Below are 72,089 nucleotides of genomic sequence, written 5' to 3'. Positions count from 1 at the left end.
CTCTTCCTCTTCATGCTCATCTACGGCCTGATCCAGCACTCTTCGCAGGGCACGCTCCAGAAAAAACACATATGGGATAAGGTCGATGATGTTGCCTTGGGTTTGACTGACCAGGTTGGTCACCTCCGCAAAAGGACGCATGAGCCTACAGCCATTGTGCATGAGCGTTCAGTAACGCGGCCAAAAAATACCCAGCTCCGCAGAGGCTGTCCTCTTTTTTTCTGTTCTTACCAGTTTAATCTCTGTTTTGTCCCCTATCAGGGGCCGGTGTATGGAATAGATTTTAGGAACCAGGAGATGGAAAAAGATGTTTGGTCGGTCCTCTTACGTCCAATTTGGGGCACTGCGCGTACGGCTTGCAATGTACTGTGCCACCAGATATGAGTCGTGTGTTTAAGTAGTACTATTCCTATCAGTTTAATCCCTGTTACGTCCCCTATCAGGGGACATGTATGGAATAGATTTTAGGAACCGGGAGATGGAAAAAGATGCTTGGTCGAACCTCTTAATTCCAATTTGGGGCACTGCGCGTGCGCCGTGTAATGTACTGTGCAATCCCAATATGAGTGGTGTGTTAAGTAGTACTATTCCTATCAGTTTAATCCCTGTTACGTTCACTAGTATTATTATAATTATTATAAGGTGTGTTAAGTAGTACTATTCCTATCAGTTTAATCCCTGTTACGTCCCCTATCAGGGGACGGGTATGGAATAGATTTTAGAAACCGGGAGATGGAAAAAGATGCTTGGTTGGTCCTCCTACTTTCATTTTGGGGCACTGCGCGTGCAATATACTGTGCCACCAGATAGGAGTGGTGTGTTAAGTAGTACTATTCCTATCAGTTTAATCCCTGTTACGTCCCCTATCAGAGGACGTGTATGGAATAGATTTTAGGAACCCTGAGATGGAAAAAGATGCTTGGTTGGTCCTCCTACTTCCAATTTGGGGCACTGCACATGCAATGTACTGTGTGTGCCACCAGATATGAGTGGTGTGTTAATTAGTACTATTCCTATCAGTTTAATCCCTGTTACGTTCACTAGTATTATTATTATAAGGTGTGTTAAGTAGTACTATTCCTATCAGTTTAATCCCTGTTACGTCCCCTATTAGGGGACGTGTATAGAATAGATTTTAGGAACCGGGAGATGGAAAAAGATGCTTGGTTGGTCCTGCTACTTCCAATTTGGGGCACTGCGCGTGCGCCGTGCAATGTACTGTGCCACCAGATATGAGTGGTGTGTAAAGTAGTACTATTCCTATCAGTTTAATCCCTGTTACGTCCCCTATCAGGGGACGCGTATGGAATAGATTTTAGGAACCGGGAGATGGAAAAAGATGCTTGGTTGGTCCTGATACTTCCAACTTGGGGCACTGCGCGTGCGCCGTGCAATGTACTGTGCCACCAGATATGAGTGGTGTGTAAAGTAGTACTATTCCTATCAGTTTAATCCCTGTTGCGTAACCTATCAGGGGACGTGTATGGAATAGATTTTAGGAACCGGTAGATGGAAAAAGATGCTTGGTTGGTCCTGCTACTTCCAATTTGGGGCACTGCACGTGCGCAGTGCAATGTACTGTGCCACCAGATATGAGTGGTGTGTAAAGTAGTACTATTCCTATCAGTTTAATCCCTGTTACGTCCCCTATCAGGGGACGTGTATGGAATAGATTTTAGACAACCGCAAAGAGTTGTCAATAGTTGACACACTCATGACATAAATTTCTATTCCTCTATGCATCAATCTTGGTATAGTGATGACTGTGCTCGTGCGCACGTTTGGGAGATTGCAGGCGATGGAGGTTTTTGAAAGCCTATGGTCGTGCTGAGGTAGTTCAGTGACAGTTAAGTGACCCAGAAAACAATGATTCTGCAGTGTGGGCCCATTGTTGGCCCAGTAGGCTTTAATGATCACCTTAGATGATCACAAAGAAAATTAATGTTTTTTCTATGCAAAATTATCCAGCCGATTGCTTTTGGTCTGTTCACAATGAAGCAATGACCTTATCATCTGGGGTGTGCCAACATTGCCATTGCTAACACACTCATAGAGGTGATCGCTTCATTGTGATACGCAAGCCCCTTCACCACAACAAGGTAACAATCACAAAGGGGAATTGACACGTATGTGCCTTTTTTTTTGTTTTGTTTTTGCAGACACAGTGCAGCACCAGAGGCCAGAAAAATTAGGCATGTACACATGCCTGAAAAAATTGGTATTGTTGCAGCCGCTGCTGTAGCAGAAAGTGCACTAAAACATTGCGGCTTGAACCCTAGTTGGTGGCGAAGTCACGCAAGTCATCCGGCATGCAGAGATAAAATACAGCAGCGTGTGGACCATTTTTAGCTCATCTAAAAGGCAGCTCATCTCATCAGGCATTTTGTCTAATGTATCGCCCACTGTCAGTCCCTTTGGGATCCATGCCTCATTCATCTTAATAAAGGTGAGTTAATCTAGCCTTTTTTGACCTATGCGACTTCTCTTCTCAGTGACAATACCTCCTGCTGCACTGAAGGTCCTTTCTGACAGGACACTTGAAGCGAGGCAGGCCAGAAGTTCTATCGCAAATTGGGATAGCTCAGGCCACAGGTCAAGCCTGCACACCCAGTAGTCAAGTGATTAATCGCTCCTCAGAGTGTCAAAATCTGCCGTTAAGGTGAGGTAGTCTGCTACCTGTCGGTCGAGTCATTCTCTGAGGGTAGACCCCGAAGGGCTGTGGCAATGCGTAGAACTTAAAAAGCTGCGCATGTCCTCCATCAACAACACATCTGTAAAGCGTCCTGTCCTTGCCGGCGTGGTTGTGGTAGGAGGAGGATTACTTTCACCTCTTCCCCTGTTAGATTCCCGTTGTGCTGTGACATTACCCTTGTATGATGTGTAAAGCATACTTTTTAATTTATTTTGGAACTGCTGCATCCTTTCCGACTTCTGGTAATTCGGTAACATTTCAGGCACTTTCTGCTTATACCGGGGGTCTAGTAGCGTGGCCACCCAGTACAGGTCGTTCTCCTTCAGCCTTTTTATACGAGGGTCCCTCAACAGGCACGACAGCATGAAAGACCCTATTTGCGCAAGGTTGGATGCCGAGCTCCTCATGTCCCGTTCCTCGTCCTCACTGATCTCACTGAAGGTCTGTTCTTCCCCCCAGCGACGTACAACACCATGGGTACCAGATAGGTGACAACGAGCACCCTGGGATGCCTGCTGTGGTTGGTCTTCCTCCTCCTCAAAGCCACATTCCTCCTCTGACTCCCCTTCCTCAGACTCCTTTTCCAGCGTTGCCGCAGGTCCAGCAAGCGATAAGGCTGATAAGGCTGTTTCTGGTGGTGATGATGGTGACCACAACTCTTCCTCTTCACGCTCATCTACGGCCTGATCCAGCACTCTTCGCAGGGCACGCTCCAGGAAGAAAACAAATTGGATGATGTCGCTGATGTTGCTGATGGTGCCTTTGGTGCGACTGACTAGGTTTGTCACCTCCTCAAAAGTACGCATGAGCCTACAGGCATTGCGCATGAGCGTCCAGTAACGTGGCAAAAAAATTCCCAGCTCCGCAGAGGCTGCCCTAGCACCCTGATCATACAAATACTCGTTGACGGCTTTTTCTTGTTGGAGCAGGCGGTCGAACATTAGGAGTGTTGAATTCCAACGTGTCGGGCTGTCGCAAATCAAGCGCCTCACTAGCATGTTGTTTCGCGGCTGAATGTCTGAAAAGTGCGCCATGACCGTGTTGGAACGCATGAAATGGCCACACCTTCCTGGCCTGCTTGAGGACGTCCTGTAAGCCTGGGTACTTATGCACAAAGTGTTGTACGATCAGATTACACACATGTGCCATGCACGGCACATGTGTCAACTTGCCCAAGTTCAATGCCGCCAACAAATTGCTTCCGTTGTCACATATCACTTTGCCGATCTCGAGTTGGTGCAGAGTCAACCACTGATCCACCTGTGCGTTCAGGGCGGACAGGAGTGCTGGTTCGGTGTGACTCTCTGCTTTCAGGCAAGTCAACCCAAAGACGGCGTGACACTGTCGTATCCGGGATGTGGAATAGCCCCTGGGGAGCTGGGGGGGTGCAGTTGATGTGGAGCAAGACGCAGCAGCAGAAGAGGACTCAGCCGAGGAGGTTAGCAAAGAGGATGGAGTAGGAGGAGTTGAGGAAGTGGCAGCAGCCCTGCCTGCAAGTCGTGGCAGTGTCACCAACTCCTCTGCAGAGCCATGCATTCCATGCTTGGCAGCTATCAGCAGGTTTACCCAATGTGCAGTGTAGGTGATATACCTGCCCTGACCGTGCTTTGCAGACCAGGTATCAGTGGTCAGATGGACCCTTGCCCCAACACTGTGTGCCAGACATGCCATGACTTCCTTTTGCACAATAGAGTACAGGTTGGGGATTGCCTTTTGTGAAAATAAATTTCGGCAGGGTACCTTCCACTGCGGTGTCCCAATAGCTACAAATTTTTTGAAGGCCTCAGACTCCACCAGCTTGTATGGTAAAAGCTGGCGGGCTAAGAGTTCTGACAAGCCAGCTGTCAGACGCCAGGCAAGGGGGTGACTCTGTGACATTGGCTTCTTACGCTCAAACATGTCCTTGACAGACACCTGACTGTGGGCAGATGAGCAGGAAATGCTCAAGGCGAGAGGCGGAGTGGCGGGTGGTTGAGAGGGGGCAAGGAGGACAGCAGTGGTTGACGTCGCTGAAGATGCTGGACCAGGAGGAGGATGGTGGCTTTGAGTTTGTGTGCTGCTTGTACTCATGTATTGCTCCCATAGGCGTTTGTGATGTGAGATCATTTGTACCTAGGTGGGTGTTGGAATTCCCTTGACTCAGTTTCTTTTGGCACAGGTTGCAAATGGCATCGCTGTTATCAGAGGCACACAAAAAAAATGCCACACTGCTGAGCTTTGCAATGACGGCATTCGGGTGGTGGCAACAGCATGCGTTGATTGGCGTGTTGTCTGGCTGACCCCGGGTGCGATACATGCTGTCTGACTGTGCCACTAGCTCCTTGCGACGACCTCCCCCTGCTTCCAACTGGTCTCCTCCTCCTCTCTGTCTCCCCATCTGAACTTTCCCCCTGTTCTTCTTCTCTTAGAGCGGGCACCCACGTGACATCCACGGACACATCGTCATCATCAACCACTTCACTTGTATCTGACAACTCAGAAAATGAAGCAGAAGCGGGTACAACATCATCATCATCACACCGTACGTCCATCTGTGTAATGCTGCCTGACTGAGACATATCCCCATATCCCGAGCGGAAGCTGTAGAAGATTGGGTGTCCTGTGTAAAAGAGTCAACTATGTCCTCAGAACTTTTCGAGTTCAGGGTACGTGGCCTCTGAACACTGGGCATTATTCTAGGGCCAAAGGAAATCACAGCACCACGACGGCCCCTGCGGGGTGGCCTGCCTCTGCCTGTCATTTTTTGGGGATTAGTTTAGTTGTACTATGCATGCAAGCTACTGTGACACCAGATATGAGTGGCACTGTGCACTGGCAGAAGTTGGCAAAGTAGACGCTGTAGGCCTGACACACACGCTTGCAGACAAATAACTGCTATTCAATCTATTACAGTCAAAATTGTTGTTTTTTTTAAATGTAATCTACTGTGATGACACGATATGAGTTGCGCTGGTGATGCTATGCACTTGCAGGGCCTGAAACACACACGCATGCAGGCAACTGACTGCTATTATTTCACAGTCAAATTTTTTAAATTTTTTTATGTAATCTACTGTGATGACACCAGATATGAGTTGCGCTGGTGACACTATGCGCTTGCAGGGCCTGAAACACACACGCGTGCAGGCAACTGACTGCTATTATTTCACAGTCAAAATATTATAATTTTTTTATGTAATCTACTGTGATGACACCAGATAAGAGTTGTGTGGAGACACTATGCACTTGCAGGGCCTGAAACACACACGCATGCAGGCAACTGACTGCTATTATTTCACAGTCAAAATATTATAATTTTTTTTAATGTAATCTACTGTGATGACACCAGATATGAGTTGCGCTGGTGACACTATGCACCTGCAGGGCCTGAAACACACACGCGTGCAGGCAACTGACTGCTATTATTTCACAGTCAAAATTATTATTTTTTTAAAATGTAATCTACTGTGATGACACCAGATATGAGTTGCGCTGGTGACACTATGCACTTGCAGGGCCTGAAACACACACGCGTGCAGGCAACTGCAGTCAAAAAATTTATTTTTATTTTTTTAAATGCAAGCTACTGTGACACTAAATATGAGTGGTGGCACTGGGCAAGTGGACACAGTATACGCTGTGAGCCTGACACACACGCTGGCAGGCAACTGCAATTAGATTACACAGGAGGTCTTTTTGGGGTGCTGTCCTTACTGCAGAGATCAGATGAGTCTTTCAGGACTGTAGTGGACACTGAATACACTAGCCTAGCTATCGATTTCCCTATTAAATCAGCAGCAGCTACACTGTCCCTCCTCTGACTAAGAATGCAGCTTCCGAATGAATCTAAAATGGATGCTGTCCAGGAGGTGGGAGGGTCTGGGAGGGAGGGTCTGCTGCTGATTGGCTGGAATGTGTCTGCTGACTGTGAGGTACAGGGTCAAAGTTTATTCAATGATGATGAATAGGGGGCGGACCGAACATTGCATATGTTCGGCCTCCGCGGCGAACGCGAACTAGCTATGTTCAACGGGAACTGTTCGCCGGCGAATAGTTCGGGACATCTCTATTCATCATGTGATATACTGTATAAAATCATCTTATATATGGCATTTAGATCTGTACCAATCTTTTTGAATATTTGGTTTCTTTAAATTATGACACGTTCAGAATCCTAACAGGACACTAATAATGCATTTTAATGAATTTAATACGTGTGATCAATAACATTTATGATTTTTTATCTGCAAGGCATATAGGAAACAATATACAATGTGTCCTTCATTCCAAAGTAGACAGAGATCCATCAGGCACAACATCTTTGTTAAAGCATATTTAATTCAGGGCGAGGGTTTTGAATATTTAGTAGTGCTCCAGGCTAGTGATTTTGTTGTAGCTTGGTTTCATGTCTTCATGAAGCCCTTGACAAAGGTCACAAACAATTTGCCTGTTCCTCTTATTAAAATAAAGATGGAAAGCATTGATGATAGTTCTGCCCAGCAGCTAACTCCATCATCTGTAGCCGTTCTAACATATGCTTGTGAGATAATGAAAAATATAGCATTAAATACAGTAGCAGATTGAATCTTGTTTCAGGGTAAATATAGTAAGTCCATTTTTTTTCTTCATTTCCTCCAAACCTGTTTAGCATTAAGCTGTTAATATCATCAGTGAAACCTGACAAAATCATTGCATAATATTCTGCATCTTAAAATAGCGCTCATAAAATAGACTAAATTATGGCCATTACTCATACAGTAATTAAAACATTAAGTTATGCTCTCCTTCATACTTTGCCTAATAGGATTTTCTAGTTCTCATTTCAGGAAGTTGCTTGTTGTTCTCCAAAGAAAGTCACTTTTAAAATGAACCCATCTGCTGGAAACTCACATAAGTTTAATTCAAAACTTGACATATGTCAGAAATGAAAAATTTGCAATAGTAATGTACAGTGCTGCCCATTATTATTCATACCCCTGGCAAATGTTGACTTAAAGTTACTTTTATTCAACCAGCAAGTACATTTTGATGGAAAATGACATAGGTGTTTCCCAAAAGATAATAAGACGATGTACAAGAGGCATTATTGCAGAAAAAAAATAAAAAAATTCTCAGCTTTTATTTACATTTGAGCAAAAAGTGTCCAGTCCAAAATTATTCATACCCTTCTCAATAATCAATAGAAAATCCTTTATTGGCTATTACAGCAATCAAACGCTTCCTATAATTGCAGACCAGCTTTTTGCATGTCTTCACAGGTATTTTTGCCCATTCATCTTTAGAAATGAGCTCCAAATCTTTCAGGTTGGAGGGTCTTCTTGCCATCACCCTGATCTTTAGCTCCCTCCACAGATTCTCAATTGGATTCAAGTGTGGACTCTGGCTGGGCCACTCCAAAACATTAATGTTGTTGTCTGATAACCATTTCTTCACCACTTTTGCTGTGTCTACTGGTGCCCAAGGCCAAGTTCCTCTGCAGACTGCCTGATGTTGTCGTTGAGAATCCTCATGTATTGCTCTTTTTTCATGGTGCCGTTTACTGTGATTTGGTTACCTGGTCCATTGGCTGAAAAACACCCCCAAAGCATTAGGTTCCCACCACCATGTTTGACAGTGGGGATGGTGTTCTTTGGGTTGAAGGCTTCTCCTTTTTTACGCCAAATGAAGGAAACATCATTGTGACCAAATAATTCAATTTTCATCCGACCATAACACAGAAGACCAGAAGTCTACTTCTTTGTCCAGATGAGCTTTTCCAAAGGTCAAACAATTACTTGCTAGTTGAATAAAAGTAACTTTAAAATTTGCCTGGGTTATGAATAATTATGGGCAGCACTGTTCATAGCAATGGTGGCAGATGGACTGGGTTTCAAGTGCCATGGTGCTATGTTCAGCCACAATATGTTACACAAGGTTAAATGGTTAAATATATAGTAATTATTAGAGGGTTTTCTAATGTGAGAATAGCATTGTCATCATATTCAAAGAAACCAATCCTGTACAGAAATTCATAGCCATAATTGTCAGGAAGTAGGGGGTGTTACCCCTACTCGGGGACCGCAGGCACGGCGCAGGGCACGGGTTTCCCTTCAGCTCGGTAGAACACCTGGTGCCCGAGGTGCGGGTGTGCGGTGTGTGAACATGCGCAGTACGCAGGCTGCGTGTGCATTCCCGGGAGCATAGCGTTCCTGCATTATCCGGCTGTCAGGTGTGAGCCTTGCTGGGGGAGGTTCCCAGTACACACCTTCCATCTTCCTCTCCTGCTATTGGTTCCTGGGGAGGGATGCCTCCTGGTTGCCTTGGGGACCAGGGGGTGGTTCCTACCTTCCCTGGCTATAAAGACCTGGCCTGAGCTCTGGCTCATTGCTGAGTTATTCCACCTTATGTTGAACACCTAGCCTCCACCTTTTTGGAGGATCCACGGACATGAAAAATGAAAAAAAAAATCTAAGTCAAGTTTGCCATTGAAATGATAGGAAAAAACGGACACGGATCACGGACACGGATCACGGACGCGGATGACAATCTTGTATGCATCCGTGATTTTTCACAGACCCATTGACTTGAATAGGTCCGTGAACCGTTGGCCGTGAAAAAAATAGGACAGGTCATATTTTTTTCACGGCCAGGAAACACGGATCACGGATGCAGCTGCCAAACGGTGCAGTTTCCGATTTTTCCACGGACCCATTGAAAGTCAATGGGACTGCAGAAAAACACGTTAACTGGGACAACGGTCACGGGTGCACACAACGGTCGTGTGCAGGAGGCCTTATACTGATATGGACATTAGATGGCCTATGCAAGAATTCCTGTATCAATGTTTTTTTAAGCCAGATAGAATACTGGTAAAATTAGTGCCAGATAACTAGAAGCTTTTCAATTAGGAAGGCCATGCAGTAGTGTTAGCTGATTAAAGCCAACATTTGCTCCATATGCTTGCAGTTCCACCATATGCACACAGAGTCTGCTTTTTGTACTGTCTTTTGTAAATTTAGGAAATTTAAACTTAATATACATTTTGTCGAGGTCTATTCATTCAATAAGAGCTTAAACAATATTTATTCCATATATTTTACGCCCAGTGATTAGCTAAGCAAAAACAAAAAATAAAATAAAAATGTAGATACACTATGTTGAGCGAACCCACAAAAGTTTGGGTTTCAGTTCGGTGAGTGAGGGAGAGTGTTAGGAATCTCATCTGGCTATTTATTCTGTGGGTGAATTATAGTGATTTTTTGTGGGGGCAATATACCAGCTTTGCACCCTGACACAGAAATATAATAATTAATCTGGCTGTTATTCTGTGGGTGACATATACCCATTATTGGTGTGCACTTTATACATGACAGGGAAATTAATATAGTTAATATGTCTGTTAGTTCGGTGGGTGACATATACAAATTTTTTTGTCTGAGGTACACCTGCACTGCATCCTTGACAGGGAAATTAATATAATGAATCCGTCTGTTAGTTCAGCGGGTGACATATACCCATTTTTGGTGTGAGGTATATCTGCACTGTATATGTGACAGGGAAATTAATATAGTTAATCCGTCTGTTAGATCGGTGGGTGGCGGTGATACACAGACAAGCGCAGCCACCTGTCCACAGCCAACGTGGACAAGCTCACGTTCATTAAAATGAACCAGGCATGGATCCGACAGGACTTGTCCGCACCTTGTGCTGAGTAGACAAGTATACTGGCCGCACCCAGCTATTGTTATACTCCAGCGCACTTTCTCTTTGCGTTTTTCTTTTCCATTTCCCAATGTTTTGGGGCCTTCCCAAATTTATAAAAAATAAAGGAAAAAATAAATAAATAAACTAAATGCAAAAACAGTGTTGGTTACCTCTTCCACATCTGCTTCCACCTACACTGCCACATGCACCGCCTCCTCAACCTCCTACTCCACTTTGACCTCCGCCTCTTAGTTCAAGATTATTATTTTTTCTTTTTTTTCTATTCTATGTTATTTTAAGTCATTTCCCTATCCACAATTGCCCTGCTCTTACCCCCATTTTGCTTCCTTTTGCAGCACTCTAGCCCTTACTACGACTATTTGACAGCCATTTTATTGCACTAAAGTTCGGGTCCCAATTAACTTCATTGGGGTTCGGGTTCAGGTTCAAGTTTGCGTCAAGTTTTGGTCCGGAATCCAAACTTTGACCCGAAGTTTGGTCGAACCCGATGAACCCAAACATCCACGGGTCCTCTCATCCATATACAGTCAGGTCCATAAATATTGGGACATTGACACAATTCTAAAATGTTGGTCTCTATACACCACCACATGGATTTGAAATGAAACGAACAAGATGTGCTTTAACTGCAGACCATCAGCTTTAATTTGAGGGTATTTACATCCAAATCAGGTGAACGGTGTAGGAATTACAACAGTTTGCATATGTGCCTCCCACTTGTTAAGGAAGCTCTGAGTGGCCCACAGTATGAGAAATGTGGGGAAATATCCTTATTTAAAAATTAGCTTTTATACGATATGCATTAAAATATACATCTAAGGATGTATCACAAAACAAAACATGTAGTCAAGGGGTTCTATGGTGTCGACCCCACTGCTGGCAGAAAAGAAAAGGCACTATTTTACACTGATGCGCCTGTAAGTGCGCTAAAGTGTTAACCAGCCAACACACACAAACGACATATATTGGGGTTCAAAGGTAGGTACCCCACTTCTGGTTGAACAAGGATAAATGTTACTGCTGCGCCTCTGTGGACGCAAGCAGTCTTACCTTACCAACCAGGTGACTAGGATCAGCGCAGCAGGGGACCAGGCCTGATGGAAGGGAGTGTAGACAGGAGATGTAGTCATGAAAATTATCAATGCTGTGCCCTATATCACCCTATATTCTGGTAGGAATAGGGGCCTATTTTCATGCTACCTGTCTATACAGAGCACTCGCCCTAAGAAGGGCGACCCCGTCCGGATGCCTGTCCCTAGTTTGGACCTAAACCCTAGAATGCAAAACAAAACAAAAATAGATACTATAGTGACTACAAGCCTCCCGACGTGGCACGTTTCTGTCGTGTCGACTCCTCAGGGGGACTTTGACCTCTATCATCATTGTGTTAGTCTAGTATTTCATGTAACCGCATAACCGCAGTGTATACTCACCTGTTACCTGTGGTCATAGTTCGGTTTTTTGCTTTTTTGTCTCTACATGTTCTAAATCCCCCTGAGGAGTCGACACGACAGAAACGTGCCACGTCGGGAGGCTTGTAGTCACTATAGTATCTATTTTTGTTTTGTTTTGCATTCTAGGGTTTAGGTCCAAACTAGGGACAGGCATCCGGACGGGGTCGCCCTTCTTAGGGCGAGTGCTCTGTATAGACAGGTAGCATGAAAATAGGCCCCTATTCCTACCAAGAATATAGGGTGATATAGGGCACAGCATTGATAATTTTCATGACTACATCTCCTGTCTACACTCCCTTCCATCAGGCCTGGTCCCCTGCTGCACTGATCCTAGTCACCTGGTTGGTAAGGTAAGACTGCTTGCGTCCACAGAGGCGCAGCAGTAACATTTATCCTTGTTCAACCAGAAGTGGGGTACCTACCTTTGAACCCCAATATATGTCGTTTGTGTGTGTTGGCTGGTTAACACTTTAGCGCACTTACAGGCGCATCAGTGTAAAATAGTGCCTTTTCTTTTCTGCCAGCAGTGGGGTCGACACCATAGAACCCCTTGACAACATGTTTTGTTTTGTGATACATCCTTAGATGTATATTTTAATGCATATCGTATAAAAGCTAATTTTTAAATAAGGATATTTCCCCACATTTCTCATACTGTGGGCCACTCAGAGCTTTGTTAATCTTGAAATATCAATGGGACTGTTTTCACCAATAGTCTCAATCAGATATTATCTTTTCCTACTGATATGGCAGGATTCCTGGCGACAGGATTTGATGCAGAGAGCTGGTTGCACGAGGCCAAGGATATATTTTCAGATAAACAATTTACCCAAAAAAAGTATTTACCTTCTCTCCAAACCGCTTTTGCAGACCTTACTCAGGTCTACAAAGAACAGATTACGTCCTGGTGGGAAGTGCAAAGTTTAGATAACTACATTAAAAATAACATTGTTCCAAGGGGGCTGCGTATCTCTCTCCTCCCAGCGGCACGCTTACGACAACACCCTGGCTTTTTAACCAAATGGGAGCAAGAAGCCACTAGCAGTTCCCTCAGGTTGATGAGGCTTCTGCTGGATGAGGAGAGAGCTAACCTAGCCACCCTCAGTCAGAAACTAACAGAATACACAGAGGTAGTGCAGACTTTTTCACAAGAAGCGGAATTTCAGAATAAAGAAAAGCAGCTCCAACTTATTTTAGAAAAATACCAATACCACCTTAAAGAAAGGAAACATCGACAGTTTATTAGAGATCTCTCAGATTTCAAAGAAAATCGAATATATTCCTCTCTTGGTAACACCAGAAGAGACATTGTACCAAGTAATTCTGAGAGATCTTCTACTGAAACTGACCTATCTGACTCTGAGAGAGAAACTGCCCCTAAAGCGAGTCAACACCCCAATAGGGGTAGGTATAGGAGGGGTAGAGGTCGGGGCGCCTATAGAGGCCAGGATAATCGTTTTTTAGGCCAGTTCAACCAGAACGTGGAATATCCGCTACGCAATCGCATACAGAAACCTCCGAATTAGTCCTGGGACCACAAGTCCTAAATCTTTCCTCACGTGTCCTCAACATTGATGAGATTAAGGCCCTTGAATTAGGTCTGAGCTTTGTGCCTACCCCAAAATTCGATAGATTTTCGTCTGTTAAAGACGTCAATCTATTTATTCGCAAATTAAGGTGGCACAAACACTTTAGACTCATGGACCGTCGTCAATGCCTTGAGTTAGGGATCCCGATCGAATTACTTAAGGATGTAGAACTCCTGCAGTCCCTAGATTCTAATAGGGACAACCCTCAGGGCAACGGTCCCTTTACAAACTTAAAAGTAAAGAGTACAATGATGCCACCCACTGCGAATGAACTTTCATGTTTAGATGTATTCCTTAACATGGTCACTAAGGACCTGGAGGATCTCCAGGTGTCCACACATCATTCCAACTGCTCCGAGTCTGTGACCACTGCTATTTCATCATTAGCCGACGACCACCAAATCGTAATTAAACCCGCTGACAAAGGGGGGAATGTCGTGGTCATGGACTCGGCGCAGTATGTGAATATGTGTAGGAGTATACTATCTGACTCAGGAACGTATGAAGTACTATATAGTGACCCCACTGAGGGTTATAGGCGTGAACTTAAAAATATTTTGGAAGAAGCGAAAGCTAATAACATCATTTCCGCTGATGAATTTGCCTTTCTGTTCCCTCTGCATCCTCGGAAATCTACCTTCTATAGTCTCCCCAAGGTGCACAAGGGGGTCAGTCCCCTAAAGGGGAGACCCATTGTATCGGGGGTGGACAACCTTAACCAGAATCTGGGTATTTATATTGACCGGGTATTGGCACCGTTTGTCACGGCTCTCCCCTCCCATGTCAGAGACACCACTGACCTCCTCAAGCGTATTGAGGGGCTGACATTGGAGGAGACATGTCTTCTTTCCAGTATTGACGTTGAGGCCCTTTATTCATCTATACCACACAATTTGGGTCTCAACGCAGTAGAACACTTTCTCCGATCACGGGGCTGTCAGTATCGCGCCCACAGCCAATTTGTCCTGCGTCTGCTTGAGTTTACGCTTACACGTAATTTTTTCACCTTCGATGGGAGGACCTACCACCAGCTCAGGGGTACAGCGATGGGGAGCCCCTGTGCCCCATCGTATGCCAACCTATTCCTGGGCTGGTGGGAGGAGACCATCGTATTTAAGGAGGATGAAGCTCTGGACACCTACGAGATTGGCCTGTGGGCGCGATACATCGACGATATATTCATTCTTTGGAATGGTGATCAGGGGACTTTTGAAGCCTTTGTCCAGCATCTTAATCATAACAATATTGGTATGTGCTTCACTAGTGAGTCCCACCCCACCACTCTGCCATTCCTTGATATAAAAATCTCCAAGAACGGGAGGGGGGAACTAGACACTTCTATTTATAGGAAGGCTACCTCTACGAATTCCCTCCTGAGATGGGAGAGCAACCACCCTCTCCCACTCAGGACAGGAATTCCTAGAGGCCAATACCTGCATCTTAGACGAAATTGCTCTGACAAACGTGATTTTGTCAATCAAGCAGCGGATATGAGGAGTAGATTTTTGTCCAGGGGATACCCTGACCATGTTTTGAGATCGGCATACCAGACAGCCCTGTCCCGACCAAGAGGCCCACTGCTCACTCCTAATCAAATATCTGTTCCACCAACTAGGGTCATGAGAATGATTGCCAATTTCGATAGGGGGTCCAAACAAGTGAGGCAGATTTTAGGACGCCATTGGCAAATTCTCAAAATGGATCCTGACCTACAAGATGTCCTAGGCGACCAACCACAAATTACTTACCATAGAGGATCGAACATACGCGATAAGTTAGTGCATAGTCACTACGCACCTGATCGCACCAAAACCACCTGGTTGCGATCTAGGAGTGTGGGATGCTATAGATGTGGGAACTGTATTGCATGCAAACGCATAGACGTCACCAAGTCGTTTGTGAGCAATGTCACCAACAAAACATATTCAATCCCACATTTCATTAATTGCAAATCCAGAGGGGTCATCTATCGGATCCGGTGTGAATGTGGGATTGAATATGTTGGTAAAACAATACGTGAATTCAGGAGGCGGATAGGGGAGCATTTGGGGGATATCTCTCATAAACGAGATACCCCAATCTCGAAACATGTACACACTGTACACAATGGTAAAGCCTCCTTGAAATTTCTGGGCTTTGACTTGGTCAAACCGCCTGTGAGAGGGGGCAACTGGGACAGGTGTCTGCTGCAACAGTCTGTGCCTACATAAATGATGGCATTTTCTCCCTTAGTATAATGTGCAAATACATGAGACATTTTTCTACTCCAAAATACTTGTGAAATGCTTGGTTTCGTGTCCAGTTCTTTTTATTGTATTCATGTCGCTGGTATCGTGCAAGAAATATCGGCTTTATTCTGCTGCGACTCCATATCGTAGCGTTGTCACGGACGCCTCCATTCTGGGACGTACTGTGAGGTTACTTCCTGTTGACATATTCTCCAAGGTAACCGTCATCCCTCTCCGCCTCCGGATCTGATTGGTCGCCGTAATCATGTGGCATAGGCAGCGGCGTGCTGTGCGTCGTGGCGCATGCGCGTGACGTCACACGCCGACGCAGGTGCTGACAGGGCGGTCTCCCAGGAAGAGGCGCGCTGGTGATGTATTTAAACTCCACTAAGGTATGTGTCAGGGTGGCTGGTATAGGTTGAGGAACCCCCTTAATGACAGGGACACCACCGTACTGAGGACCACCATATCCTCTCACACTAAGAAGCGGAGAAGCATCCATTCCTCTGCAGCATGGCGATCCAGCACCACGGATGCCTGCCCCTAGACTTTGACCTCTATCATCATTGTGTTAGTCTAGTATTTCATGTAACCGCATAACCGCAGTGTATACTCACCTGTTACCTGTGGTCATAGTTCGGTTTTTTGCTTTTTTGTCTCTACATGTTCTAAATCCCCCTGAGGAGTCGACACGACAGAAACGTGCCACGTCGGGAGGCTTGTAGTCACTATAGTATCTACTTTTGTTTTGTTTTGCATTCTAGGGTTTAGGTCCAAACTAGGGACAGGCATCCGGACGGGGTCGCCCTTCTTAGGGCGAGTGCTCTGTATAGACAGGTAGCATGAAAATAGGCCCCTATTCCTACCAAGAATATAGGGTGATATAGGGCACAGCATTGATAATTTTCATGACTACATCTCCTGTCTACACTCCCTTCCATCAGGCCTGGTCCCCTGCTGCGCTGATCCTAGTCACCTGGTTGGTAAGGTAAGACTGCTTGCGTCCACAGAGGCGCAGCAGTAACATTTATCCTTGTTCAACCAGAAGTGGGGTACCTACCTTTGAACCCCAATATATGTCGTTTGTGTGTGTTGGCTGGTTAACACTTTAGCGCACTTACAGGCGCATCAGTGTAAAATAGTGCCTTTTCTTTTCTGCCAGCAGTGGGGTCGACACCATAGAACCCCTTGACTACATGTTTTGTTTTGTGATACATCCTTAGATGTATATTTTAATGCATATCGTATAAAAGCTAATTTTTAAATAAGGATATTTCCCCACATTTCTCATACTGTGGGCCACTCAGAGCTTTGTTAATCTTGAAATATCAATGGGACTGTTTTCACCAATAGTCTCAATCAGATATTCACTTGTTAAGGAACCAAAAGTAATGGGACAGAATAATAATCATAAATCAAACTTTCACTTTTCAATACTTGGTTGCAAATCCTTTGCAGTCAATTACAGCCTGAAGTCTGGAACACATAGGCATCACCAGACGCTGGGTTTCATCCCTGGTGATGCTCTGCCAGGCCTCTACTGCAACTGTCTTCAGTTCCTACTTGTTCCTGGGGCATTTTCCCTTCCATTTTGTCTTCAGCAAGTGAAATGCATGCTCAATCGGATTCAGGTCTGTTGATTGACTTGGTCATTGCATAACATTCCACTTCTTTCCCTTAAAAAGCTCTTTGGTTGCTTTTGCAGTATGCTTTGGGTCATTGTCTATTTGCGCTGTGAAACGCCGTCCATTGAGTTCTGAAGCATTTGGCTGAATATGAGCAGATAATATTTCCCGAAACACTTTAGAATTCATCCTGCTGCTCTTGTCAGCAGTCACATCATCAATAAATATAAGAGAACCAGTTCCATTGGCAGCCATACATGCCCACGCCATGCCCACTACCACCACCACGCTTCACTGATGAGGTGGTATGCTTAGGATCATAAGCAGTTCCTTACCTTCTCCATACTCTTCTTTTCCCATCACTCTGGTACAAGTTGATCTTGGTATCATCTGTCCATAGGATGATGTTCCAGAACTGTGAAGGCTTTTTTAGATGTCATTTGGCAAACTCTAATCTGGCCTTCCTGTTTTTGAGGCTCACCAATGGTTTACATCTTGTGGTGAACCCTCTGTATTCACTCGGGTGAAGTATTCTCTTGATTGTTGACTTTGACACACATACACTTACCTCCTGGAGAGTGTTCTTGATCTGGCCAACTGTTGTGAAGGGTGTTTTCTTCACCAGGGAAATAATTATTCGGGCATCCACCACAGTTGTTTTCTATGGTCTTCCTGGTCTTTTGGTGTTGCTGAGCTCACCGGTGCGTTCCTTCTTTTTAAGAATGTTCCAAACAGTTGTTTTGGCCACGCCTAATGTTTTTGCTATCTCTCTGATGTTTTTGTTTTTGTTTTTTGAGCCTAATGATGGCTTGCTTCACTGATAGTGACAGCTCTTTAGATCTCATATTAAGAGTTGACAGCAACAGATTCCAAATGCGAATAGCACACTTGAAATGAACTCTGGACCTTTTATTTGCTCATTGTAATTGGGAAAATGAAGGAATAACACACACCTGGCCATAGAACAGGTGAGAAGTCAATTGTCCCATTACTTTTGGTTCCTTAACAAGTGGGAGGCACATATGCAAACTTTTGTAATTCCTACACCGTTCACCTGATTTGGATGGAAATACCCTCAAATTAAAGCCGACAGAGTGCAGTTAAAGCACATTTTGTGCGTTTCATTTTAAATCCATTGTGGTGGTGTATAGAGCCAAAAATTTAACAATTATGTTGATGTCTCAATATTTATGGACCTGACTGTATATGCACCACATATTACATGCACTATGCAGATGACATTAGATATGCATAGTTAAGCACACATCAAGTTGTTCTAACCAGGAATAAAAATAAAAATCTATTTTACTATCAAAAAAATTCAAAGGCTAATGTCATAAGTATCAACACTGTTGTATTTCTTAGTAAAATCAGTATTAGGCCTCTTTCACACTGGTGTGTGCGCCCCGTTGGCATATTGCGGTCCGCATTTGCGGATCTGCAATACACGGGTACAGCTCCGTGGGCATTCCGCATCACGGATGTGGACCCATTCACTTGAATGGGTCCTTAATTCCAGAGATGCAGAATGGTGCAGAATGGAACCACGCAACGGAAGCCTACGAAAGCACTAAGGAGTGCTTCTGCAGGGTTCCGTCCCGTACTTCCGTTCCGCAAAAAGATAGAACATGTCCTATCTTTTTACGGAACGGCCAGATCGTGGACCCATTCAAGTGAATAGGTCCGCGACCCACTGCGGCTGCCCCACAGACTGTGCTCATGTATTGCGGCCCACATTTTGCGGGCCGCATTACAGCAACGGGGCGCACACGCCAGTGTGAAAGAGGCCTTAGGTACTACCGTAATCAAGTTCCTAAGCTACAGTAGATCTAGACTAACAAAACCTTTTACCCAAAGTATAGATTGTCTGCAGGCAAATTAATTTTAAGACACTGGCATGGTCATTTTCTATCATTTTTCATTTTATATATTAGATTTTTGTTTAGTTCTTTTTTTAAAATATATATATAATGTATTAAGAGTTTGGCACCACATTTAAATCCAGTTTCAGACAATGTCAGACATATATCTGTTTTCTTATGTTTAAAAGAAAAGTGTTTAGAAAATGGGATATAGCTGTATACCAACTGTATTGATCCATTTAAAGTAACCCAGCAGATCACTGCTAAAGAGTTAATTTACTGCTAAAAGGGTTAATTTCTTTTACACTGCTGTGTTCTGTGCTTCTGAGAGCTGAACATGGGAAAACAGGTTAGTTGTCATGTCCCCTCTGAGTCCGGACTGCTAAATAGTCTGGTTAGGCAGCCAAAAGGTTGCTAATCATGACAATACATTAAACTCTGGCTACATATTTCAACCTTAATTACCTTAGTCATATTTAGATTGAAACATGTAAGCAGAGTTTTATGGACACCTTACAAGTGTTGTTTGTTTTCAATAAAGATGCAAGATTTTAATACCACCTGACACAGACTGCTGGCTTTCTATTGTTATACTGAACTGGAGCTATTTCAGACTACTGAAAGTAAATACTATGGTCACTGTCTGGAACCACAATTGGCAAACCCCAAAACTGCTACCAAACCCTAGGTTCTATACCTGAGCCTGCCACAGATGTCGGACCCCCAATGATCAGATACTGATGACCTCCTCTTAGAAAATTCCTTTAACATAAAAGTTATGTAAGCAAAACAGTAGGCCATTTTCTGATGACAGTGAAAGATGTCCATCAGCATGTGTCTCCATAAATCTCCTTCCACTGTCTAATCCTCTCTAGCTTCTCAGTGCACCAACAGAAGAAAAAATAAAAGAGTATGACCACACAACGTATTTAGAAAATCCAACCTTTTTTCCCAGCACCTTTATGGACCGTTTTGATTTTTTTTTAACCAATGGGTGTTTACTTAAATACAAAACTACCTTTTCAGCTCGTGGTTTTTGGCGTGGACCCATGCCAAAACATGCAGAAAATGTGTAAAAAACACACGGACACATACGGAGCAGTTTTTTGGCACTTTCCATCCATTTACAGTGAAAACTTAACTGCAGACTCTGCACCACGTGGAAAAAAGCTGCTTCCCATTGAAATGAAAGGGAGGCTGTTTTGAGGCGCTTCTTGGAGCTGATTTAAGGTGGTAATGTGGCAAAAAAAATGTGACCTCTGGTTGTGGGCCTGGTTGCAACTGCTCCATGGCCATGTCATTGTGCAGACACGGACAAATTGAACTGATGCTGTATAAGGTTACTTGCACTCTAGCATTAAAAATCCAGTAGGCTGTTTCGTCATATGTACTGTATATTAGAAAACAATATGAATTCTTTTTCTATAAATAAATATGAAAAATGTAATCTAGAATATAATTATTCATCTTTACAGACATTTTGCTATCTGTTTAAATTTTATTAAATACACATAAAATTTTTGCCCTCAAGTCTTTGAAAATATATGTTATGTGGCATTTGATGTGAATATTCCCAAAGTTTTACATTTCATTCCGTAATTTTACTATAATGACTATAATAATCTGTTTTTATTAAAACATTTTCTACAATTTCAGGCAAAGTAAGAAATCTAATAGAATTACCCAAAGGAATGAATCTGTCTTTTATTGGCAGGAAATAAATTGTGCAAAATGTGCCAATGAATTATTAACCACCTTGGAGTACTGAGACAAGTGTCTTTTTTATTTGTAAGGAGTCTGTTCGGTCTTTAAGTTAGTGGAAAGACTATTATGCCTCAAGCAATAATAACTAATTGTGGTAGCAATTTATCAGCCCCAGAGCTGTTGTTTATACTAATATTCCCTTGGTGCATTTGGATAGTTCTTTGGTTATAAAGCAATTTTTTACTTAAAGATAATTGTGTAATTAGATACAATGCAGTTTTTTGGACAAAAGAGTGTCAGTGCTCAACTTCCAACAGAAAGCAAGAAGATGGAAATTAGATTGTTGTCTATTAGTGTTGGTCGAGCACCAAAGTGCTCGGGTGCTCGAGTAGAACACCTTGGGATGCTCGGGTGCACTACCGAGCACCCGAGCACAATTGGAGTCAATGGGAGAACCCGAGCATTAAACCAGGCACCCCCTGCTCTGAAGAAGGGAGGGTGTCTGGTTCATAGTAAAAGGTCAGAAATGGATGAAAACACCACTGAAATGGTTCGGGAACAGCATGGGGAGGATGTCTGGATGCATCTTGGACTCCCAGATCGCTGATGGGAACGATTTTGTCCGAGTAGTACGCCACTTTTACAGACTGACAATAATACATACCAAACCGAAGATAAAATCGATTTTAGAGGAAAAATGGTTGGGAAACATTCTTTCCTGTATATTTACTTGTATATAAAGTACAAGTGCTGCCAAAAATTCTAAGGAAGAGGCACTCCGATACAACCTGTATATCACATAAAATAGGGTACAATTGTTCAGGTAGTGGTACTCCTACACTCATAAAGCCTATGCACTAAGGGAAAGGGCTGCCAAAAATTACAAGGAATCGACACTCCAATACACCCTTTTTTACATATAAAGGAGAACATCATAAACACCCTTGAAAAATGATGATTGCTGGCGACCCTCAAAAGAATTAGGAGCAAGGACCTGCTGGTGATCCTCTAAATCATTAGCAGCAAGGGCATGCTGCTGATCTGACTGACCATCTAGAACATTAGGGGCGAGGGCCTGCTGCTGGGATGACTATATAAAACATTAGGAGTGAGGGCCTGCTGCCGAGCTGACCATCTAAAAAATCTTGTGGGCGAAGGCCTGCTGCCGAACTGACCATCTAAAAAATATTGTGGGTGAGGGCCTGCTGCCGAGCTGACCATCTAAAACATTATGGGCGAGGGCCTGTTACTTAATCTAAAAAATGTTGTGGGCGAGGGCCTGCTGCTGAGCTGACCATCTAAAACATTTTGGGGTGAGGGCCTGCTGCCAAGCTGCCCATCTAAAAAATGTTGTGGGCGAGGGACTGGTGCCGAGCTGACCATCTAAAATATTTTGTGGGCGAGGGCCTGATGCCGAGCTGACCATCTAAAAAATCTTGTGGGCGAAGGCCTGCTGCCGAACTGACCATCTAAAAAATGTTGTTTGTGAGGGCCTGCTGCCGAGCTGACCATTTAAAATATTATGGGCAAGGGCCTGCTACTGAGCTGAACATCTAAAAAATGTTGTGGGCGAGGGCCTGCTGCTGAGCTGACCATCTAAAAAATTTTGTGGGTGAGGGCCTGCTGCCGAGCTGACCATCTAAAAAATGTTGTTGGCGAGGGACTGCTGCCGAGCTGACCATCTAAAATATTTTGTGGGCAAGGGCCTGACGCCGAGCTGACCATTTATAAATTTTTGTGGGCGAGAGCCTGCTGCCGAGTTGACCATCTAAAAATGTAGGTGTGAGAGTCTTCAGCTGAGCTGACCCTCTAAAATATTATGGTTGAGGGCCTGCTGATGACCCTCAAAAACATTATGGATGAGGCCCTGCTGGTGACCCTCTAAAACATTATGGGTGAGGGCCCGATGCTGAGCTGACCCTCTAAAACATTAGGAGAGAGGGCAGCCTAATAAGCATTTTTATATGATGGAGGAGGAGAACGAGAAAAAGGGAGATTGAACCATATACCTTTTTTTTGTGGTGCAGGAAGGGGTGCATGGAAATACAGTGTATTCAATATACCATAAAAGCCACATTTAGAGTGCCTTTATGTTCAGCCGCTTTCCTCTGGTGGAGTAGAGAAGTCAGGGGCAATCCAGACTTTGTTCATTTTTATAAGAATCAACTGGTCAGCATTTTCAGTTGACAGGCGGATGCGCTTTTCAGTTATTATGCCCCCAGCAGCACTAAATACCCGCTCTGACAAAACGCTGGTGGCGTAGAGCGCCAGTTTGTGCCATGTGTCCATCTTGGACATCCAATAGTTGTAAGGCACAGAGGGAGCACTGAGGACACTGACCCGGTCTGCTACGTACTCCTTCACCATCTTCCAAAATGTTTCCCTCCTTGAGACACTAGGCCAAGCATTAGGTTCAGGGTGCTGGCGAGGTGTCATAAAACTGTCCCAGGCCTTGCAGAGTGTTGCCATGTCTCTGTTGGAATTGTTGTGTGTTCCTCTCATCTCCCCTTCTCGGTTGGCAAATGAACTACGTACTCTGCAGCCAGCATTGTCAGCTGGAAATTTTTGGAGCAATTTTTCAACAAGGACCTTCTAGAATAGCATCATTTCGCTCGTCCTCTCCACCACAGGAATGAGTGATGAGAAGTACTCTTTGTAGCACGGGTCGGCAAAGGTGAATAACCGTACAACAAAAGGCAGCCTAACAGAAAATCAGCCATGTGTGCCAGAGTCCCAACAGTCAAGACTTTGCTGTCCTCATCAGGAGGATGACTCTCAATCTCCTCATCCTCTTCCTCCTCTTCTTCCCATCCACACTAAACAGATGAAATAAAATGTCCATGGGTACTACCCTCTGTAGAGAAGGCAACCATCTCCTGCTCCTCCTCATTATCCAATTTGTGCTGAGAAGACGAACTGAGGGTGGTCTGGCTATCACCCTGTGTACTGTCTTCCCCCATTTCCACCTCTTTCATATGCAAAGCATCCGCCTTAATTGTGAGCAGCAAGCTTTTGAGTAGACACAGAAGTGGGATGGTTAAGCTGATAATAGAGTTATTGCCTGTCACCATCTGTGTTGATTCCTCAAAGTTGCGTAAAACCTCACAGTGGTCAGACATCCATGCCCACTCATTGCTTGTGAAGAGCGGAAGCTGACTGGAAAGGCAACGACCATGTTGCAGCTGGTATTCCACTACTGCCCTCTGCTGCTCACAAAGTCTGGCCAACATGTGGAACATGGCGTTCCAGCATGCGCTCACATCGCACAAAAGTCAGTGAGCTGCCAATTGCAAGCGCTGCTGCAGCATTGCCAGACTGGCGGCAGCTGTAGATGACTTTCGGAAATGGGCACACACGTGGCGCACCTTCACCAGTAGCTCAGTAAAATTGGGGTAAGTTTAGAGAAACTGCTGAACCACTAGGTTGAACAACAGCGCTAGGCATGCTATGTGTGTGAGCTTGTCAAGCTCCAAAGCCGCCACCAAGTTACGGCTATTATAAGACACAACCATGCCTGGTTGTAGGTTGAGTGGTGAGAGCCACAGCTCAGTCTGGTTCCGCTGCCACAGCTCTGCAGCGGTGTGCTGTTTGTCACCTAAGCAGATCAGTTTATGCACAGCCTGTTGCCGCTTCCCCACTGCAGTGCTACACTGCTTCCAGCTACTGACTGATGTCTGACTGGTGCTGCAAGATGATAATTCAGAGGTGGAAATGGAAGAGAAGGTGGAGGAGGAGAAGGGAGGGTTGCAGCCACTAACGTAGGTGGCGGCGGAAACCCTGATGGAAGTAGGGCCCGCAATCCTTGGCGTCGGTAGCACCTGTGCCATCCCAGGGTACGAATCGCTCCCGGCCTCCACAACGTTCACGCAGTGTGCCGTCAGGGAAATCTAGCATCCCTGGCCAAAAGCACTTGTCCATGTGTCAGTCATTAAGTGGACCTTCCCAATAACTGCATTGGTCAGGGCACAGGTGATGTTACGGGACACATGCTGGTGTAAGGCTGGGACTGTACACTGTGAAAAATATTGGCAGCTGGGGAGTACCGCGGGACAGCTGCCGCCATCAGGCTGCGGAAAGCCTCATTGTCCACAAGCCTAAATGGCAATATTTCCAGAGCCAGCAATTTGGAAAGGTAAGCATTTAGTGCTATGGTCTGTGGGTGGGTGGCTGGTTATTTGCGCTTTTGTTCAAAGGCCTGGGGCATAGACATCTATGCGCTCAACTGGGACACAGAAGTGGATGTGCTAGCTGATAATGCTTGAGAAGGTCCAGGTGCATGGCATCCAGGCCTGCGTCTTAAACAGGGTATTGGCCAGCACGTAACACAGTGGAAGAGGAGGCAGTGGTGTGACCCGCAGACACTGGTTGTGGACCCAGGCGTTTGGCCCACCTATTAGGGTGCTTTGATGCCATGTGGCGGACCCTGCTGGTGGTGGTGGTGAGGTTGCTAGTGTTCACGCCCCTGCTCATTTTGGTACTGCACAGGTTGCAAATGACAATTCTTTTATCGTCTGCATTTTTCTCAAAAAAGCGCCAGACTGCAGAACACCTACCCCTTGTCAAGGGAGATTGCCGCATATGCCGCAAAGGGTTGCTCTGTGGAACAGTGGTGGGCCTGTTTGGTGTGGCCCGCCTTCTCCCTTTTGGCACCCCACTGCCTCTTCCAGTCTTTTGCGGTGCTGCGGATCACTCCCCCTCTGTACTTCTGTCCTCGCTCGGCTTGCCACCTTCCAAGGTTGGGTCAGTGACTTCATCTTCCATCACCTCCTCTTCCACTTCCTTACTCTGGTCATCCTCCTGACTTGTTGACCTAACAACAACCTCACTTATTGACAACTGTGTCTCATTCTCATCATCAACCTCTTGAGACACTAATTGAGGTTGACTTATTGGTAACTGTGTCTCATTATCATCATCCACCTCGTGAAACACTAAATGCCATTCCCCATCGTTATCTTCTTCTGACTGTGGATCCTTCAGACTTTGGGAATCAGGGCACAAGATATCCTCATGTCCCTCTTCAAGCGGGCTTGGCGAGAGGCCCAAATTAAGGAATGGCGATAAACAGCTCCTCGGAATATTCAAGTGTGGGATCACTTGTTTGCCAAGACTCTCCATGGTGGGAGAAAGGAGTCCCAGGGTGAAGATTCTGCTGACCAGACTTTTGGCTACTGAGACTGGACTTTGTGGAGACAGGGTAATGCTTAACCGACTGGAAGTATTATCTGCTGCAATCCAACCGACCACCTGGTTGCACTGGTCTGACTTCAAGAGTGGTACATGAAGCTAGGTATCGTGGATGATTGTTTTTCATGTGCTCTGGCAGCAGGCACAGTTTCACCACACGCAGGGCAACAGCCTCTGTGTGCACCATCAGCAGCACAGCCACTTCCCCGTCCCTTACTGCTTGCCTTGCACATATTAAATGGTATATATGCTTGTAAGTATGTCACACGTACAGTAGTGCAGATTTTGTAAGTGTATGCGCAAAAAAAGTACACAGAATGTCACTAATATTTAGGATGCACATACATTAGACAGGAGCTATAGAGCAAGTAATGTCGCTGTCACCACCGCCTAAAAAAAAATTACACTGAATTAATATCACTGATCTTTAGGTTGCACAAACGTTATACAGGAGACATAGTATATAACACAGTATATAAGGCCGAAAAAAGACATTTGTCAATCCAGTTCGGCCTGTTATTCTGCAAGTTGATCCAGAGGAAGGTAAAAAAAAAACTGTAAGGTAGAAGCCAATTTTCCCCACTTAAAAGGAAAACAATTCCTTCCCGACTCCATTCAGGCAATCAGATAACTCCCTGGATCAAAGACCCATCTCTAATAGCTATAGCCTGTAATATTATTACACTCCAGGCCCCACTTGAACTCTTTTAGTGAACTCACCATCACCACCTCCTCAGGCAGAGAGTTCCATAGTCTCACTGCTCTTACCATAAAGAATCCTCTTCTATGTTTGTGTACAAATCTTCTTTCCTCCAGGCGCAGAAGATGTCCCCTTGTCACAGTCACAGTCCTGGTGATAAATAGATGATGGGAGAGATCTCTGTACTGACCCCTGATATATTTATACATAGTAATTAAATCTCCCCTCAGCCGTCTTTTTTGTAAAGTGAATAACCCTAATTTTGATAATCTTTCAGGGTACTGTAGTTCCCACATTCTATTTATTACTTTAGTTACCCTCCTCTGAACCCTCTCCAGCTCTGCTATGTCTGGCTTGTTCACAGGAGCCCAGAACTGTACACAGTACTCCATGTGTGGTCTGACCAGTGATTGATAAGGTGGTAGGACTATGTTTTCATCACAGGCATCTATGCCCCTTTTGATTCAACCCATTATCTTATGCTCATTTGCTATGCGCCAATCCTGTGGAACACTCCCTGTCAGTATAGAGTCCTTAAATATCAGAAATAAGGGTCTGGCTATGACATTACTTAATTCTCTTAGGATATGGGGGTGTATGCCATCTGGTCCTGGCGATTTGTCTATTTTAATCTTTTTAAGACGCTGCTGTACTTCTTCCTGGGTCAGACAGGGCACTTTTAATTGGGAATTTACTTTTACATTCTGCATTTCATCTGACAGTTTATTTTCTTCAGTGAATACAGTGGAGAAAAAAAATATATTTAATAGCTTTGCTTTCTCCTCGTCACCCTATGCAACTCCCCCCTTATCACTCTGTAAAGGGCCGACACATTCAGATTTATACTTTATACCATTTATTTAATTGAAGAACATTTTAAGGTTAATTTTGCTCTCTTTGGCAATTAATCTCTCGGACTCTAGTTTGGCCGCTTTTATTAGTTTTTTACATATTTTTTTTCTTATAGTTTTTCAGTGCTTCCTCACTAACCTCCTGTTTTAGTGATTTAAATGCTTTCTTTTTGTCATCTATTGCTTTCTTTACAGTTCTATTTATCCACATAGTTTTTTTCTTGTTCCTTAACCTTTTATTTCCATAAGGTATATACCTCTCACAATAAGATTTTAGAAAAAAGAAGAGAATAGGAGGCCGCGCCTCGTGTGTGTCACTGTATGACAGGATTTGCTGCTATATATAAAGTTGTGCTTACCGCGTCTGCTATGTGTTGCGCCACAACAACTATAGTTAGCTTTGTTGGTATTTTCCCATCCAGCGTGCGGGGTGCCAGTACTGCTGCCAAGGTTCTTTCCCTGTGCCTCAGATGTGGCCATTGGGATAGAAAGATCTGTGTAGAAAGAATGATGATTTGAACCTTTTTTGATTGGCGCTGTAGGCAGAAAACTTGATACCAGTTGTTTCTTGGTAAAGGGAAAGTTTTTATTATTATGTCAACGTGTTTCAAGGGCGCACAGCCCTCTTCATCATGGCAGTATAATGCAGCAAGAGCAGTGACAACAGAAATGATTTAAACAGTGTTTTAGTTCACAGAATGGCAGGAGGGTTGCGGGTGGAGTATTACTTGAGTGGCAGTGTGGATGGATATAGATTTCCAGCCTCTATCGGCTAGTCTAGCAGCCGGGATGTGCTGTTGTCACGCCCCCCTCTCCTGCGGGATACGCACGAGCAGGGGCTGGGAGAGGGCAGCTGGAGGTATCCACCTCTTTATATTTGTGTGACAGCAGAGGACTGCCCAAGTACAGCCCACTTGTCAAGCGGTGTCCTAACTGAACATGAGTGACAGCCGGGCGGTCGGCATCAGATGGTTGTTATAGCTGACTAGAACTATGGGGCTGGTAGAGGGTACTTATATTGACTGCCCCTGTATCGCCCACTTGCCAGGCGATGTCCGAACATACGGGCATGACAGTCGGGCTGTCGGTATCCGCTGATTGTTAGAACTCCGCTGTGCTGACCAAGACAGTAGCGCTTGCCGGGGATGTTAACACTCGAGCGCAGTGGCTTGTGCTATCCCCGGTGAGGTGCCGAGGGTGGGAGCTGAAATAGATAAGTATCGTGCCGCCAGTATTGCGAGCTCCAATGTGGCAGTGGGCCCAGAAAGAGGAATGTATTATAAAATGTATAGATGGCCAATGGCATGTTAGTAGGAGTGGGGGGTGGCTATAGCATGACGGTATCAGCTCCAGTGTGATATAACAGTCACAGGACAGCAGGGAGAGTGAGCCGTACATGCAGTTTAAGATTTGAATGGGCAGTATTTTCCTGTCTCAAAAAGTGATAGAATCAACGTTGGTATATATTCTGTCAGATATGCCCTGTACGTCGCAGAGGATGCTGCAATGATGTATCCTCGAATGTGGTGTCTGTATGCAGAGGACATTCTAGTCTGGCTGTGCTCTAAATAAGGGCTATTTTCAGGCAAGTATATGTTGGCATCGGATCATATATCATAAGTCAAGCCTTGTAGTAGGGGTTATAAGTGAAGTCGCTATTGATGGATGTAGTTCTTCTTCTGACTGTCTGTTTTCGAACCTATACAAATAGGTACTCAGGTGGTATTGGATTTAGCGCTGAATAAACGATAAAGGATAGTAAGGGAATAAAACTGAATAAAACATAAGAATAGAGAATTACATAAACCAATTATAATAAAAACAGAAAAAAACAGAGTTATTGTAAGTGGGTGTTTTTCTTTTCCTATTGTGGACGCACAGTGTCTGGAGATACTGTGTTTTAGATACTGTTTTTGAATATTATGTCTATGTTGGTTCAAGGGACAGTGCAAAGCCTGTGTTGTGCGTCCAACGTACTAAAGGCCGCACTTGCATTCTATGAGGTTTATTACGTAAAACGTTTGGCATGTCATCCGATATTTTATTTCAAACGTGGATCAATTTTTCTTTGAAGTAATATGTGTGTGGTTATGGGTGATGACTTTGCAGCATAAGCAGTGTTTGGTTCCATATTTATAGCTGCTCTTTAGTTCATGTGTCTTTTCTCTCTGGGTTTTTGTGTGTTGTCTTGGCTTACTGGGAGCTAGGATGTTCCTAATAGTAGGAGCCCTTCTATAGATTATCCTTGGTTTAGGGGACAGGAATCTTTCTAGGTAAGGGTCTTGTTGCAAAATGTGCCAGTGTTTAGCTAGTATTGAGCGTATGGTCTTGTTGGACGTATTATATTGAGTAATAAGACTAGGGTACATTGCTGTTTGCGTTTGTTTGTTTACTGCTCCCTCCAGACAAGTCTCTTGTGTACTAGCAATGCTTCTGTTGTAGGCATTTTTGATAAGTCTCTTGGGATATCTCTTATCTAATGATGAGCGAGCATGCTCTGCCGAGTATCGGTTCGGCTCGGCACGTGGCGGTACTCGGCCGAATACCACGTGTGTTCGTCGCATTGCTTGAGTCTCCTTCCCACACGTTTGGCACCTCTTAAGCAGCCAATAAACGTTCAGGTAATTCCCTTCAGTGTGATGCCATAGCCATGTTAGCTATTAGCCTTACACTGATTGGCTGGCCGGAACACGTGATATTAGTTTATATAGGAGCCGATGTCCCGCACTCGGATCATTCAGCGTCAGGGAGAGCAGACAGTAGGCAGGGACAAATAGCGTTTTGCTGGAAATTCACAGATTTAACTCCCCAAAAAACTATTGAAAGACCAAACAGTCCTCTTAAGGACTACAGTGCGTTTTTGACAGCAGTGCAGCACCATTTTTTTTTTTACCAGGGGTTAAATTCAGCAGTATCTCGGACAAGCGTGTTCAGGAAGGGACAGATAGTGCAGGGCTGGAAAATCGCTTTTTAAAGTACCCTAAAGCTTTAAAAGACAGAAAGATTTGATATTAGTGAGATCGACAGTACGCCATCAGAAAGCAGTGTGTTTAGCAGACATTATAAAAAGGGGCTTATTCACTAGAGTGTGCCTGCTAGTGAGATCGACAGTACGCCATCAGAAAGCAGTGTGTTTAGCAGACATTATAAAAAGGGGCTTATTCACTAGAGTGTGCCTGCAAGTGAGATCTACAGTACGCCGTCAGAAAGCAGTGTGTTTAGCAGACATTATAAAAAGGGGCTTATTCACTAGAGTGTGTCTGCTAGTGAGATATACAGTACGCCATCAGAAAGTAGTGTGTTTAGCAGACATTATATAAAAGGGGCTTATTCACTAGAGTGTGCCTGCAAGTGAGATATACAGTACGCTATCAGAAAGCAGTGTCTTTAGCAGACATTATATAAAAGGGGCTTATTCACTAGAGTGTGCCTGCAAGTGAGATCTACAGTATGCCATTAGAAAGCAGTGTGTTTAGCAGACATTATAAAAAGGGGCTTATTCACTAGAGTGTGTCTGCAAGTGAGATCTACAGTTTGCCATCAGAAAGCAGTGTGTTTAGCAGACATTATAAAAAGGGGCTTATTCACTAGAGTGTGCCTGCTAGTGAGATCTACAGTACGCCATCAGAAAGCAGTGTGTTTAGCAGACATTATAAAAAGGGGCTTTTTCACTAGAGTGTGCCTGCTAGTGAGATCTACAGTACGCTATCAGAAAGCAGTGTGTTTAGCAGACATTATAATCAAGGAAAATTTTTCAAGGGTGTGTATGATGCCCTCCTTTATGTGTAAGAAAGGGTGTATTGGAGTGTTGATCCCTTGTAATATTTGGCAGCCCTTTCACTTAGTGCATAGGCTTTAGGAGTGTAGCAGTGTACCTGAACAATTGTAGCACCATGTGAATTAGGTCCTCCTTTATGTGTAAAAAAGGGTGTATTGGAGTGTTGGTTCCTTATAATTTTTGGTAGCACTTACACTGTATATACAATTGAATATACAGGAAAGAATGTTTCCTAACAATTTTTCCTGTAAATTTTACAGGATTTGTATTTTTTTTTTTTTTTTTTGGGGGGGGGGGGGTTAACCAATTTCAGAGGTCTTTCCATCACTTTCAGACCTTTTCCTATGAACCAGGCACCCTCCCCTCATCCGAGCAGGGGGTGCCTGGTTGTCTCCCATTGACTTCCATTATACTTGGGTGCTCGAGTACCCGAACACCCGAACACTTTGGTGTTCGCTCATCACTACTTATCTATTGTTGGCAAAAAACCTCATTATATGTACAATTCTGTCTGATGCGCTTATATTGGCTGTAGGGAATATTTTTCAACCATTTTTTATGGTGTAAACTTGTGTAGCGTATGTAGCTGTTTATATCCACTGATTTAAAGTATGTTTTTGTTATTAGGTGATTGTCTTTGTTGGTGATGATGATATCTAGGAACTTTATCTCGGTTTTATTGAAATTTCGGGTGAATAAGATCTCCCAATCTGTATTGTTCAATTTTTGGCAAGTTCTAGGGCTTTGGTTTTCATCTCTGTCCCAGATAATGAAAATTTCATCTATGTATCTTTTATAATAGATGATCTGCTTGTTAGGAGTTACTAGCTTGATAATATGTTCCTTTTCGAATTCCCCCATAAATTGGTTCGCGAAAGATGGTGCTACTTTCGTACCTATCGCAGTCCCCCTACATTGATGGTATGTGGTGTTGTTATAGATGAAAAAGTTATTCTCAAGGATGAAGTGAAGGCTTTCCAAGAGGAATTATGCTTGTGGGGGTTTTATTGTAGCGTTATGGAACAAAGTGGTGCCGATACGTTGTATGCCTAAATGATGTTGTATATTTCAGTATAGAGCTGTAACATCCAAGTTGAGTAGAGCATATGTAGCTTTCCATGTGATGTTTTTGAGTTCACGGATTAGTTATCTCGAATCATGAAGGTAGCTGGGTAAGTTACGAACATATGGTTGTAAGAAAAGGTCCAAGTAGTGTGACAGGTTGCTAGTTGCCGATTTTGTATTTTATATAATGGGTCTCCCTGGTGGTTTCTCAGTGTTTTTATGGATTTTAGGGAGATGGTAGAAGTAGGGGATGCAGGGAAACTTAGGTAGCAGGAAGTTTTTTTTTTCTTTTTTGTTGATATATTGCTTATCATATGCCTTTTTTATTAAATTTGTCAGCCTTTTATTTAAATCAGGGAATGGATTTTTGGTGATTTTCCGGTAGTACGTAGTGTCATTTGACAGGTGGGCGGTACTTGGGCAGTCCTCTGCTGTCACACAAATAGAAAGAGGCGGATACCTCTAGCTGCCCTCTCCCAGCCTTCTCCCCCGCTCGTGCATATCCCGCAGGACAGGGGGGCGTGACAACAGCACATCCCTACTGCTAGACTAACCGATAGAGGCTGAAAATCTATATCCACCCACACTGACACTCAAGTAATACTCCGCCCACAACCCTCCTGCCATTCTGCGCGCCAAAACACTGTTTAAATAATTTCGGTTGTCACTGCTCTTGTTGCATTCTACTGTCCTGATGAAGAGGGCTGTGCGCCCTTCAAACTCAGTTGACATAATAATAAAAGCTTTCCCTTTACTAAGAATCAACTGGTATCAAGTTTCTTGCCTACAGCACCGATCAAAATAGGTTCAAAGCATCATTCTTTCTAAACAGACAATAAGATTTTAGGATGCTTTAAAAAATATCCCATTTTGTGGCTGTATTTTTACAGAACTTTGTCCCAGTTAGTTAGGCCTATGGCCTGTCTTAGTTGTCTAAATTTGGCTTTTTTGAAGTTTGGTATTTTTGTTGCTCCCTGAAGAAACAGTCTTTTAAATGATAATTTGAAGGTTATTACTTTATAGTCACTATTTCCCAGGTGTTCCCCAAACTGCACATCTGTTGTTCTGTCAGGTCTATTGGTTAATACCACCTCTAGTCGGGTCCTGAACCAGTTGGGAAAGGTAATTGTCTTTGGTCATTGCCAAGAACCTGTTTCATTTATGAGATTTACAGGTTTCAGTTTACCAGTCTATATCTGGGTAGTTTAAGTACCCCATAATAATGACCTCATTATGATTTGCCGCCTCATCTATCTCGTTTAGTAGTATATTTTCAGTGGTCTCTGGTATATTAGGTGGTTTAAAATAAACGCCTATTAGTAATTTATTATTGTTTTTGCCTCCATGTATTTCTACCCACAGTGACTGCACATGTTCATGTCCCTCACTTATATCTTCTCGGACTGTGGGCTTTAGACAGGACTTTACATAAAGGCAGACCCCTGCCCTTTCCAGTTTTGGCAATCGTTTCTAACCAGACTGTAACCCTGTACATTAACTGCCAGTCATAACCATCATCCAGCCATGTCTCAGTTAATCCCACTATGTCATAGTCCTCCTCACGCATTACTAATTCCAGTTCCTCAGTTTTATTAATCAGGCTTCTGGCATTAGAGGTTTATGTATATTTTTTACCCTACACCTTTCCTTCTGAACTGTTCTAGTCCCTCCTTCCATTCCTCCCCCTGTTCCATTACCTTGCTCCAGGTCTATATCTGCACTATCGTCCCCTCCTATAACGTAATTACCCTACCCCAGTCCCTAGTTTAAACACTTCTCCAACTTTCTAGCAATCTTCTCCCCCAACACAGCTCGCCCTTCCCCATTGAGGTGCAGCCCATCCCTACGATAGAGTCTGTAGCTGAGAAAGAAGTCAGCCCAGTTCTTCAGGAACCCAAACCCCTCCTTCCTACACCAGTTCTTGAGCCACTTGTTAACCTCCCTAATCTCCCGCTGCCTTTCTTGTGTGGCTCGTGGTACAGGCAGTATTTCGGAAAATACTACCTTTGAGGTCTTTGCCCTAAGCTTTTGACCTAAATCACTAAAATCATTTTTAAGGACGCTCCACCTACCTCTAACTTTGTCATTGGTTCCGATATGGACCATGACCGCTGGATCTTCTCCAGCCCCTCCCAGTAATCTGTCAACCCTAACCGCAATGTATCGATCTCGAGCGCCAGGAGGAAAACAAACCTTTCGACGATCCCGGTCTTTGTGAGAGATCGCTATGTACCCCTAATAATTGAGTATGGTGAAAGTAATGTTGCTGTCACCAACGTCTAATAAAAAAATTGACTGAATTAATGTAACTGATATTTAGGATGCACAAATGTTATATAGGAGGTATAGCGCAAGTAATGTCGCTGTCACCAGCGGCTAATAAAAAATTACACTGAATTAATGTCACTGATATTTAGGATGGGCAAACAGTTATACTGGAGATGTAGCGCAGGTAATATCGCTGCCAGCAGTAGCAAAAAAAATTGACTGAATGCCACTGATATTTCGGATTCGCAAACGTTATACAGAAGATGTAGTGCAGGTAATATCGCTGCCACCAGTAGCAAAATTTTGACTGAATGTCACTGATATTAAGGATACGCAAACGTTATACAGATGATGTAGCGCAGTTGATGTAACTGTCCACAGGGGACACCATCTATGGAAAAAGTACACTGGATGTCACAGATATTTTTGTGCACACGTTAGACAGGAGATGTAGCGCAGATAATGTCGCTGTCTGCAACAGCCAAACAATTGCAAGCTATTTAGCGCAGGCTGCGCTAAAAATATATATTGCTGCCACACACAATATTCCTTAAAAGGACTTTTGGGTCTATAACAAGTATAAAAACTAAAATATTGCTATTTCAATCCCTACACTATCTCTCTCTTCTGCTCTCTATCTCTCCCTGACTAATACTGGGCCGAACACGTGTCATCGTTCCTGCCAGCCAATCACTGTAATGCCAGCAGCCAACATGGCTACAGCATTACAGTGAATGGCAGTACTTAGCTGCACGTTTATTGGCTGTGTAGCAGCCAACAAACGTGCGGGGAGGAGATTCGAGCATTACCCTCGAGCACATGCGGTATTCCGCCGAACACTGCAATGTGCCGAGCATCGCGATGTTCGAGCCAAAATAGGGTTCGGCCGAGCATGCTCATCCAACATTATTGTCTATACCAATAGTGACTATTCTTCTCCTGTTCCTCAATATCTGTACAATATACAGAATGTTGTTTTTGCTTGTTGCCCAAAATATCATCATGTCTAGGGGATGAGCGGACCTGTGGATATTCGGGTTCACCGGGTACAGCCAAACTTTGGGTCAGAGTTCGGGTTCGGGATCCAAACTTGACCAGAACTCGAACCTGAACCCCATTGAAGTCAATGGGGACCAAAACTTTGGTGCGCTAAAATGGCTGTAAAAGAGTCATAGTAAGGGCTAGAGGGTTGCAAACAAATGTGGATAGGGAAATGACTTAAAATAACATAGAATATAAAAAAAATAAAAAAAAATAATCTTGAACTAGGAAGCCGAGGTCAAAGTGGAGGCGGTAGACGTGGTGGTGTAGATGGAAGCGGTGATGGAGGAGGAGGAGATAGCCAAGACTGCATTTTATTTTTGTTCCTTTATTTATTTATAGAGATAAATTTGCGGTTCGCCCGGCGGTCATTTTGCGGCGAACTTTACTCGTTACATATGGCGATGTCCACCGGTGTAATATTCTTTTACATTGTGAAGAACTGGACATACCCCCTACCTTATAAATAAACCCAATCTGCCCGCCATTTTATATTCAGTATTTTGCCAGTGTAGGGAGAGGTTTCTGTGTGGAGCAGGGACAGACTGTTAGGGACACCAAATTCTAGCTAATAGGGCCACAAAAGTCCTTTTAAGGACTGGTATAGGTGTGCTATTGATAGGTGTAATTTACTGATGGGTGTAATATACTTATAATATACTTTCTAACATAAAAAGCATATTATAGTGCATTTGTATTGTGCAGCAGTTGTGTGCTTTTCTGCTGCGATACTGCAGCTACACAGAGTGACAAACACTGTTGGAATAAATCATTTCTACTGGTGTGATATACCAGTTGCCCCCCAAAAAAACTGATTGAAGCAGGGGTGTTATCTACCAATAATATACTTTCTATATAGTGCATTTGGGTAGTGCAGCATTCGTTTGCGGTTTTGCTGCTTTACCGCAGCTACACAGAGTGACAAACACTATTGGAACAAATAATTTCTATTGGTGTGATATACCAGTTGCCACACAAAAAACTGATTGAGGCAGGGGTGTGATATACCCCCAAATACTGCTTTTCTATAGGGACTTGTGTCACAGGGTCATTTTGAAAATGACAGGCAAAGAAAGAGGCAGGCCATTTCACAGGGGTGGTAGGGGTCGGGGAGGTACACTAGGCCGAAGCCTAAGTGGGAAGTTGCAGAAGGTGCGTGTGATTACGTCAAGCAGATAGGAAGGAGAAGGAGGAGAGGCAGGCAGAACTTACAGTATACAGGAGGCAAACAGCAGACTTCTAATGTATCTGGAATGAGCCATCCACCATGCACGGTCATATCCGGCACTCCCAGGATGCCGGCACATAGCGCCGCAGTGTGGGCTTTTTTTAACGTGTCTGCTGCTGACAATAGTGTTGCCATCTGCAGCCTGTGCTAGTCAACTCATAAGTCACGGTAATTCCAACACTTACCTAGGGATGACCGCCTTAAGAAGGCACCTGGCCTCCCATCACCAAGCACAGTGGGAGCAACACCGTCAGAACCCACAAAGCCTCACTCCTGGCGCTCCCTGTCCTGCCTCTTCTCCTCCTCTCTCATCCCAGTTGTCCTCCATTCCACCTTCCACTGTGCCATCGTCACATTCATCTGGAAAAAGGCAGGCTTCCTTTGAGCGAAAAAAAATGATGACGCCGGATAACCCTCTTGCCCAACTGCTGACGACTGGCTTGTCGGAACTACTAGTTCACCAACTACTGCCATATAAACTGGTGGGCTCAGAGGCCTTTAGAAAATTTTTGGCCATTGGCACACCACAATGGAAGGTCCCCTGAAGGAAATATTTCTTCCAGAAGGGCATCCTGGAGCTATATGGCTATATGGCCACGTTCAACTGCAAGTTAATGTATCTCTGGCACACAGTGTCGTGCCAAGATACATCTGACCACAAACACGTGGTCTAGCAAACACGGGCAGGGAAGGTACATAACTTTTACTGCCCACTGTGTGAACTTTCTTACAGCCGTCAAGTATGCAACCCTTGGCACCCGTGTGGATTTTGTGTTACCGCCACGGATTGCATGCAGGCCTGCCTCTTCTTGTCCTCCTCCTACTCCATCCTCTGTCTCCTCCTCGGCTGACGTCTCCTTTTCCACTGCTACCGCCTCTTCCGCTGCGCCCCCCAAGCTCCCCAGAACCTCTTTGACGTGCCAGGTGAGACGTTGCCATGCTGTGCTGCGGATGTTGTGCCTAGAAGCCAAGAGCCACACTGGTCCTGCACTCCTTTCAGTTTTGTGGTCATAGGCCGATCAGTGGCAATTTGACAGTTTGTAAAGTGGTGTGCGACAACTCTGCCAATCTGCTGAGCGCTGAAACAGGGTAAACACGGCACACGTCCTGAACTTAGTCGTGTAGCGATTTGTTGCCAAATACCCCGGGGTCCAGAACATCTTGCGGCAGGCCAGGAAAATCTCTGGTCATTTTAGAAGATCTTACACGGCCATGGCTCTCCGTGCTGATGTTCAGCGGCGACACCACCTGCCCATCAGACGTCTGATTTGTGACTGCTCGATGCACTGGAACTCCACCTTGTATAAGATTGATAGGCTGCTCCAGCAGAAACGTGCAGTTAACGACTACCTGTACGAACTCTGCGGCAGGACAGGTTCTGGGGTGCTTTTTTTTTTTTCCACCGCGCCAGTGGCTGTTCATGCTCAATGCATGCAGACTTCTGCGGCCATTTTATGAGATCACCAAACTGGTCAGTAGCAGCCAGGGCGCCATCAGTGACATCGTACCTTACGCCGTTTTTCTGGAGAGTGCATTGCGTTGTGTCATTGATCAAGCTGTCAAGTCGCAATGCTGGATGAATTTCCAGGGGGGACTACTCCATCTGAGACAAGTCAACAGGAGTCTGAAGAGGAGTCAGAGGAGGATGGTGCCAGGACGGAGGAGGAGCAAGAAGAGCATGCTTTAAACCTTTCTGGGATCCCTTGTGTTGTCCGTGGCTGGGGAAGGAGACCGAGATCGTCATTATCCTGGACGATGAGCAGGAGCCAGACCACTCCACCACTTCCAGTTTAGTCCAAATGGGAGTCTTCATGCTCCAGTGTTTGAAGAGGGACCCCTGTATAAAAAGCGCAAAGGGCAAGGACCAGTACTGGGTGGCAATGTACTTAGACCCCAGTACAAAAACAAAATGGAGGACATGTTACCAGCATCACAGAGGTCTGTCAGAATGCAGCACTTCCAGGCCTTGCTTTGAGAAATGCTGCATTCTGCTTTTGTGGGCGCTGGCAGAGGAATTTCCACTCACAGAGAAACAGTTGGGGGTACCAAACCAACAGCGCATGTAGGAAGAGAGCGGTTTGAAGATGTGTTGGTCACTTCGGATATGAGATCATTTTTGCAGCCAAGCCATCAACAGCCGCCCCCCGGATCCAGCCTCAGAGAACGCCTAGACCGACAGGTGTCCAACTACATCGGGTTAACGGCTGATGTGGACGCTCTGAGAAGCGAGTAACCCCTGGACTACTGGGTGTGCAGGCTTGACCTGCGGCCAGAGCTGGCACAATTTGCCATGGAACTCTTGGCTTGCCCCTTGTCCAGTGTCCTGTCCAAAAGTACGTTCAGCGCAGCAGGGGGGATTGTGACTGATAAGCGCACTTGCCTAGCTCACGACATTGTGGACTACCTCACATTTCTAAATATGAAAAAAGCATGGATATCGGAGGAATTCAACACATGTGACGACCACATTTAATTGAATTTCCTTATGAAAGCCCATAAATATCCGCCACCACCCAGAACAAATAATGGTCCCTGTCTTATGTAAATACAGCAGCATAAAAGGCCTTTTCTGTCTGCTGAATGCCTAATATTTTGGGCCTCGGAGGAATTCAACACCTGTGACGACCTTGTGTTTCAACTATTATCATTAGGGTTTTTTTTCAAGAGGGGGGATTTCGTTAGCCATGTTTTTAATCCAATTTTATATTTTTAGTTCTTTTAAACATAGTATTTGACCTGTATTTGTACTGGCCTTCAGTAAACTTGATATCCATTGACCGTCTAATAGACCTCCAGCCACATAATCACTTGATCTTTTTTGTACGGTGAATGCATAATTTTTGGGGCCTGTAATACACTGGCCTTCTGTAAAAATTGATATCAAATGACCGTGTAATCTACCTCTAGCCACATACTTACTTGTTCTTTTCTGTACGCTGAATGCATAATTTTTGGGGGCCTATAGTCCACTGGCCTGCTGTAAAATTGATATCTAATGACCGTGTAATCTACCTCCTGCCATATACTTACTTGTTCTTTTCTGCATGCTTAATGCATCATTTTTGGGGCCTCTAGTACACTGGCCTGCAGTAAAATTGATATCCATTGACCATGTAATATACCTCCGGCCACATAGTCACTTGATATTTTCTGTCCGGTGAATGCCTAATGTTTGGGGCATGTTGTCCAGAGGCCTACAGTAAAATTTGTATCCATTGAGCCACATATTCAGAATTTCTTTTATGTCAGGTGAATGCCTAATTTTTAAGTCCAGTACTCCCGTGGCCTAAAATAAAAAATGTCTAGGCTGCGACAGGGCACATTTCAGAGAATTTCCCTTTAAGAGGCATAAAAATGTCCCCTGATTAAGATACATATTTTTTTTTAAAGAATTGTTGTCATTGTTCCCCCTCTAGTATGTCACTGTCCATGTTGTAGGACTATTTGTGCACTTTTCTACAAAGTATTTGGTGGCTGCAAATATGAGCTGAAGGTTTTTCAGGTTCGCCTGCAATTAAAGTTATTGGAGTCAACAGCGAACTTGCGGTTTGCGAACATTTGATCTCGTTCACGTGATTATTTTTGCTAATCGTCCCAGCCGATGTTCGCCCATCACTATTCATTTATTTTTGTAAAATTGGGAAGGCCCCAAAACATTGAGAAATGGAAAATAGAATGCAATGAAAAAGTGCGCTGGACTATAGCAATGGCTGGGTGCAGCCGGTATACTTGTTTATTCAGAAGTGCAGGTGTAGCTCACGCCAAAAATGGGTATATGTCACCCACCGATCTAACAGAAGGATTAACTATATTAATTTCTCTGTCACAGATGCAGTGCAGGTGTACCTCACAAAAAAAATGGGTATATGTCACCCACCGAACTATCAGATGGATTAACTATATCAATTTCCCTGTCATGGATGCAGTGCAGGTGTACCTCATACAAAAAATGGGTATCTGTCACACAGCAATCAAACAGACGGATTAACTATATTAATTTCCCTGTCACGAATGCAGTGCAGGTGTACCTCACACAAAAACTGAATATACAGTACAGACCAAAGGTTTGGACACACCGTCTGCTTAGCACTTGTTGGCCCTTTTGCCTTCACTCTGCTGGTCCAGCTCACCCCAAACCAAATAGCCCTTACACAGCCTGGAGGTGTGTTTGGGGGTCATTGTCCTGTTGAAAAATAAATGATGGTCCAACTAAACGCAAACCGGATGGAATAGCATGCCGCTGCAAGATGCTGTGGTAGCCATGCTGGTTCAGTATGCCTTCAATTTTGAATAAATCCCCAACAGTGTCACCAGCAAAGCACCCCCACACCATCACACCTCCTCCTCCATGCTTCACGGTGGGAACCAGGCATGTAGAGTCCATCCGTTTACCTTTTCTGCGTCGCACAAAGACAAGGTGGTTGAAACCAAAGATCTCAAATTTGGACTCATCAGACCAAAGCACAGATTTCCACTGGTCTAATGTCCATTCCTTGTGTTCTTTAGCCCAAACAAGTCTCTTCTGCTTGTTGCCTGTCCTTAGCAGTGGTTTCCTAGCAGATATTCTACCATGAAGGCCTGATTCACACAGTCTCCTCTTAGCAGTTGTTCTAGAGATGTGTCTGCTGCTAGAACTCTGTGTGGCTTTGACCTGGTCTTTAATCTGAGCTGCTGTTAACCTGCGATTTCTGAGGCTGGTGACTCGGATGAACTTATCCTCCGCAGCAGAGGTGACTCTTGGTCTTCCTTTCCTGGGGCGGTCCGCATGTGAGACAGTTTCTTTGTAGCGCTTGATGGTTTTTGTGACTGCACTTGGGGACACTTTAAAAGTTTTCCCAATTTTTCAGACTGACTGACCTTCATTTCTTAAAGTAATGATGGCTACTCGTTTTTCTTTACTTAGCTGCTTTTTCTTGCCATAATACAAATTCTAACAGTCTATTCAGTAGGACTATCAGCTGTGTATCCACCTGACTTCTCCACAACGCAACTGATGGTCCCAACCCCATTTATAAGGCAAGAAACCCCACTTATTAAACCTGACAGGGCACACCTGTGAAGTGAAAACCATTTCAGGTGACTACCTCTTGAAGCTCATCAAGAGAAGGCCAAGAGTGTGCAAAGCAGTAATCAAAGCAAAAGGTGGCTACTTTGAAGAACCTAGAAAATTCCACATGTGTTAATTCATACTTTTGATGCCTTCAGTGTGAATCTACAATTTTCATAGTCATGAAAATAAAGAAAACTCTTTGAATGAGAAGGTGTGTCCAAACTTTTGGTCTGTACTGTATATAAAGAGAAGGAAATGTGGTAACTTGACATGGTATGGGTAAGTCTGGTGGGAGGCAAAATCATACATAGACATTACTTGCATATAAAATATAGGATGTAGAGTATAGGATGTATAAAGGGGCCATCCCAGTGAAGGAATGAGGTCCAGTTGGAAAAGTTTGGCTAAGTCTATAATGTGGATTGAGTGGGTGTTTAAAAAGGAATCCAGGGGTCTAATGCTGGTGGCCGTTTGTAACGTAAATAGTAGGTATGAATATGCAGGGGGTCCCGGGGTCTCATGCTAGCAGCCGTTTGTTCTGTAATTACCTTAGTGCGGCTTCAATGTGGCTCCGGCGCTGGATCACAGGATCTGTGTCTGAATGCTCGCCTTATTTAAAATGTATGGGCTCCCCAGAGTGGCGACCACACGGTCCGGACATTATGTGACACAGGCGCCGCAAGCGTGCGTTCCACCTGTGTGTCTCACGGCTCCAGTTCCAGTGATCGGCATCTCCAGACTCCCTCAACCGGGAATGGATGCTATATACCTAAAATCCGACTCTAGTGAGTGACTCTATATAGGAGTAAAGTATATTAAAATTATATATATATACTGGCGGAAACAGAGGCAATAAGAGTAGACTAATTTATTACAAAAGGGAATATCATTTTGCCCCACACCAAAACTTAACACATTCACATTGGGGCAAGAACTCCAAAGATTTTACCGTACCCTAAGGTTGAAGGTTCACTTTAGTGAAACAGATCCAAAACCTACATCCATTCCGGAACCTTCAAACGCTCTATCTATAACGACATTAGGCCTTAGGAATAAAAGCTCATTCATGCCTCCCCGGAACAAACATCCAGTGGAAACCTTTATCTCCTTTACCCAGAACATGGTACAAGAAATCCTAAGTGCAAATGCCTTAGGCCAGTTCAAACATACCAATAATTTAGAAGCAGAAGAAAGAATGGCCCTAAATTTCCTACAGACACACAGGGATATAGTCATCAAACCAGCCGAAAAAAGGTGGTGCCCTGGTTGTAATGGATAGAATAGAATATCTCAAGGAGATTAAGTGACAACTGAGTGACAACACGACATATGAAATCCTCAGCCATGACCCGACTAGACATATCCAGGGATTGATATCCAATACTCTTAAGACATAAACCAATCTTGGCTAGAGATGTCGCGAACATAAAATTTTCCGTTCGCGAACGTCATACACAAATTTCTACAAATGTTTGCGAACGTGCGAACCGGGCGAACTGCCATTGACTTCTATAGGCAGGCGAATTTTAAAACCCACAGGAACTCTTTCTGGCCACAATAGTGATGGAAAAGTTGTTTCAAGGGGACTAACACCTGGACTGTGGCATGCCGGAGGGGAATCCATGGCAAAACTCCCATGGAAAATTACATAGTTGACACAGAGTTGGATTTTAATCCATAAAGGGCATAAATCACCTAACAATCCCAATTTTTTTTGAACAACATGGTTTAAAACATCCAGTGTGTGTATACGATCAGGTATGATGTTGTATCGATCAGGTAGTGTAAGGGTTACGCCCGCTTCACAGACATTGACAGACCAAACTCCCCTTTTGATGCACCGCAAACAACCGCAAACAGTCCATTTGCCCAACCGCAAAATTCCCACCCAGCCACGTACAACACCAAGGGTCCCGGAAAGGTGAATTGAATTGATTTTTCGAATGGGGAGATGGTTAAAAAAAAATCTGGCTCCCTCCCCTTTGTTTGAATCCATGGTCACTGCGTCTGTGCCGTGTAATTTACTGTCCCACCCGATATGAGTGCTATTTTCTATAGTTCTCTCTTCTCATCAGTTTAATAATCCCTGTTACGTCCCCAATCTGGGGTCCATTTATTAAATAGATTTTTCGAACGGGGAGATGGTTAAAAAATTGCTGGCTCCCTCCCCTTTGTTTGAATCCACGCCGAGGTCACTGCGTCTGCGCCGTGCAATTTACTATCCCACCCAATATGAGTGGTATTTCCTGTAGTTCTCCCTTCTTATCGGTTTAATCCCTGTTACGTCCCCAATCTGGGGTCCATTTATTAAATTGATTTTTCGAACGGGGAGATGGTTAAAAAATTGCTGGCTCCCTCCCCTTTGTTTGAATCCACGCCACGGTCACTGCGTCTGTGCCGTTTACTGTGACACCCGATATGAGTGCTATTTTCTGTAGTACTATTCTCATCAGTTTAATCCCTGTTACGTGACATCCCCAATCTGGGGTTCATTTATTAAATTGATTTTTCGAACGGGGAGATGGTTAAAAAAACGCTGGCTCCCTCCCCTTTGTTTGAATCCATGCCACGGTCACTGCGTCTGCGCTGTGCAATTTACTGTCACACTCGATATGAGTGCTATTTTCTGTAGTACTATTCTCATCAGTTTAATCCCTGTTACGTCCCATATCAGGGTGGGATTGCCTTTTGTGAAAAAAAATTTAGGCTGGGCACCTTCGACTGCCTTCACAGTGACAGACCAAACTCTGATACACCAAACTGAATTGATTTTAGGAACCGGGAGATGGAAAAAGCAGCTTGGTCGGTCCTCTTACTCCCAAGTTAGGGCACTGCGCGTGCACGGAGCAATGTGCTGTGACACCCTATATGAGTGGTGTCTTAACTAGTACTATTCCTATCAGTTTAATCCCTGTTACGTCCTCTATCCTATCCCCTGTCTATTTTCAATCGATTTTTTTTTTCTGCAAGTTATTTGGGTAAATGACACCCTGTAACGGTATGAGTGCAGGCCTAGCCACTAGCCAGTGGGCACAATATAGTATGTGTGGGCCTGACGTACACGGGCTTGCAAATGTGATTAGATCACAGAAAAATGTTAAATAGATTTTTTTTTTTGCAAGGTATTTGAGTGAATGACACCCTGTAACGGTATAAGTGCAGGCCTAGCCACTAGCAGTATACAGTATGTGTGGACCTGACACACACGGGCTTGCAAGTGTGATTATGTCACAGAAAAATATTAAATATAATTTATTTTTATCTGCGAGGTATTTTCTGTCACACCCTGTATGAATGGTGTGCACTGTGCACACAGTGCTGTCTATGACTGAGCCTGCAGCCTCTCACACACGGGCAGCCAGGCAACTGCAATATATATATAAAAAAATAAAATAAAAATAAAAAAGCACACTGATGTACCAGCCCTGAAAATGGCTTTTCGGGGTGCTGTCAGGACGCTGTCCTTACAGCAGATGAGTCTGTGGACACAGAACAATGCCCTAGCTAACGCTTTCCCTATTGAATCAGCAGCAGCTACACTCTCCCTCCTCTCACTGTGATTGCAGTTTCCAAATGAATCTAAAATGGATGCTGTCCAGGAGGTGGGAGGGTCTGGGAGGGAGGGTCTGCTGCTGATTGGCTGGAATGTGTCTGCTGACTGTGAGGTACAGGGTCAAAGTTTACTCAATGATGATGTATAGGGGGCAGACCGAACATCGCATATGTTCGCCCGCAGCGGCGAACGCGAACAAGCTATGTTCGCCGGGAACTATTCGCCGGCAAATAGTTCGGGACATCACTAATCTTGGCATAATTGACCCCAGAACAGCTGCATTCCTCACAAAACAGGACCCCATCATTCCAGTCTTCTGTACACTCGCTAAGATTCACAAAGATCTCAATAACCCTCCAGGACGCCATATAGTGGCTTCCACTGATTCTATTCTCTCTACTTGCAGTCTACATGGAAAAAATTCTCACTTCGCTTGTTAAGACATCTAGATCCTTTCTTCTTGACACATCTGATTTCCTTTCTAAACTACAGAGTCTTGATAGCATACCACATAGGATGTCAACAGCTTATATACATCCATCGAACACGACAAAGGGATACAAGCAACAACCAGACTGTTACACACACAGTCTGGATTACAGGACCAACAACGGGAATTTTGCAGAGAATTGTAAAAAATCATACTGACTAAGAATTTCTTCATGTTTGGGGACACATTCTACGGCCAAAGAAGGGGCTTAGCAATGGGGTTGAACGTTGCCCCTCCATATGCAAATGCCTACATGATGGCATTTGAAGAGGATCATGTATATACACATCCCTTACTCCAGCAGTTTTCTGTCATTTGACTTTGCTTTATAGATGTAATCTTTTGCATATGGAGGGGACCAATATCTACCATAGACGAGTTTGTCCAGGACCTCAACCAGGTATATCCTGAAGTAGGCTTCACCATGCATATGAACCAAAATTTAATCAGTTTTCTGGACACAGTGGTCAAACTAGACCATATAGGTAACATTACACTGGACCTCTATAGCAAACCTACTGACCGCAACAGTCTTCTCCAATTCAATAGCTGTCACCCCAGAGCCACCAAAAATTCCCTTCCCAAATCTCAGTACATGCTGGTGGAACGCATTGTATCTGATAACGACACAAAAGTAGAGAGACTAGATGAGATGACACAAAAATTCCAAACCAGGAAGGACCTACAATCTCTCCTTGACTCAACAAGAAATAACCTAAGGGAAGCAAGTCCACCACAGACGACTGATTCCAAACGAATGGCATGTGTCACCACTAGGGATGAGCGAACCCGAACTGTATAGTTCGGGTTCGTACCGAATTTTGGGGTGTCCGTGACACGGACCCGAACCCGGACATTTTTGAAAGGCCAATAAACAAGCGTCATACTACTTGCCCCAAGAGGCCGTCACAGCCATGCCTACTATTGGCATGGCTGTGATTGGCCAGAGCACCATGTGACCCAGCCTCAATTTAAGCTGGAGTCACATAGCGCCGCCCGTCACTCTGCTCTGATCAGCATAGGGAGAGGTTGCAGCTGAGACGTTAGGGCGAGATTAGGCAGTGATTAACTTCTCCAAAAGACTTCATTCAGAGATCGATCTGCAGCTGTGGATGATTGAACTGCTGCTATTGAATTGCTCACTGTTTTTAGGCTGCCCAGAGCGTTTTTCAGTCACTTTTTTCTGGGGTGATCGGCGGCCATTATGTGTCTTGTGGTGTGCCAGCACAAGCTTCCACCAAGTGCATTTAACCCTCAATGGTGTGGTTGTTTTTTGGCTAAATCCTACATCAGGGTCAAGCTGTCACACCAAGTGCATTTAACCAGCAATAGTGTGGTTATTTTTTGGCCATATACTGCATCAGGGGCCAGCTGAGCCTGTCATCAAGTGCATTTAACCCTCAATGGTGTGGTTGTTTTTTTGGCTAAATCCTACATCAGGGTCAAGCTGTCACACCAAGTGCATTTAACCAGCAATAGTGTGGTTATTTTTTGGCCATATACTACATCAGGGGCAAGCTGAGCCTGTCACTAAGTGCATTTAACCCTCAATGGTGTGGTTGTTTTTTGGCTAAATCCTACATCAGGGTCGAGCTGTCACACCAAGTGCATTTTACCATCAATAGTCTGGTTATTTTTTGGCCATATCCCAGTCTAATTCTGTCAGTAAACCTATACCTGTCACCCAGCGCCTAAATAATAGGCCTCAAATTTATATCCAGCTAAATCTGTCATTACTGCTGTACTGCTGTGGCTGGTCAAGTTATTTAGTGTCCGTCAAGGCACATTTTTTGTTCTGGGTTGAAATACAATTCCCAATTTAGCAATTTCCTAATTTAGTGGTTTCTGCTGTATCACAGCTATTTTAAATCTATCCCTAAAAGGGTATATAAGATTCAAGGTGCACATAGGGTCATTCTGAATAACTTCACACACACGCTACTGTGCATTTCCAATTCTAATTCTGTCAGTAAACCTATACCTGTCACCCAGCGCCTAAATACTAGGCCTCAAATTTATATCCAGCTAAATCTGTCGTTACTGCTGTACTGTTGTGGCTGGTCAAGTTATTTAGTGTCCGTCAAAGCACATTTTTTGTTCTGGGTTGAAATACAATACCCAATTTAGCAATTTCCTAATTTAGTGGTTTCTACTGTATCAGAGCTATTTTAAATCTATCCCTAAAAGGGTATATAAGATTCAAGGTGCACATAGGGTCATTCTGAATAACTTCACACACGCTACTTTGCATTTCCAAGTCTAATTCTGTCAGTAAACCTATACCTGTCACCCAGCGCCTAAATACTAGGCCTCAAATTTATATCCAGCTAAATCTGTGGTTACTGCTGTACTGTTGTGGCTGGTCAAGTTATTTAGTGTCCGTCAAAGCACAGTTTTTGTTCTGGGTTGAAATACAATTCCCAATTTAGCAATTTTATAATTTAGTGGTTTCTGCTGTATCAGAGCTATTTTAAATCTATCCCTAAAAGGGTATATCAGATTCAAGGTGCACATAGGGTCATTCTGAATAACTTCACACACACGCTACTGTGCATTTCCAAGTCTAATTCTGTCAGTAAACCTATACCTGTCACCCAGCGCCTAAATACTAGGCCTCAAATTTATATCCAGCTAAATCTGTCGTTACTGCTGTACTGCTCTGGCTGGTCAAGTTATTTAGTGTCCGTCAAAGCACAGTTTTTGTTCTGGGTTGAAATACAATTCCCAATTTAGCAATTTTATAAATTAGTGGTTTCTGCTGTATCAGAGCTATTTTAAATCTATCCCTAAAAGGGTATATCAGATTCAAGGTGCACATAGGGTCATTCTGAATAACTTCACACACACGCTACTGTGCATTTCCAAGTCTATTCTGTCAGTAAACCTATACCTGTCACCCAGCGCCTAAATACTAGGTCTCAAATTTATATCCAGCTAAATCTGTCGTTACTGCTGAGGCTGGTCAAGTTATTTAGTGTCCGTCAAAGCACATTTTTTGTTCTGGGTTGAAATACAATTCCCAATTTAGCAATTTCCTAATTTTGTGGTTTCTGCTGTATCAGAGCTATTTTAAATCTATCCTTAAAAGGGTATATAAGATTCAAGGTGCACATAGGGTCATTCTGAATAACTTCACACACACGCTACTGTGCATTTCCAAGTCTAATTCTGTCAGTAAACCTATACCTGTCACCCAGCGCCTAAATACTAGGCCTCAAATTTATATCCAGCTAAATCTGTCGTTACTGCTGTGCCTGTATTAGTGTAATACGGTACCTAAATAGATAGCCAGATAGTGTTAGGTGTCTGTAAAAAAAGGCCTGAATTTGAATTCAATACATTGGGCCAAATAATATTTTTCCTATTGTGGTGAACGGTAACAATGAGGAAAACATCTAGTAAGGGACGCGGACGCGGACATGGTCGTGGTGGTGTTAGTGGACCCTCTGTTGCTGGGAGAGGACGTGGCCGTTCTGCCACAGCCACACGTCCTAGTGTACCAACTACCTCAGGTCCCAGTAGCCGCCATAATTTACAGCGATATTTGGTGGGGCCCAATGCCGTTCTAAGGATGGTAAGGCCTGAGCAGGTACAGGCATTAGTCAATTGGGTGTCCGACAGTGGATCCAGCACGTTCACATTATCTCCCACCCAGTCTTCTGCAGAAAGTGCACAGATGGCGCCTGAAAACCAAGCCCATTTCAGAGCTGCTGCATAAAGTGCGGGCCGTCTGTTCGCGCTTCCAGCGTTCACATCCTGCCGCTGCTCGCCTGTCTGCGCTACAGCGTAACTTCGGCCTTCCCGCTCACCGCCTCATATGCGACGTGCCCACCAGGTGGAACTCCACCTTGCACATGCTGGACAGACTGTGCGAGCAGCAGCAGGCCATAGTGGAGTTTCAGCTGCAGCACGCACGGGTCAGTCGCACTACGGAACAGCACCACTTCACCACTAATGACTGGGCCTCCATGAGAGACCTGTGTGCCCTGTTGCGCTGTTTCGAGTACTCCACCAACATGGCCAGTGGCGATGACGTCGTTATCAGCGTTACAATACCACTTCTATGTCTCCTTGAGAAAACACTTAGGGCGATGATGGAAGAGGAGGTGGCCCAGGAGGAGGAGGAGGAGGAGGAAGAGGGGTCATTTTTAGCACTTTCAGGCCAGTCTCTTAGAAGTGACTCAGAGGGAGGTTTTTTGCAACAGCAGAGGCCAGGTACAAATGTGGCCAGCCAGGGCCCACTACTGGAGGACGAGGATGAGGAGGAGGTGGAGGAGGATGAGGATGAAGCATGGTCACAGCGGGGTGGCACCCAACGCAGCTCGGGCCCATCACTGGTGCGTGGCTAGGGGGGAAAGGCAGGACGATGGTGATACGCCTCCCACAGAGGACAGCTTGTCCTTACCTCTGGGCAGCCTGGCACACATGAACGACTACATGCTGCAGTGCCTGCGCAAAGACAGCAGAGTTGCCCACATTTTAACATGTGCGGACTACTGGGTTGCCACCCTGCTGGATCCATGCTACAAAGACAATGTGCCCACCTTACTTCCTGCACTGGAGCGTGATAGGAATATGCGCGAGTACAAGCGCACGTTGGTAGACGCGCTACTGAGAGCATTCCCAAATGTCACAGGGGAACAAGTGAAGCCCAAGGCCAAGGCAGAGGAGGAGCAAGAGGTCGCCAAGGCAGCTGTGTCACGGCCAGCTCCTCTGAGGGCAGGGTTAGCATGGCAGAGATGTGGAAAAGTTTTGTCAACACGCCACAGCTAACTGCACCACCACCTGATACGCAACATGTTAGCAGGAGGCAACATTTCACTAACATGGTGGAACAGTACGTGTGCACACTCCTCCACGTACTGACTGATGGTTCGGCCCCATTCAACTTCTGGGTCTCTAAATTGTCCACGTGGCCAGAGCTAGCCTTTTATGCCTTGGAGGTGCTGGCCTGCCCGGCGGCCAGCGTTTTGTCTGAACGTGTATTCAGCACGGCAGGGGGCGTCATTACAGACAAACGCAGCCGCCTGTCTACAGCCAATGTGGACAAGCTGACGTTCATAAAAATGAACCAGGCATGGATCCCACAGCACCTGTCCATCCCTTGTGCAGATTAGACATTAACTACCTCCCCTTAACCATATATAATTGTACTCCAGGGCACTTCCTCATTCAATCCTATTTTTATTTTCATTTTACCATTATATTGCGAGGCTACCCAAAGTTGAATGAACCTCTCCTCTGTCTGGGTGCCGGGGCCTAAATATATGCCAATGGACTGTTCCAATGTTGGGTGACGTGAAGCCTGATTCTCTGCTATGACATGTAGACTAATTCTCTGCTGACATGAAGACAGATTCTCTGTTACGGGACCTCTCTCCTCTGCCTGGGTGCTGGGCCTAAATATATGACAATGGACTGTTCCAATGTTTGGCGACGTGAAGCCTGATTCTCTGCTATGACATGCAGACTGATTCTCTGCTGACATGAAGCCAGATTCTCTGTTACGGGACCTCTCTCCTCTGCCTGGGTGCTGGGCCTAAATATATGACAATGGGCTGTTCCAATGTTGGGTGACGTGAAGCCTGATTCTCTGCTATGACATGCAGACTGATTCTCTGCTGACATGAAGCCAGAATCTCTGTTACGGGACCTCTCTCCTCTGCCTGGGTGCTGGGCCTAAATATATGACAATGGAGTGTTACAGTGGTGGCTGACGTGAAGCCTGATTCTCTGCTATGACATGCAGACTGATTCTCTGCTGACATGAAGCCAGATTCTCTGTTACGGGACCTCTCTCCTCTGCCTGGGTGCTGGGCCTAAATATATGACAATGGACTGTTGCAGTGGTGGCTGACGTGAAGCCTGATTCTCTGCTATGACATGCAGACTGATTCTCTGCTGACATGAAGCCAGATTCTCTGTTACGGGACCTCTCTCCTCTGCCTGGGTGCTGGGCCTAAATATATGACAATGGACTGTTGCAGTGGTGGCTGATGTGAAGCCTGATTCTCTGCTATGACATGCAGACTGATTCTCTGCTGACATGAAGCCAGATTCTCTGTTACGGGACCTCTCTCCTCTGCCTGGGTGCTGGGCCTAAATATATGACAATGGACTGTTGCAGTGGTGGCTGACGTGAAGCCTGATTCTCTGCTATGAAATGCAGACTGATTCTCTGCTGGCATGAAGCCAGATTCTCTGTTACGGGACCTCTCTCTTCTGCCTGGGTGCCTGGGCCTAAATATATGCCAATGGACTGTTCCAATGTTAGGCGACGTGAAGCCTGATTCTCTGCTATGACATGCAGACTGATTCTCTGCTGACATGAAGCCAGATTCTCTGTTACGGGACCTCTCTTCTCTGCCTGGGCCTAAATATATGACAATGGACTGTTGCAGTGGTGGCTGACGTGAAGCCTGATTCTCTGCTATGGGACCTCTCTCCAATTGATATTGGTTAATTTATATTTATTTTATTTTTATTTTTATTCATTTCCCTATCCACATTTGTTTGCAGGGGATTTACCTACATGTTGCTGCCTTTTGCAGCCTGCTAGCTCTTTCCTGGGCTGTTTTACAGCCTTTTTAGTGCCGAAAAGTTCGGGTCCCCATTGACTTCAATGGGGTTCGGGACGAAGTTCGGATCGGGTTCGGATCCCGAACCCGAACATTTCCGGGAAGTTCGGACGAACTTCTCGAACCCGAACATCCAGGTGTCCGCTCAACTCTAGTCACCACTTATCATCCCCTCACACCCAAGATCCATTAGTCACTGACAAAAAATTAGCCAATACTCACAAAACCATACCCCAACATAGAAGCGTTCTGTCAGCCACCACTTACATTCTACAAGAGGCCCCAGAACATTAGGGATAAATTTGTCAAAGCAGATTTAGAGAGTTTCACCAGATTGCCAAAACAAATGTTCCTTAAAAGCCAAAGACAGGGAACATTTCCCTGCCTCCATTGCGCACAATGCTCAAGTGTGATTAGGGGTGAATATGTCACTCACCCGCGAATCGAACGACTATACCCTATCAAAGGATTCTTTACGTGCGATTCCAGTTGTGTGGTGTACCTGCTGAAATTTCCATGTAGTCTCGCATATGTGGGTCAGACCACACAACATGTCCGTGACTGCATAAGTAAGCATAAATCCACAATTAGACTCTGACACTTGATGTTACCCATTCCACACCACTTTATTAAAAAGAAACACCAGATTTCGCAATTGCGATTCCAAATATTGGAACATACTGATCCACCCAGATATGGCGGTAATCGGACTTTACTTCTGAAGCAAAGGGAAGCGCACTGGACCTATAAACTTGGGACTTTGTCAACGAATGGCCTTAATCGTGAATGTGACTTCTTTATAAATGCATAAAGTGTATTTGTGATATTTGGATACTAACTCGTTCTTCATCTCTCTTCCAGGCCCGCTGATACGCTTATCACATCTAGTGAGAGTGAGAAAAAACTCCCCCCCCTTCCCCCCAACCCCCCCTTTTTTAACCCCCTTCCTTTGCCCCTTTTCCCTCCCTTTTGTCCCCCCTTTTTTGCCTTTTTTGCCTTTTTCCCTTTCCTCCCAATCCTTCCAGGGTAATCCTAGTACTGGCTTTGATTATCCTATATGTACCTAACGAGTCATGCACTCTAATATGGTACACTATGTGTACAATTGACAATTGCCCAGATTTGGGTCTTGTATATAAAGTATATACCCAATACTTTAATAATATAACCGTACTACTCTTATTGCCTCTGTTTCCGCCAGTATATATATATTTTAATACACTTCACTCCTATATAGAGTCACCCACTAGAGTCTGCTTTTAGGTACATAGCATCCATTCTCGCTTGATGGAGCCTGGAGATGCCGATCGCTGGATCCGGAGCTGTGAGACGCACAGGTGGAAAGCACGCTTGTGGCCCCTGCGTCACATGATGTCCAGACCATGTGATCGCCAATCCACGAAGCACATATATTTTAAATAAGGTGAGCCTTCGGACACAAATCCTGTGATCCAGCGCTGGAGCCACATTGAAGACGCACTAAACGGCTGCTAGCATGAGACTCAGGATCCCCTGCTATTCAGTAAAGGAGACCACGGCACTCGTTTTTCGTATATATGAAAAAAAAATATATATTTTCATTTCATAATATTTTTATCTTATTTCATAATTTCATCATTTATAATTTCATTATTTGTTAGCATCCAGGAATGCATAGACTTGGCCAACGTTTAACGTTTCGGTCCTTGTATGGGACCTTGATCACGGCCTGGAGTAAAACACAATGTAATGTATCAGAAAACATTATACATGATTAGGATAAGTTAAATTATAGTTCATAGTATATATCACATGCATGTCAAGTTGTCCACTGTCGAGTAGCTAGGGCCGCAGAGGGTAACAGGTAAGCATACTATCATTTCAGATATATATTTCATATAGATATCGTCTATTGTGAAGTTACATACACATAGTTAGGTACAATTGGGTACAACGTTGAATGGCAGAATAGGAAAAACAGGAAAAAACAATGCAGAAGTCCACAGCAAGTGTAATGGTGATATCTCTTGCGAAATTCCTAGTTAGCAAGGGTAATAATTGGCAGGCATGGGCAAAGTCATGCAGGGTAGCGGAGCTTCTCAGGGGTGGCAAGACCTGTGAAGTGTTGCAGAGGTTATATCTATTGTCATTGGCTTGATAACATGTTGTTGTAAGGCTAGACATATATGCATACACCAAATAAGAGAGGAACCTCCGGTATAACACTAGGTAAGGGTCATGGTCACCTCCCTTGGGGACATCTTATCTGAAGCTGCCGTAGGTGGAAAGAGTAAGTAAGGGTGTCGGCCGGTATTTACCTTTGTCCGGGCTGCATGTTGCCTGCGTGAGGATGCGCTGGTGTGAGCTGCGCTGATGCCTATTATTTCAAGTGTGCCACCGGTGTGGGTGGGCGTCATGCGCACGCCTCCGGCTCCGTCGCACGCATGACGCCCCGCGCTCAGGCGAGTGACGTCACTGCGGCGGCGCCGCCGGAGCGCATGCGCACTTGGCCAGCCGAAACCTGAGCTGGCAAGGTAGTGGGTAATGCAAGGGGCGTTACGGTTGCTGAAGCATAGAGGGCTTAAAACAAGGGCCCGTTTTGAATAGATGAGTACAATCGCAAGGGCTTGTAGGTGGTAGGTGGTATAATATCTCGCCTAAGGGAGGATTTCAGTAGAGGCAAGCCTAGAACTGGGATATAGATGACGACCCAGCCAGGATATATATAAATGCTAAGAAACATAATAACTTGCTAATAGACATAATAACTAGATTAGTACAATCATTCTGGAATTGGTTATATTGTGAGTATAGTACAGACATAGTCTATCTAAATTCTATGCTACAGATTGCATCTTCTGTTGTATATTAGTATAACTATATGGAGACTATGTAGAAACTCTACTTAAAATACTATATGACTATATTATATCATATACTACCTGGTTGGGATGGACTTTAAGAGTCATTTTGTCTGTGGGAGGTAAAAGAGAATATGGTGTTAGTAAGCATCTCATTACAACAAAAGAGCATTTGCATAAACTACGAAAGAAAAAAAAGTGGGAGTGAAGGTTATGAGATATATGATGTCCAATTTTAGTTATATATCCTCACGTTTAGTAATGCAAATCTGGATGAGTTATCACGATGTACAAAAATCAAAGTCCCGATTCATACCATTTGGAAAAAGGGTATTAAGTTCGAATATCCAAAACGATTCGCGTTCTTTCAGACGCGCAATCCGGTTCCCGCCTCTTCTTCCCGCCGGTATTTGTTCCAGTATTTGGAATCTAAGTTGACTGATTTGATGTTTTGCAAGGGAGAAGTGATGTGGGATGGGTTGTTCAGTTCTGTTACACCGGATATCGGATTTGTGTTTGGAAATTCGGTCGCGTATGTTTTGCGTAGTTTCCCCCACGTAGGCCAGGCCGCAAGGGCATTTGATGAGATATACTACAAATGAGGAGCTACATGTGAAGAAATTTTTTGAGTGGTAAATTTTACCCGAACGGGGATGTGTTATACGATTCCCTTTGATTACATTAGTGCACTGTGCACAATGTAGGCATGGGTATGTTCCTGTTTTTTTCGGGGCTAGGGTGGTTTGTTGTAATGTGGCTTTGAGTGGGCCGATGTCGGCGTGTATTAATTTATCTCTAAGATTGTTCGGTCTCTTGTAGCACATCCGGAAGGGATGTTTGAATTCAACGACTTCAGGGTAAGACTGTTGAAGGAGGGGCCAATGTTTTTTAACAATGGACTGAATCTTTGGGACGAACGGATGGTAAGTCACCACTAGGGGGACTCGTGGTGGGGACACAGTCTTAGGTGGTATGGGTGCTGTGGATGTGGCAAGTGCAAGTTCTTTAGTGAGTAAGGAGGTGGGGTAACCTCTGTCTTGGAATTTGTTGGACATTTCAGTAAGTCGCTGTTCTTTCAAGATGGGATTTCCTACGATCCTAGTTACTCTTTTGAACTGTGAGCGTGGTAAAGATTTTTTGGTATTTTTTGGATGGCAGCTGGAAAAGTGTAATAGGGTATTCCGGTCAGTAGGTTTAGTATATAGATCTGCTGTGAGGGTACCTGTCTCTGTTTTCAGAACTACTGTGTCCAAGAAACTGATGGATAGCACATCTGTGTGGGAGGTGAATGTTAGATCGGGATCTTGACTATTGATGTATTCAGTAAATTCAGTAAATGAATTTACATCGCCATGCCAAATGCAGAAAATGTCGTTGATATATCGGTGCCACATTTTGGCATGGGTCAGGAAGAGGGGGTTTGTGTAGACTAGGTCTTCCTCAAATTTAGCCATAAATGCATTGGCATATGGCGGCGCCACGTTGGCCTCCATAGCTGTACCCCGCTGTTGTACATAGAAATCATCCCCAAACATGAAGTAGTTATTCTCCAGTACAAATCTGAGTAGGTCCGTACAGAACCTTTGTGTGTCTGTGGAGTAATCAGAAGTAGTTAAGAGTGTTTCAACGGCCTGAATGCCCTTATCATGTGAGATGGAAGTGTAGAGACTGTTGACATCAAGTGTTATCAGAAGATCCTCAGGAGTGATATTGGTGGTGTTTAGGATGATGGATAGGAAATGTGATGTATCTAGGAGAAAGAAATGTGTCTTTTTCACTAGTGGGGTCAATATTTTTTCTAAAAAAATGGACAGGGGAGAGAGTTTGGAGTCTGTGGAGGCTACGATGGGCCTACCTGGTGGGTTGGACATGTTTTTATGTATTTTGGGTAGTGTGTAAAGTACTGGGGTAACGGGATTTTTGTTAATGAGGAACGTGTAGGTAGCCTTATCAATAGTGCCTATCTGGAGATGATAATCAAGGAAGTTACCAATTTCTCTTTTAATGCGGAAGAGTGGGTTGAGTGTGACTTTTTTGTATGTACTGACATCAGTCAGTTGTCGTCTGATCTCAGCTATGTAAGCTGTGGTATCCATTACCACAATTGCTCCTCCTTTATCCGCCGGTTTAATGGTTATGGATTTGTCGTCTTGGAGAAATTTAAGGGCCATGTGTTCCTCGCTTTTCAGGTTTTGCGGAGTATGTATAGTTCCTGTCTTTAGGTCATTTATGTTCTTAGTGATTTCATTTTGTACGAGGCTGATAAAAGTTTCTGCGGCATGATAGTGTTTAGGGGGCATATATTTACTTCTATTGCTTAGGTTTAGGGACTTTAGGGAGAGTTCTGTAGTGGTACTGGGTGTCGGAGCCGTTGGTGGTGTTGTTGGCTGTGTGGAGAAGTGTGCTTTTAGTCGTATGGATCTGTAGAATCTTTGGAGTTCCTGTTCGAGTGTAAAGCGACGTAGGTTACCGTAGGGACAGAAGGATAGGCCTTTTGAGAGTGTATTGAGTTCTGCCGGGGATAATGTACGTGAGGAAATATTTACAATTATGTTCCTACCTGGGAGCGGGTCTGGATGCCTGTCTGACTGTGATCGGTGGGAACCTCGTCCTCGGCGTATGTGGCGGGTCTTCTTCTCCCCGGTCGGTATCCACGTCTGTGGAAAAAACGTTGGTTGCGGTAATTGTTTGGTCTGTCGCTTCCTGAAGAGGAGGATGCATATCCTAGGAAGGGAATAGTCAGAGCCCTTGGAGGTACTTTGCCATTGCCAACGGTAGATCTTCTTTAAGTGGTAGTCTTCCGAGTCGCGAATAAATTTATTCCTCTTGGTATTTTCTAGGAATTTCCGATGTTCTTCTAGAATGTTGTCGGTCTTTTTTTTGAGCTCGGACCATTCGTCAGCTGAAATTGTGGAGACTAATTGGGTTTCGATGGCCGTTAGTTTTTCTTGTGATTCTTTAATTGATTGTTGTAGAAATTCTATGCTCAGCACAAGGATATCAAAGGAACATTTGTTGATGATGGATTCGAATTTTGCACAATATTCGGTATTTGAAGGGAAGAGAGTCGGGCGAAGATGCACTCGTAGACCCCTTGGAATTTTCTTTTGTTTGTGGTATTCTGCCAGTGTTGTACAGTGTAACTCAGCAGAGAGTAGCTTCTTAGATTCGCGTTCCCAGTCACGTGATTTAAGTTCACTGTGTGAAACGTGTAGAAAATTACTTGATGCGTTCACCCAGGAAACAATCTCCTCTGCGATAGCATTATCGTACGAGAAGGTGGTGGAAGACATTTGGAGGGTGCTCGGTCACAAAATTCTTAATCTTGAAGTACTTGGGTTGGACGGCACTCCTCTAGAGTCCTTTTTGTACGGTGCTCAGTGGTAATTTGAAATGATATATAGTAAAGGAGACCACGGCACTCGTTTTTCGTATATATGAAAAAATCATAATATTTTTATCTTATTTCATCATTTCATCATTTATAATTTCATTATTTGTTAGCATCCAGGAATGCATAGACTTGGCCAACGTTTAACGTTTCGGTCCTTGTATGGGACCTTGATCACGGCCTGGAGTAAAACACAATGTAATGTATCAGAAAACATTATACATGATTAGGATAAGTTAAATTATAGTTCATAGTATATATCACATGCATGTCAAGTTGTCCACTGTCGAGTAGCTAGGGCCGCAGAGGGTAACAGGTAAGCATACTATCATTTCAGATATATATTTCATATAGATATCGTCTATTGTGAAGTTACATACACATAGTTAGGTACAATTGGGTACAACGTTGAATGGCAGAATAGGAAAAACAGGAAAAAACAATGCAGAAGTCCACAGCAAGTGTAATGGTGATATCTCTTGCGAAATTCCTAGTTAGCAAGGGTAATAATTGGCAGGCATGGGCAAAGTCATGCAGGGTAGCGGAGCTTCTCAGGGGTGGCAAGACCTGTGAAGTGTTGCAGAGGTTATATCTATTGTCATTGGCTTGATAACATGTTGTTGTAAGGCTAGACATATATGCATACACCAAATAAGAGAGGAACCCCCTGCTATTCATACCTTCTATTTACATTACAAACAGTCACCAGCATTAGACCCCTGGATTCCTTTTTAACCACCCACTCAATCCACATTATAGACTTAGGCACACTTTTCCAACTGGACCTCATTCCTTCACTGGGATGGCCCCTTTATACATCCTAAACTCTACATCCTATATTTTATATACAAGTTATGTCTATATATGATTTTGCCTCCCACCAGACTTACCCATACCATGTCAAGTTACCACGTTTCCTTCTCTCTATATATATTCTTTAATTATTTGATTTGTGAGTGCAGGATGCCACATGTACTCCTGCCTGTTCGGTACTTGTTTATATGTTTACTCCATCGACCTATTGTCACGGATGGTGTAACAGAAAACAAGAAGTTACAAATAAGGATCCGACTGGCTTGATCCAAAACTAAGGAACAAAAGGGTGACCCCTATTTAAGCCCTGAAACTCTCCCTGTCTTCTAAGCCCATACAAAGATCTCTATGATAGAAAATTGCATGCCCTTGTGCCTCGACTGTATGACACCTGAACACCCTATAATAGTGAGGGGACACGACCACCGGCTCCCTACACTTAATACGGAGGGAGTCAGGGTCACCTAGGATCAAGGCAACAGGAAAACACAAATAAATGAACAGACTTATCTTTAGAAGCATCAGCTGCAGTTTGCAGCATGAGCACACTCCAGGAAGTTGTATAAACCGCAAGGTGAGGCAGTATGGGGAGGAGATATATAGGGAGGCAATCACTGCTAATAGATGACAGCTGGGAGAGGGAGGAGAGATGTCAAAACAAAACAAAAGAAGATCATGCAGGAGGTACTGAAGAGCGTCTATCAGAACTTCTCAAAGATCTGGTGGTGACACCTATTTGATTATACACTTGTTTCCCTTTTATTTATTTCATTTCTTTGTGTGACTATATCCAGTGCCTCATAGCATCTATGTTATGCCATAGATAATAGACCGCTGAAGAAGGCCTGTCGTTTCACGTAATCTAATACCTATAATCAATTGCTCTTCTGAGAAATTACTGGATCATGAATTCTGTGTGATGTGACATGAATAAAATGCCTTGAACTGCAAATGAAAAGCCGTGTGCCGCAATTTTCCATTTAATTTGCTACGACTGACAAGTCCTTGCTGGCACTGGCAACTATGGTGTGCGGTGCTCTACTTTTATAACACAGCATTTGAAAAGACCCTGAGTTAAGCCTACAGTAGAAACCCTCAAAAAGTTACCCCATTTTGGAAACTACACCCCCAATTAATTTTTCAATGGCTTTAGTGAGTACTTTGACCTACCGTTTTTTTTTTTGCCCCATAAGATGCACTTTTTTCCCCCCCAAAGGAGGGGGAAAAGTCTTCTGGGCTAGCAGGCAGGCCTGACGGCCGTAACTCACTGAGGTCACGTGCCTGCTCCGCCTGCTTCATTCATAAAGTGGGCGGAGCAGGCTTGTGACCTCCGTGAGTTACGGCCGCCAGGCCTGCCTGCTAGCTGCTAGTGCTTACTACAGGAGTGTGACGTGTGTACCGGTAAGTACGGTACACATGGGGAGCAGGGGGAGCGCATCATTATTCAGTTTAGATATGATGATTAACACTACGTATAATACAGTACACACTGAGCGGTGGGGCCAGAGTACAGTGCCTGCACTGCCCCGTCACTCTCCCCGCGTACTACAGCCTCTCCCTAGGAATATGTGGATGGGATAATGATGGGGGGGTCTGTGGATGGCATTATGATGGGGGCATTATGATCTGTTGAGGGGACTGTTATGGGGGATCTGTGGATGACACATATAGCAGTGTCATCCACAGATCCCCCCATCATGATGCCATCCACAGATCCCCCCACCATCATATTGCCATCCACAGATCCCCCCACCATCATAATGCCATCCACAGACCACCCCCCATCATAATGCCATCCACAGCTCCCCCCATAACAGTGCCATCCACAGATCCCCCGCATAACAGTGCCATCCACAAATCCCCCACCCCATAACAGTGCATCATCCACAAATCCCCAATAATAGTTTCATGCACAGACCGCCATTATTTCAAACCCACCAAAAGCACACCTTTTGGGTAAAAAAAAAAAAGTTTGCTTATTTTCCTAGGTGTCTTATGGGATGTTGCGTCTTATAGGGCGACAAATATGGTAATAGGCGTTTCATAGAATTTAAAAACACTTTGCTATGAAAATTATGTTTTCATTTTTACTTTTTTTATGGCGTTCCCCTGATGGGGTAGATTATGTGATATTTTGATAGGGCAGGCGCTTACAGATGTGGCAATACCCCATACAGTATGTCATTTTTTGGAATATAATTCAATAAAAGCATTTGAAAAAATCCTGTTTTTGTTTTGTCATTTTATAAGAACCATATTTTATTTACTTTACTGCTGATCGTCTTACATGGGGGCTTGTTTTTTGCAGGATGAGTTGCCATTTTCATTGGTACCATTTTGGGGTATATAGTACTATTTGATCTTTACATTACATTGGTAATGTGACCATAAAAATTTGCGTTCACCTAACAGGGTAGATCATGTAATAGGTCATCAGTATGTGATTGGTAGGGGTCCGACCCCCAGACCCACTCCAATCAGCCATTTGAGAAGGCACTGGTGCTCTTGTGAATGCTGCAACCTTCTTGCAGCTTACCAAGCACAGCGCTATACATTGCATAGCGGTTGTGCTTGTTATCGCTCTCAGCCCCATTCACTTCAATGGGGCTGAGCGCTCTACCAAGTACAGCACTGTGCTTGGTAAGCACGGAAAAGGCCATGGTGCTCACAGGAGCACTGCTGCCTTCTCAAACAGCTGATCGGCGGCAGGTCCCGGGTAGTGTTAAATAAAGAGAAGAATTCAAAGCAGAATTTGGTCAAAAGTTTAGCAAAACTTTGATTAGAAAGAAAGCCGAGTTAAAAAGTAAAAGTAAGAAACCCGGGAATTCGAGATTACCCATAATGTAGTGCAGCCAGCCAATCCGCTGGTAGCCATTGCCCATGTCACAGCCCTATAAAAGCCTCATCCCATGCTGTCTCCACCACAGTCCTGTGAGCTGAGCATAAGAAGAGATGTGGCAAACGCCCACGCGCTAGGAACAGTGTTGCTGCAACAATCCAGCGGCAATGTTTGATCCATCCACCATGTTCAGCATCTAGTTTTAACCCTAATAATTTTAAACGTGAAATACCATTAAGTTCATAGTAGGGAAGGATTATGGGTCTTATGGTGGGATCCACATGGCATTATTGTCATCCCTGTTGGAAATCCCTCAATTTTATTGCTTTAAGGAAGGTTTTCCTGCCTAAATGCTGTCTACCATCTCTGGTATCATCACACAGGAGGACAGGGGCTGCTTCAGACACAGATGACCACGGTATCTGAAGGTTTAAAAGTTCATCACCGGTACTACCGATGGTCACGGACATTAGTGCCGGGTGTCTGTTCCTTAAAACAGCAGACACCCGGTAGCCATGGCGCCCACTGCACGCGCCAGCAGGCTCAATTTTTAAATGCCCATCCACTGATGTAAGATTACTGTTGGGAAAGGGTTAACTTTCAAGCCTTCATACTGAAAGTGGGAAGAATATGATTAGGTAGAGTGGCTTGGGTATACCTGACTCATAGCAATTAATAACAAATTCATTTAGAACAAATCAAATTTCTTGGTGAACTTCTGTGAATCGGCCGAATTAAATTTTTCAAAACTTCGTTCATCTCTAGTTCCATGTGTTGGACCCCACCAATCAGATATCGATGACCTATTCTGAGGATAGGTTATCAGTATCAAAATCCCAGTAAATCCCTTTAATAATTATTGACAGAAACTCAGCCTTACAGGTCAATGTTATCCCCAGGTATAAAGAACCATCCAGAGGCCCAAGATCTTACTATAGAGTAAAAGAGCATACTCCTTTTATACTGTCGTCAGCTGATTCCACATAGATTTCTACAGAAAGAGGAGACAACAGAATGGCCCAGTGACTGAGTGGTGAGCTGGAAGCAGCATGAGGAGACCACAGAGTGCCCCAGTGACAGAGTGGGGAGAAGGCAGCAGCATGAGGAGACCACAGAGTGGCTCAGTGACATAGTGGTGAGCTGGAAGCAGCATGAGGAGACTACAGAGTGGTCCAGTGCAGAGTGGGGAAGTGGCAGCAGCAAGAGGATACCACAGAGTGGCCAGATACATAGAGGTGAGGTGGCAGCAGCATGAGTACACCACAGAGTGGCCCAGTGACAGAGTTGGGAGGTGGCAGAAGCATGAGGAGACCACAGACTGGTCCAGTGACATAGTGGTGAGGTGGCAGCAGCATAAGGAGACCACACAGGGGCCCAGTGACATAGTGGTAACATGAGGGGCAATACCAGTACCAGCTGAAGATGGTGGGTGGCAGTAGGAGCACCTGGCAGCAGGTGTGTGGCATCAGGTGGGTGACAGCATCAGAATAGAAGTTGAAGCGGGTAGCCAGAACAAACAGGTCGCTTTTTGATGAACTAATGTGAGTTCTCCTTGGGTTAACTATGGCCCCCGCTGCACTAAACACCTGCTCTGATGGCACATTGCTGGAAATCTTGTCCTAGGCAAACTCGGACAGTTGTGGCCACAAATCGAGTTTTGCTGCCCAGTAAAAATAATATAACAAAAACAAAGACAGGTGCACTATGCAGTCTTACTAACCCTTATACTGGTGTAAAATTGAGAGATTAGCCAACATATCCTACTTGGAGGACATGTCTGAGCCCGAGCACCACACCAAGGTTTCTCAAGTAGCTTGGGACCTAACGCCAAACCTACCTGGGCCGTATGGGCAATACCATGAGCCAGTGGGCAAATTACAGGAGCACAAGGTCCAACCCACAGCAATCTCCCAGTAAACTCCAGCATGTGATCATGCATACAATGGGAGGAGGGAGAGAGCTCTGAGCCCAACCTAAGACTGGCTGATATAGCCCGGGCCTCACATGTGCACCAGAATGCTGCCTGTCTGTGGATGGAAATAAAGGCACATTCAGACTAGGAGTTTCTACACCTCCCAAAAAATTTATATACAAACTACAGATTGGCGTGGTATTAAAAACCAGGAAGTGCTGAACCCCATATGCAGTGGTGCATCTATACAGGGGGGGGGGGGGGAGTTCCTGCACTTGTGGTCGGCTGCTAATGGCAATCCCCAGCAAAAATGCATACAATGGAGGATGCCTTCAAGCGACCACAAGTACCACAATGGACATCCTACACAGGATAGCAAATGTGTGGATGTGATAAACAGTAAAAATAATATAACAAAAACAAAGACAGGTGCACTATGCAGTCTTACTAACCCTTATACTGGTGTAAAATTGAGAGATTAGCCAACATATCCTACTTGGAGGACATGTCTGAGCCCGAGCACCGCGCCAAGGTTTCTCAAATAGCTCAGGACCTAACGCTAAACCTACCTGGGCCATATGAGCAATACCAGGAGCCAGTGGGCGAATTACAGGAGCGCAAGGTCCGACTCACAGCAATCTCCCAGTAACCTTCAGCATGTGACCATGCATACAATGGAAGGAGGGAGAGAGCTCTGAGCTGCCCAGTAGTCCAGGGGATCTTCAATGTGGGGTGGCAGGGTGCACTCCAAGTATGCCACAACCTGCTGGTTCAGGTTCTGCTCTATGTATAGCTGCTGGTGTTGGTGGGTAGTTTCTTCAGTAGGAGGATGATTTAAGTTGCTGCTAATGGAGCTGGTACTGCTCTTGATCCCCACCCCACCCCCAGCAGCGATGGCAGTGGAACATGAGCGCAGAGGGCCACCCTGGTCAGACCTGTGTGAGGATGGGCGATGGTGCACATAGACAGCAGCCAACTGACTACATAGGATGTCTCGATAGTAGTTCAGTTTGGTCTCCCTATCAGCAGGAGCTAAAAAAGGACCCCATTTGGACCGGTAGCGAGGCTCTAACATGGTGGAGAGCCAACAGTCATCTCTCTGCTGAAAGGCGACAATTCTGCTGTCACTATGCAAGCAACTGAGCATGCATCGGGCCATTTGCACAAGTGACTTGGAGGGAATCCCTGCCTCCATCTCCAATGCATACTGCCATGGTGTGTTTGGGTCATCTGCCTCATCTTCCTCATCGCCCTGTAGCTCCTCCGGCTGCTCCTCCTCTCCTGTCACCTGTGTAGAAAAACCAGCTATTTCACTATGCATTGCTTGTGCTTGAATGTCCTCTTCCTCCTCTAGTTTAGCCCCCACAGGGCTCATGTGGTCATGAGATGTAGTCGCCACGTCTCCTGTCCCCTGGCCAGTCAGATTAAGCAACTTCTATTCCAGGACATAAATCAGTGGAACGATGTTATCCATCCCTTAGTTCTGTCGACTGACAAATAACGTGACCTCCTCAAAGGGCCCGAGTAAACAGCAGGTGTCTTGCATGAGCTGCCCCTGGCTAACATCGAAGTTACACAGGGGAGTACCTCTGTCTGCCTGTATCATCAAGAAATCATTTATGGCCTTTCTAAGCTCATATAATCTGCTCAACTTATGGAAGGTGGAATTCTAATGTGTGGAAACATCAGCCCATGTTGGGGGACGCCTTTCTGCAGCTGCAGTTAAAGGAGGGTGTGCTTTTCAGTGTATGAGTGGCTGAAGTGCATGCAAAGTTTCCTAGCCATTTTCAGGATGTCTTGCAGATGGGGTAAATACTTCAGGAACCTCTTGAAAACCAGATTGAAGCAGCGTTGATACCATGTTCTTCCCGTTGTCGGTCACCATGGTTCCAATTTTGAGTTGTTGAGGAGAAAGCCAGGATTCGATTTTTGGATGAAGAACAAGGAGCAGTTCCTCTCCTGTGTGACTCAGTTCACCCAGGCAAACTAGTTGCAGAACAGCATGGCACTGCCGTGCCCTGCACATGTCGTATACTGGAGGAGCACTGTGAATTGTCCATGCAGTGGAGGCTGAGGACACAGTGGAGGATGAGGAGGCAGAGGCAAACATTGTTGCAGCACCAACGGCCAACCAGCGCCACTGGGTGATGCAGCGGTTGCTGCAGCAGGCTGGACCACCACATCGGAGCCACGGTTCTCCCAGGCCACTTTATGGTGATGCTGCATGTGTTGACGCAGGGCTGTGGTGCCAACAATGGCACACTTGCCACGCTTCACCTTCTGACCACAAATTCAGCAAATGGCCATGTTCACTTCCTCGGGTGGCTTAACAAAAAATGTCCACACCACAGAGTATTTCATTTTCTCCCAACACTCCACGCTGACTGACTGCTACCGTTGCCTGCACGAACCCCTGCACCGCTACTTTCCAAGCAGGAAGGCTCCCGCAAAGAGAGAGGTCTACCCTGGGCACATTTAGCTCCCAACCTCCCACTGCTGCCACCCTGCTGCCTCCCAGCCACGCTCCTACCTTGCTGGTTCAACCGCTGCCTCACGTGAAAGCTGCCACCCTCTTCTCCTGATGATGATGAATGATGAAGCCCCTTCTTTACCTGACTCCCAAGTGCGATCGGCTACATCATCATCATCCGCTACTGTCTGCACGTTACTGATGTCCTCCTCAGGGCCAGAAACGTGACCTCTTGCAACACTGGCTCCCACGCGACTCTCACTATTTGCCTGGCTACCGGAGGAAGCGGCGGATGTCTCCTTCAGATCTTGGCTGGGCAGTAGCTGCTGACTGTCCTCTAGTAGATCATCCTCACTGAACAATGGAGCCGAGCCTAAGGCATATAATAATACTCGCGCTAAGGGGACAGAAAATGACAGAGGCAGGTTGAGGACAGGTGGGGGCACAGGACCTGCTCCTGGGCCATATTAACTAAGCGTCATGTCAGAGCAACCCACCAACTCTTGGATGGGGGTGTCTGATGTCACTTACAACGAAGTCGAAGACTAGATGACACTGGGAGCTCATGCCTCTCGCTGCGACCCCTGCTGCCACCCCCCGCTCCTTCTCCTGCTGCTACTTCTCTCTGCGACAGAAACATTTTGGACACTGCCCATTCACTTTGAGGAGCCTGTTACCTGTCTGTCTTACATACTGTATAATATGTGAGACAGTGACAGGTCTCACACAGGGTAGAGGCAAGGAAGGGGTGGATAGTGCGGTCCACAGCCCTATTCCACCACAGGTGAGACCAGCTGGAAGTAATCAGGCTGGCATAAAGCACCTCCCAGGGCGTCAGCAAGGGAGGAGTGTGTTGCCTGTGGACAGAGGCCTGGAGGCCCTGTGTGGTCCAAGCCAGGAGGGCTGAGAGACCACTATTCCCCAAGAGACACTGGACTGGAGACAGTGGGCGTACTGTGCTCTGTACAGCCAGGAGGCTGTTGGACATTGGTTGAGAAAGCCGCATGTGTTCACAGGGTGTGAACAGGGACTTAGGTGAGTCAGGAATACAGGTCCTTCTCAGAAAATTAGCATTTTGTGATAAAGTTCATTATTTTCTGTAATGTACTGATAAACATTAGACTTTCATATATTTTAGATTCATTACACACCAACTGAAGTAGTTCAAGCCTTTTATTGTTTTAATATTGATGATTTTGGCATACAGCTCATGAAAACCCAAATTTCCTTTCTCAAAAAATTAGCATATTTCATCCGACCAATAAAAGAAAAGTGTTTTTAATACAAAAAAAGTCAACCTTCAAATAATTATGTTCAGTTATGCACTCAATACTTGGTCGGGAATCCTTTTGCAGAAATAACTGCTTCAATGCGGCGTGGCATGGAGGCAATCAGCCTGTGGCACTGCTGAGGTGTTATGGAGGCCCAGGATGCTTCGATAGCGGTCTTAAGCTCATCCAGAGTGTTGGGTCTTGCGTCTCTCAACTTTCTCTTCCCAATATCCCACAGATTCTCTATGGGGTTCAGGTCAGGAGAGTTGGCAGGCCAATTGAGCACAGTAATACCATGGTCAGTAAACTATTTACCAGTGGTTTTGGCACTGTGAGCAGGTGCCAGGTCGTGCTGAAAAATGAAATCTTCATCTCCATAAAGCTTTTCAGCAGATGGAAGCATGAAGTGCTCCAAAATCTCCTAATAGCTAGCTGCATTGACCCTGCCCTTGATAAAACACAGTGGACCAACACCAGCAGCTGACATGGCACCCCAGACCATCACTGACTGTGGGTACTTGACACTGGACTTCAGGCATTTTGGCATTTCCCTCTCCCCAGTCTTCCTCCAGACTCTGGCACCTTGATTTCCGAATGACATGCAACAGTCCAGTGCTGCTTCTCTGTAGCCCAGGTCAGGCGCTTCTGACGCTGTTTCTGGTTCAAAAGTGGCTTGACCTGGGGAATGCGGCACCTGTAGCCCATTTCCTGCACACGCCTGTACACGGTGGCTCTGGATGTTTCTACTCCAGACTCAGTCCACTGCTTCCGCAGGTCCCCCAAGGTCTGGAATCGGTCCTTCTCCACAATCTTCCTCAGGGTCCGGTCACCTCTTCTCGTTGTGCAGCGTTTTCTGACACACTTTTTCCTTCCCACAGACTTCCCACTGAGGTGCCTTGATACAGCACTCTGGGAACAGCCTATTCGTTCAGAAATGTCTTTCTGTGTCTTACCCTCTTGCTTGAGGGTGTCAATGATGGCCTTCTGGACAGCAGTCAGGTCGGCAGTCTTACCCATGATTGCGGTTTTGAGTAATGAACCAGGCTGGGAGTTTTTAAAAGCCTCAGGAATCTTTTGCAGGTGTTTAGAGTTAATTAGTTGATTCAGATGATTAGGTTAATAGCTCGTTTAGAGAACCTTTTCATGATATGCTAATTTTTTGAGATAGGAATTTTGGGTTTTCATGAGCTGTATGCCAAAATCATCAATATTAAAACAATAAAAGGCTTGAACTACTTCAGTTGGTGTGTAATGAATCTAAAATATATGAAAGTCTAATGTTTATCAGTACATTACAGAAAATAATGAACTTTATCACAATATGCTAATTTTTTTAGAAGGACCTGTATTATGTTTAGTTAGAGCCTGGATGGATGGGTGTTTATTATTTTTGGCATTTTGCTTGTGCTGGTGCATCACTGAACTGTTTGGACCTGAAACCTGGTGTCCTGAAGATGTACCTGTGAGGATGATCCCCTGAAAGAAAGCTATTCCTAACCATTGGTGTCGGATGCGGGCAAATGGGCACCAGAGCATGACAACTGATTGCTAAGGGCACTAGCAAGCATTGTCCATGCGGAGATGATGTCCTCTGGGGGAAGTGGCCTTTGTGGCGGAAAACCAAGGCCACAGAGAAAGTAAGGAAGCAGCTGGTGCAGGAAGCAAATTCCTTGTTGAGGAAGTTGAGTGCTGCAGTTGGAGAGGCTGTTCTGAACTTGCCTGAGAGTGGAGTGCTAGAGGAAAATATGTATGCTGTTGCCATGGGCAACCGACGGGAAGAGAGTGAGATGGAGAGCGGTGCGACTCTCAGGAGTTCTGGTATTCCCTGGCAATGGGTACAGAGTCCTAAAATGGGCGGCTGGAGTGACCATCCGGAAGGAGACTGGAGTCAAGGTGTTTCCAATGGCAACGACTGCACTGAGTAGCCTGTGTGTATTCAGGTGACCAGGAACCAAGGGCTGGAGGTTCCCACCATCCTGGAGAAGGAAAATGACTGCTGTGGAGACGTGGGTACAGCACTTGGGAGCGCCAAACCCATGACGGCTGTGGGTAAGAGCGTTCCAGTTGTTTCTTATACAGAAGTGAAAGTGACAGGGAGCAGGGCTCTGGAGGTTGGGCATGTTGCTGACCAGTGCCCTAATGCCTCAGAAGCCCTGTGCTGTGGTATGAGCCGGCAGCGGTTGCTATCTGCCAAGCCAGTCGGTGTAAAAACACCAGGACTAGAGACTGCTACACAAATGTGTGACCTTGTGGAGAAGGGCAGTCGAGGCGTTGAGGACGCAGAGAGCCAAGTGATCCTAGTACCTGCCAGCCGGGTGGCTGAGAACTATGTGCGGGACTTTCATGGAGATAGCATGAACTATCCGGTGGCACTCCCTGAGTGTGATACTCCAGTGCAATCTGTGACTTGTGAACTTCGTGATGCAGTTTCACATATACCTAATGTGTTATTGGGCCGTGATATCGTTTTGTTGCTGTGGGGTAAGGTAGACACTTCTGCAGATAGTGACAAAACTCCTGCAGAATCTGCACCTATCCCTTTAAGTGAAGATCTAAGGGAGCTGCACTTTGACCTCCATGGGGAAAGAATATTGACCATTGAAAACAATGGTGCTGGTAAAGTGCAAAGTGATGGTGAAAAGAGTGTGGAAATGCATAATGAAAATATGATGTCATATGAAATATGTAGTGACAGGATATAGCTTTTCCGTTGCATGTTGTGGTTTCCGAGGAGAAGCGCCCCCTGGTGGTAAATATGTAAATGGTAATGAAGCTTTATTTTCTGCATCTGCTATTTTTCATGAAGATCTATATGACTTGATCAAAAGATTTGAAGAAATGCATATAAGTAGTGTGGAGCAAAGCACAGCTCCAGTTCAGTGTTTGAAGGTGCAGGAAAATATGATAGGGCTAGAGGGTGTACCGAACGTACCAGAAGTAGTTATGCAGTCTCCACAATGTTTGGTTGCTAAAGAAGTGTCCCAGGTGGGGATTAGCTCATCGGTGCCTCAATATTTGCAGGATATTCTACCGAGCACGTTGTTGAATAGAGGAGCAGAGGCTGCAGGTCAGTGTGTGGAGGAGAATATTGACTGGTATGTTAACTTGGGGGTCTTTCTGCAGGGACTGAAGGGAGGTGGAATAAGCCTTGTACTGGAGACTGTATGTTAGAGGGGTCTGAAGAGAGGGTAGTGGGGTTGATATTATTTACATGAGACTGTATGCTGGAGGGTCTGAAGGCAGGGGGTGACATTATTTTGCATGGGACTGTATGCTGGAGGGGCTGAAGGCAGGAAGAGTGGTGAATTTTACATGGGACTGTTTGCAAGAAGGGCTGGAAGGCAGAGGGAGTGATGTATCTTATGGGACTGTATGCTGGAGGGGCTGAAGGCCAGCAGCGAAGAGAGGGAGGGTGATATTATTTACATGGGTTGTATGCTGGAGGGGCTGAAGGCAGGGGGATTTTAGTATTTTACATGGGACTGTATGTTGGAGGGGTTGAAGGCAGATGGAAAAGAGAGGTAGTGTGATATTATTTACATGGGACTGTATGTTGGAGGGGCTGAAGGCAGGGAGTGATGTGTTTTACATGGGACTTTATACTGAAGGCAGGAGAGTGTCTACAGAGACGAGAAGCGGCTGAAAGAAGTTATCATGACGGTCATATCTCCGAATGAAGATGCTGAGGAAAGTCTACATCACAGGAGATGTCACTGGATGTAACAGGTATGGTGCTATATTCTCCTGTATATTTCATAGCAATGTATGTTATGCCCATCCATATTAAATTTAGGCCACACTGACGAAGCCTGGCCCCGGACTTCAGGTCACACTGTTTGTGTTCTGAATTCTGGGGCCTCACACCCATCTACTACATTATCTGTACTCAGAGAGTTATCACTGTGTTATCTATGGTGTTACGTAGGA

The sequence above is a fragment of the Bufo gargarizans genome, chromosome 1 (assembly GCF_014858855.1).
Source record: "Bufo gargarizans isolate SCDJY-AF-19 chromosome 1, ASM1485885v1, whole genome shotgun sequence".
Taxonomy (NCBI): Eukaryota; Metazoa; Chordata; class Amphibia; order Anura; family Bufonidae; genus Bufo; species Bufo gargarizans.
This window is presented reverse-complemented; position numbering follows the sequence as displayed.